Source organism: Diadema antillarum, unplaced genomic scaffold, assembly GCF_040938485.1.
Source record: "Diadema antillarum isolate AM-2024a unplaced genomic scaffold, OU_Dant_1.0 seq00000135_RagTag, whole genome shotgun sequence".
NCBI lineage: Eukaryota > Metazoa > Echinodermata > Echinoidea > Diadematoida > Diadematidae > Diadema > Diadema antillarum.
This window is the reverse complement of record NW_027271212.1, coordinates 171,690-243,778: the sequence shown is the minus strand read 5'-3', so window position 1 is coordinate 243,778 and position 72,089 is coordinate 171,690. Positions and strand designations below refer to the sequence as shown.

The 72,089-nt window shown below is 38.4% G+C and overlaps 3 protein-coding genes across 3 annotated transcripts; 2 read left to right on the top strand and 1 right to left on the bottom strand.

Annotated features, from left to right (window-relative positions):
• Positions 1–5,725: 5,725 nt before the first annotated feature.
• On the top strand, positions 5,726–13,853 carry LOC139727510 (scavenger receptor cysteine-rich domain-containing protein DMBT1-like). Its single transcript, XM_071638484.1, has 9 exons — positions 5,726–5,836; positions 6,069–6,389; positions 7,781–8,095; positions 9,102–9,425; positions 9,736–10,065; positions 10,862–11,050; positions 11,477–11,797; positions 12,812–13,138; positions 13,507–13,853. The coding sequence occupies exons 1-9, from the start codon at positions 5,761–5,763 to the stop codon at positions 13,851–13,853; spliced, it is 2,550 nt and encodes an 849-aa protein (XP_071494585.1). The 5' UTR covers positions 5,726–5,760.
• Positions 13,854–19,061: 5,208 nt separating this feature from the next.
• LOC139727509 (uncharacterized) lies at positions 19,062–27,297 on the top strand. Its single transcript, XM_071638483.1, has 2 exons — positions 19,062–19,126; positions 25,558–27,297. The coding sequence occupies exon 2, from the start codon at positions 25,567–25,569 to the stop codon at positions 27,295–27,297; it is 1,731 nt and encodes a 576-aa protein (XP_071494584.1). The 5' UTR covers positions 19,062–19,126; positions 25,558–25,566.
• Positions 27,298–40,458: 13,161 nt separating this feature from the next.
• Positions 40,459–67,154, bottom strand: LOC139727522 (cys-loop ligand-gated ion channel-like). Its single transcript, XM_071638495.1, has 10 exons — positions 67,026–67,154; positions 61,006–61,134; positions 60,527–60,733; positions 46,488–46,587; positions 45,710–45,867; positions 44,322–44,477; positions 43,044–43,220; positions 41,578–41,625; positions 41,218–41,268; positions 40,459–40,569 (listed from the first exon to the last, which is right to left on the bottom strand). The coding sequence occupies exons 1-10, from the start codon at positions 67,152–67,154 to the stop codon at positions 40,507–40,509; spliced, it is 1,218 nt and encodes a 405-aa protein (XP_071494596.1). The 3' UTR covers positions 40,459–40,506.
• Between the last annotated feature and the right edge of the window lie 4,935 nt (positions 67,155–72,089).

Here is a 72,089-nt window from a genome sequence, read left to right as displayed (position 1 = left end):
ATTTTACTTTGAAAATGAGCAAAGAATATGTGTGTGTCTCCATTTGTCTTTACACTGACGAAGGTCTGAGGCAGACCGAAAATTTTGTAATACACTTGTAAAAAACTTCTCGTTGGATCCATGGCGTACTTGAGACTCTTTCTTTATATATATATATATATATATATATATATATATATATAGATATAGATATAGTGAAAACTTTGAGCAAAGAAAATGGGTTTTCATAGGGATGAAAACCCATTTTCTTTGCTCATAGTTTTCACTATTAATTGTTTCTGGTCAGTTTTTCCTTTCTCTCTGGCAGCAATAATAGCAGTTTGGGGGAAAAAATCAGATGATTCGTTTAACAGTTATGATTTTTTAACGTATCTGCGCAGTCACTGGTGGATGAGAAGACTACTACAGTGTATGATGTCTCTTGCGTAGAACGATACTAGTATAACGAAAATTATTATAAAGAGAATTTCACAATTTTTCTTTAAAAGGCACTTTATTTTCCTTGACTTGTCACTGACGTATGTCAAGGGGAATATTATTTCCCGTGTCTTATGAAAGAGGCAAATCAAGCGTTCTTTTATTATGCGAGAAAAGTGAAAATATGTTGAATTTTCTTCATATTTTCTTTATATCGTTATGACACCACAAGCTGTAGTAGTCTTCTTATCCAGCAGTGACTGAGCAGAAACTTTCAACATTCATAACTTTTGAACGGATTGTCCGATTTTCCTCAAAGTTTCACTGATGTGTTCTACCATTATTGCTGCATTCACTCAATCCACATGTCTATGAAGGTGAACTACTTGTCCTTTGATATTAATATACATGTGTAGATACATGTTGATATATATGTATATATATATATATATATATATATATATATATATATATATATATATATATATATAGCCTGGAGCGGTGACTTCTTTCGCAAAAAAATATATGTAATACATATATAAATGCGTGGGTGTGAGTATGTAGTGTGTGTGTGTGTGAACTTAGGGAAGTTTGTTGCACTGAATCCACTGATTTAAGAAAATAGATTCATTATTAATGATCTCAAGGAAAAACAAATATGAATCTCGATGTGGGTAAAAGTAAGTAAAATATAGTTCACTTACGTGTGAACTATAGATATAACATAAACACATCTATAGTATTATATGGTACTGCAAACAAAACATGTTCCAAAGAGAGGAGACTAAAAATTGTGGCATGAAACAGAAATTTCTCCTCCCCCACAAAAAAGAGAGATTAGAGGCTCCTCAAGTGGAATGAAATTGATAACCTCTTAAAAAGGAATTGCTGGTAGCTCATATGCTATTTCAAAGTGTGTGTACAGTTCTGGTTGAGGTTAGGATTTAGCATTTAACGTTTTGCGAGATATTCAGAAACCACTCTGTGAGATGTCAAAGAGCATGCAATTCTCAGGGGTATCAAACGTTTATTTGATGAAAATCGGTTTTGGAATGGCTGAGATATTCACAAACAAGGTGTAACAAAGAAATCCTAATAAACAAGTGTGGCCTGTCGCCTTTTATTATTATCACTTTTTTGGATATCTCAGCCATTTGAAAACCAATTTCATCAAATAAACGTTGAATCCTTCTTAAAATTACATACTCTTTCATATTTCATAAGAGGTTTCTCATTACCTCACTTAGGAATGTTCAAAACATGAATCCCCACCTCAGCCAGTATACTGTACAGTCCCTTTAAGCGGACTTGCCACGCTCGATCACAATTCGAATTTCTGACAGCAACTTGCTAAGGAACATGATATACATAGGTCTATTCCTTTGGTTTTGTTTTAATGTCATTATTCTATTCTTTCCTGTGTTTCGTATTACCTAAAACAAGTTAAGAGAGTCAAGTCACAACATACTATTTCAATTAAAAAAAAAAAACCTGAAAGGGATGTAAGGAATAATACCCAAAAGTATAACAGACCTCACACACAAAACGGCCTATTTATTTTATTAAATCTAACGAGTTGAGACGAGAAATGCTCCATCGAAAAAGAAAGTTCGGTTTTTTTTTAAATAAATGGAACACTTCTTGATTTTCTAATAATTACGATGACTTTTTATCCCTTTTAACGGTAGTAAGGATTTACAAGCTTGTCAAATTTCACCACATATTTTTCTCAGCTAAGCAGATCAGGACGATCTCTCCTCTCTCTCTCTCTCCACTCCTCTTCTCCTCCTTTCTAATCAAAACGAAAATTTCTTCCCGCATTTTCTCAAACATCGCAGTGTAAAAATGCGAGAAATATATCTGAAGAGTACACACGTTTTCATAAACCATTTTGGTATGCTTTGCACTTTTTTTTAATTGAATTGAATTGAATTGAATTGAATTGAATTGAATTGAACTGAATTGAATTGAATTGAATTGAATTTAATTGAATTGAATTGGATAACTGAAACAGCACTGGTCTTCCACTCGAGACGCAGTGAACAATTCCAGTACGTTTATTTTCATATTTCACGTGACATCGAGAAACATAACAAAAAGAATACAAACAGGCAAGATATACAAAATATGATATGAATCGGGTTATGAATAGAAAATGTGTCAGCATACATAATAATTAATAATGTATATAAGACAATTATCTATAACATGTGAAATATGATGCGTTTATACAGGCAAACCTTGTAAGCGCATCGTTCCAGGAAAATATACCAGTGTAAATTTGCTATGCAATGGACATAGGACACAAAGTAATAATGGCGAAACTATAATATGAAAGCTAAAGAATCAAGGTACAAAATGGAAGAAGAAATAAAAGAGAAGAAAAAGAAAAAAGGAAAAAACAGGAACCCAAAGAATAAGAATTTTTATTCCCAGTGACTCTCATACACATACTGACGTTGTCAAGTTGTCAAACAAAGTAAGACTGGTGGAATTTTCTTTTTCTTTCAGTGATATGTCTACAACTTACTCTTTCGCGTATAGTATCTTTGAATGTGACAGTATATTATGGTTTCTTTCCACACGTACTTTCTTTTGCACCATTATACACGTCAGTTACAAGAAGAGGATAGACACACGCAATTTCATTACCTGTCCAAATTCCTTATAACTCCTTGTCAGTTATTTGTGGCTATTTTTGTAGTGATAGTATAAGTTGGCCTGTTTCAATGAATATGTTGGTGTGTCTTGTTTCCTTCGTTAAGAAGGCAATTGTCTCTATGAATCCCTGCTAAGGTGGCTACCCTCCATATTTTTTTCTCCATTTTTTGTGTATGATTTTGAATCGTTGTTTAGATCTCTCTTTAAAGTTAATCTTCACCATATGTAACGACATTGATGTCTTTTCTGTCTTTTTTTAAAACTGCACTACATCTATGCATCATTTTCATTCGAAATGAAAAAAAAATTGAAATGATGTACGTACTGCAACACACTTTTCAAGTGCGTTCACCAGACACGAGCCAGGTAAACAACCCCTCCCCTTAAAAGGAAAAGAACAGAAATGAAGACAATTTCATTATTAAACTGACGCACAAATGAGAAATGGTTTCACCGATTGTTAACGGTATAGCAGAGTGTGCAAGGCAAGCTCTTCACTGCATTGCTCAGGGTCGATACATAGATTGGTTTCAATCTTCGGGCACACTTCACTGGAGGACAGTGGATAGAATATCTCTGCTAGCTATACCTTCATTATCCAAAGGAAGTTTTAATTGAAGTCCATTCGCCCTCACAATGAACTATACCCCGCTCAATGTAGAATTCTAGAATCATTTTCCTTTTATAAACGGCCCCATTCAGACGTGAGTAAAAGAGAAAAAGATATATCGTAACTCTGTAGGCAAAATCAAATCGCCATCCGTTATATTCATGTTTGGAGCTGGTGTCTCTTCCTAGTGGTTCTGTCTTCAATGTATCGAGATTCTCCCTGTAACCATGGTGAAGAAATTATTTTTCTCCTGTGCGTTGGTTTTTCTAAACGTTACCGTCATCTTGCCTCTTTGCTCCAGCAGTAAGTATCAATCCAACCATGAATTCGTACCTCCATGCATATCTGATATATAACATAATGTAATGTGAAACAGGACCATTATCCACATTCTTACTTCATTCGCTTTCACTTCACTAATAAATTTTAACAAAGATATATCAAATATTTCTTCCCTTTTTTTAAGTTGTGAACCATTCATACAGGAAACTATCGGCTGTCTCTCAGGACTCGATTTGTAAAATACGAACAGAGAACGAGCCTTTTCTATGTTATTATTGTCCACTGGTTGATTACTTGTTGTATATTATGTACACTCTATAGTCATACACGTACATCTCGAATGCTTGCATGTAGATATTTTATTACCGGCAAATATTAGACTACTGTAATCGCAGTAATAGTTTCTACTTCCTCAGTGGACAATCACCGTGAAACATGTCATTCAAGTAAAATTAACACTTCACTGTATCTATTTGCATCTAAATGATATATTACATTTGTTCGAACACTTGATTTTCCTTAGGAAATATAGTTTTAAATAGGAATGTATTAATACGTAGGGAAATAAAAAAAAGGGTGGGTTTCCAGTATCTGCACTATCTATGTTATTATTGACTTGTACTTGAGGTAGCAAACTTGTTTATACTAAACAAGCTTTCAAGGAAAAACATGATGTTTATAGACTTTGAAATGAGTAAGGTCAGATAATCAGCACACACACAAGCATATTGTGAATATCATAATTATACTTATTATATATTTTTTATACATGTTACAATTGTCTATGAACATCAAATTTAAATTGTTAATGTCCAGACAAATTCTTGTACTTAAGGTGCAAATCTTTCTGCGTATTCACTGCAGCTGACTCGGCGAGCCCATGCCCTCTGCCAAGCGGCTTAACCGTTGATTGGGACCAGGCATTCGAGTGTCTCTCGCATTATGAGCAGCAACCTTTCAGCGTTCCTGGAGAAGTGTTGCCTCTGTTGACTGTCAACGACATATTGCGTGGTGTTGGTGCCGCCTGGTCAGGGTACGATTTAATCGAAGCCGTGGGTGAGATCTGCGTGAAAATTGCCCCTCGCCTCGTCGTGGTTGCTGGAGGACCAGAAGTGTTTCAGTCGACGTGCGATCCTATCCTTCGTTCGCAGAGAGTTTGGACCGACTTAGACGAAGGGTTCGTGTGTAGACTCCTCTATAACGCCAGCAGCGTCTTTGCCATTTCCGCTCAACCCACGATACTTCCCGCCGGTGAGACACCTTCGACTGGCCCCAATCGTCCCTTTCCGCTACGACCGATTGACTTTTCGGAACACGCCCGGCGAATCGGCGGAGAGCTGTTCGGCTTGACATCAGGTGATGACGGCGAGGTTTGTCGCGACGGACATCATCTCTTGTCTAATCAAGCGAATCCCCGGCAACTTGTTAAGCATGTCCTTCAAGACATTTTGATGGTTTTAATACCAAGAGCATTTGAGCAATGCAAGAATTGGGACGACATCGTGTCATTTGTTGAAAGCGATCTGCAGGTTCCTGCTAATATGAGTCAACTGATACTCAGTGACCTGCCGAGACTTCTGGCCGTAGTCGCAGGCTATGAGGACAGAGAGGCGTTATGTGCTACCCTGGAAACGTTTGTTTCACAGGACCAGAGAGCTTTAGAAGAAGGCGCAGCTGATATCACAAATAATATTCTCAGCATCTTTACAGTGGAATCAAGGTGCCTCATTGTCGTTGACGAAGCTCAGGCTCTGCTGTACGATGTCGTTCCGAGAATCTTTGTCGACATTATGTTCCATCAGTACACTGGCTTCAACACCAGCCAGTCCTTATGTGCGGCCATGTCCTCGTACTTTCGTGAACCAGGTGAGCTCATTGCGAGAAAATTCGCACCATTATTTACTTATCAGTATCTAGTCAACTGTGAAATTCACATATCGAGGGCTCCATTGTAAATCTTACCGACTATTAGTTGTGTATTTTAAGATGTGACTGTGTGTGCATGTGTCTCTGCGCTTGTGTGTATTTATGTGTTTCACTTGTGGTTTTTAACGATGCTTTTTAGTCATCTAATATAGCCATCTGTTCTTAATCACAGCATCACTTGGAGTTCGCCTTGTCGATGGAAGCAATGAAGGAGAAGGACGTGTTGAGATCTTGTACAAGGGAGACTGGGGCACCGTCTGTGATGACTCCTGGGATATGGAAGATGCCAACGTTGTCTGCAGAATGCTCGGTTACCAAGAGGCTTGGGGAGCTCCTTGCTGCGCCAGCTTCGGCCAAGGATCTGGGGAGATCTTACTGGATGACGTGCACTGCGACGGTACGGAGGAGAATCTAGCTGACTGCACACATCGTGCAATTGGGACGCAGAATTGTTGGCATGGTGAAGATGCAGGTGTCATCTGTACTCCAGAGAGTAAGTCACCGTCAGAGGACGCTGTGTTTTATTTCTCAACATGTTTGTTGCTATTGTGGTGGTTGTGTCAGACCAGGGAGGTGGGTCTCTTCCCACCTCCCTGGTCAGACAGTGAAAGGGGCAACCAAAACCATTCACACACCCACACGCACACACACACACACACGCGCGCGCGCGCACACACACACACACGCACATACACACGTACACACAAAGCAACCCGATTTTAACACCAAAAGCTAGAAAGTTAAACACTTAAAGTGTAAAAGTGTTCAAATGTTTGAAGTTCGCCTGTTACAACTATATATATCTTTGAAGTTTGAGTTGAATGATATGTATTGATGAACAATTTTTCAATTATTCGACATGTTGGTGATGATCTACACGTAGTCAAATGTGGGTTGATCTATATCATAGTGTATAGCCGTATTCACATATTTTCCTAATTTACCTATAGGGGAAGGTAATAATTATGATATTGACTGGCCTTGAGGAAGATACCAGATAAATATTGCCCGCACTGAAAAAATATTGCCCTCGTCTTCGACTCGGGCAATATTCTTTCAGTTTGGGCAATATTTTCTGGAATCTCCCTTGAAGCCAGTCAATGTTATTATAAACATTATGAGATGAGCACCACTCTGATTTGATTTTTTATTTTTTACATTCATGTTCATGTCTTATCACATCTACTTCGATGCTGGTATTTGTCATTTTATTTTGAAGATTCATCAATAACCGTTAAATGAATTTTACAAATGGACGATTAATCAATACCGAGACGAAACTTGGATGACAGATTCAAGGAAACGAGAATTTGGTGGGGACCGACTTAAAAGTACCCTTATTAGTTTTTCGTTCCGTTCAATCTAAGCTTTACGGAGACTAGATAGACATTCAGTAGCCGAATATATCACACGAAAAGGTTGACTGCAACAGATGAAAGCTATTTTTTCAAGGGCTGTCATAAAGGTCATCATGAAATGGAAGAATACAGCAGTATTGATACTGCTATTGTTATGTAACAAGAAATTCTTTTTGAAGATTGACTTATAATCGTCACAATTTATTATTTTCTTTCTTTTTCAGTAATTTTGATCTAAATATCTCTAATTCATGAAATGGAAGCACATTTTCGCCCGGACTTTTTTTTTTTTTTTGGTATTTGAACTCTTTTGAATTATGTATGATTATGTGATAAATAATTATATATACATTATGTAGCGACAGAGTGCCAGAGAAACACCTTTTTACTGATTCAGCCCGCGCAGGGTGTGTTTCTTCTCTGTGCTAGATGGTAATGATCCGACGTATATTCGTTGCCTTATCTTGCCAATAGTTAATTTCCAAGCTATCTTTTTTTTTTTCTCTCCTTTTCCCTGCACATGGAGTTCGCCTTGTTAATGGAAGAAGCGAGAGAGAAGGACGAGTTGAGATTCTGTACGAAGGCGAATGGGGCACGGTGTGTGACGAATCCTGGAGCTTAGAAGATGCCAACGTGGTCTGCAGAATGCTGGGTTACCAAGAGGCCTGGGCAGCCCCCTGTTGCGCCACCTTTGGCAGCGGATCTGGACGGATTCTACTTGACAGTGTGGAATGTGATGGGACGGAGGACCACTTGGTGAAGTGTAGGCATGGCGGTAACCATGGTAATGGAACCAATAACTGCACGCATGGGGAAGATGCGGGGGCCATTTGTATCAACCGTGAGTACAAATTAGAAGGAAATTTGTTAATTATGAACAAGCGCACCGAAACACTTCTGTTTCTTTCTTTCTTTCTTTCTTTCTTTCTTTCTTTCTTTCTTTCTTTTTTTTTTTGGGGGGGGGGAGGGGGGAGGGAAATCTCGACGGGGGCACATTATTGGAGGGTGTGAGATCCTATTCATTAAAGGCTTAAACGTGGTCGCATTGTTCGAGCAATACAAATAATTATTCTTATATAGCTAAAAAGCATAGAAGAAAGGGAAAATGTAAGGTGTACTAAAGGTGCGTTTCAGGGGGTACAAAAGGACGCGAGCGTACCATCTATACACTAAATTTACTCATAAGTAAATATTATTGTATGGTGAATTATGATTTTCGCCCAGATTAGGGATGAAAATTTCGCATTTTTAGTAATGAAATTCACAATTTTTAGACAAGGAAAGTGCCTTTATTGTCCATTTTGGTCTTAAGATGATTGATTAAGTTTTTGCTACAGGTGGCACTGGGGAGGTCGTTCCCCCCCCCCCCCCCTTCAAAAAAAAAAAAGATTTGGAGGGGGGCAAGTGTCCCCCTGCCCCCCTTAATTGTGAATCATAGTCATTCAATAAAGTATCCAAACTATTCTAGATATCACTTACACTGTATCATAAATATGTTTTCCCGATTTTTCATGCTGCTTGGGACCTGCAATACAAGCTGCACTAAGATGTGTTCAATTAGTGTGTTTCTGCTCTTCTCAGTATTGTATTAACACTTTATGAGACATGACATCTCGGGAAGGGATATATCACTTGAAGTTTATTTCAAACATTGCATATATCGTTTGTGCAACATGGAATGACTTGTCTTAAAAAAAATATACAATTGTTACAATTATAATGCCATTAAGATCCATGTAACTGCAGCAAATATTCCAACAGTTTAAGAGAAATGCGTACTGCTGCGGTCAACTTGCACTCAATCGTGAATCCCACATTACGGAAATTCATGTTATTCCTCCAATCAGGAGAGGAACTAGAAGTCCGTCTGGCTGATGGGACAAACGGGATGGAAGGACGAGTTGAGGTTCTCCACAACGGCGAATGGGGCACGGTCTGTGACGACTCCTGGGGAATGGACGACGCCAACGTCGTCTGCAGAATGCTCGGCTTCGGAGGTGCCGCCGAAGCTCCGTGCTGTGCCCACTTTGGCCAGGGTTCTGGAAATATCTTGCTGGACAACGTGCTATGTAAGGGAAGTGAAGACAATGTGGGCTCTTGCTTGTATTCTGATATCGGCGAACACAACTGCAGACATGACGAAGACGCAAGTGTCGTATGCTCTGCAGATGGTAAGTATCCCACTCAAGGCTTCCTGAGTTATCACATCAGTATTTTTTTGTTCTGTTGAGTAGCATTTTGGAACTGTTTTCCCCTAGTTTTATTCGGTTCCCCCGTCACCGTAGTCAGAGTGTGGTCTGAATAGATATCTGTATTTCATAATTCCCCCATCTCCTTTATCACGGGATCCGCGGCTGTACAAGTCTTACGCAGGTCCCATCATACTTCTCGCATATGGCCATAGCTCAACTCTGATGTATACAGACCTTGTGCTTATACTGAGACAAACTAATGTGCACATACTTATGACATATCCAACAGGAGAGATACCAAAGGTTCGTCTTGCTGGAGGGGCTACCGACCGAGAAGGAAGAGTTGAAGTTCTATACAACGGAGAATGGGGCACGGTGTGCGACGATTCCTGGGATATCGATGATGCAAACGTTGTCTGCAGAATGCTGGGTTTTCTCGAGGCCACGGCAGCCCCTCACGAGGCCCACTACGGTCCCGGTTCAGGCAGCATCATATTGGACGACGTGTCATGTAATGGACAGGAGGAGAATTTGGCTGATTGTCAGCATCGCGGCTTTAAGTCCAATAATTGTGTTCACGAGGAAGATGCAAGCGTCGTCTGCTCTGCTCTAGGTGAAGGTAATGTATTGAGTTCTGATATCAGTTACCGAAACCAACAACATACGTGGCCTTAATTTGTAGAGATCTGTTTCACAAAGGGAAAGGAAAGCATAGAAGTCTTGTTTCTCAATTGTTGTGGTTGTTGTTTTATCCTTTACCCTGTTGATCGGGTTTAGGGATTCTATTTCCATGTGCTATGACAGGGTGTCCTGGCGAAAATAATTCATCGTTACTTAATTGTGGTAAGGAAACACGGTTGGAAATTTGTTTGTTTGTTTGTTTTTTCAATTCTTAAATCCCTTGAGAAAATGATACAAGTTTCAAAGGCTTCATTTGTGTTTATTCTAAGGGATCATTTGAATAAAAACTTACCTATTTTGTCAGAAAGGATTAGAGGCAGGACCGAGTTCCCCACATACTACCGCAATAATAATATCTATTATGTGTTAATATTTGAGATATTGTTGATATAAATCTAATCTTCTAGTCCACTCTAAAAAAAAAAAAATCCGGGTCAGAACTGACCCGGAACTGGGTTCCTTGTGGTCACACATCGTTCCGGGTAAAAAAAAAAATGACTTGGAATTTGGTCATCAAAACCCGGAATGGGGTCACCGTGACCCAATTCATGACTCTGGATGGGAGTCATATCTGACCCCATTCCTTGTCATTTCTGACCGGGAACGGTGTGTGACCCCAACGGACCCAGTTCCGGGTCAGTTCTGACCCGGAATTTTTTAGAGTTTAGGTATTTGTATTCAACATAAAACATTGATATAACTTGAAAAATTCAATTCCGTGTCATTCATCCTAGGTTTTCAAGTTCGTCTTGTCGATGGAAGTAATGACTACGAAGGAAGAGTCGAGGTTCGCCACGAAGGAGTGTGGGGCACAGTCTGTGACGACTTCTGGAGTATTGAAGATGCCACAGTTGTCTGCAAGATGCTCGGTTTCGAGAGGGCGTTGGAGGCGCCCTGCTGTGCCAGATTCGGGGAAGGCTCTGGTAGAATCTTAATGAGTGACCTATTCTGTGACGGAACCGAAGGCACCCTACTAAACTGCAGCCATGGGGGCTTTGGGCATCACTATTGCGGACACAGCGAGGATGCAGGCATCATTTGCACTAATGAGCGTGAGCATCGGCATTGGCGACATTGATTTATTTAACTTAACTCTATAGTGATCAGCATATAATTATACAAGTGAAATCAAATCCGTTTGGATTCTGAATTTCTGAAAAGACAAAGGAAATCAGAACTGAAAAGATTTCCAGTTGCATCGCCGATTTTATGTATATCAACTCATGAGTGGAGATTCGTAGAAAAGCACCACTTGCCGTTATTGTAACATATTTGTCTTTTTCCAATATTTTCTCTTTGCCTAATTTGCGTATCCTACACTTTTATTTTCATCTCGGTGACTGGTACAGCAAAGCCAAAATTTGACGTGCGCCTTGTCGGGTCAACGCGGCCGTGGTCCGGGAGAGTGGAGATTTTCTTCAACGGAGAGTGGGGCCAGATCTGCAGGGATAACTGGGGCTACGACGATGCCGCGGTGGTCTGTAGGACGCTTGGGTATGAGGGGACCAAGTGGTTCCCCTGCTGCACTTATCACCGCCCTGGAATGTCGGATATCATTATGGGCGATGTATCCTGTGCTGGATCCGAAGAAAATCTAGCTGACTGCCAGTATACCGGCTCTTGGTCGCGGGACTGCAGCCAGGTAGCCGTTGCTGTATGTGAGACCCCACGTAAGTATCCTCAATTGTCAGTGATTGCCTTTGAAAATTATGGTCGTATCTTATCTGTCTTCCTGACACTCTTCTACTTGAGAACTTGAGGTTTCTAGCCGAAACTGTGCGGAATACTTCAAGCAAGTTTAGAATCTACATTTTACGAATATCAAATCCATTTCCACGTAGGCTTACGTTTAGAAAAATGACAGAAGAAAAAAAAAATGATGGAGTAAATGAAACACACAACTACCAGTGACTGACGGCGACCCTTTGTAAGCTTTGTGTGTCATTTAACACATAAAAGCATACCGTTTTTCACACTGTGCAATGCCCCTGTACTAAAGTTATTAATTGAAATAATGTTGCACGCATCATTTCATTTTCATTTCATTTCGTTTCATTTATTGAGTTTCCGGACAAACATACAGTGTTGTATTTACAACATCCATCCATGACAATGTAAGGTAACACATAAATTCAGTAATACAAATAACATTTACATGACACAAAATCAATTGAAATCATACTCACGTACATTATATTCATGGCGGATAATTGTGTGTGGTGAGAACCTACATGAGCAATGCATATTAAAGAATACTGAGCAAAAAGAGCACCTAGCTGCTTTCAGGAACTATTCAATACGAACAAACCAACTAAATTTCTTCGTCCATCTACTGCTCATACCCTTCGAGTTCTCCGCACCCATCATTCATGGGCCAGCAGAGTGGCTCTTCTCTCTGGAACTCATTGCCTCTGAAACTGAGAAGAGAGACCTCATTCCCTCTGTTCAAGAAAGAACTCAAAACCTTTTTGTTCTAGTAACTGTGTGTTTTCTTTCAATTGTGGTATTTTCCTAAATGAAGCAATGTGAGAGGAGGTATTACCTTTCTGCTCCAAGAGTGATACTGTGTGACAGATCATAATTATGGCGCATTAAAAGACTCCATTATTATCAGTAAAGTATAGCTACACACGATGACAAGTGAAACTGTTCATCAATATAACTTGCTTTTTTCTTACCGACAGCCCGTCAATTTGATGTCCGCCTTGTCGGGGGTAGGAATGAGAGGGAAGGTAGGGTGGAAGTCAACGTCGAGCGAGACTGGTGGGGAACAGTCTGTGACGATCTGTGGGGGATGGCGGAGGCAAACATCACTTGCCGGTTGCTAGGTTACGACGGCGCCCTGGAGTCCACTTGTTGTAGTCGTTTCGGCCGGGGTTCTGGCAGCATCCTCCTTGACGACATGGAGTGTACGGGAAAGGAAAGTCACCTGGCCGTCTGTCCGTATCCTGGCTTTGGCAATGATAATTGCAATCATAACGAAGACGCAGGAGTCATTTGCTCGCCCAAACGTAAGTAAGCGATTATAGTATTATGGGCACTTTTGAGAGCTAGGCGCGTACAAATAGTAAACGTTTTTTATTCTATCATTACCAAGGGACTCATGCAAGAAACATGAACGCAATACACTTAACTATGTAACTGAGAAACATCGCTGAATCCAAATTAGTTAGTCGTAATTAGTTAGACAATGTCAATCACGCCGCATTTCAATACTACAATCGATTATGGGCACCAGTGCAGCATGGTATATTTTGCTTGTCGTTCTATTGGTAAGCACCTCTTGTACACTAGATCTCTTAGCAACTACAGAAGAACAGACGATATGTAAATTTCTATGTACCATTAACTATTTTTCCCTTTTACTCTTTCTTCATAGCATACAAACTCGATATCCGTCTTGTTAATGGAAGCAGCGACAATGAAGGACGAGTAGAGGTTCTCTTTGAGGGGAAATGGGGCATTGTTTGTGACGACAACTGGGACATACTTGATGCAAACGTCGTTTGTCGGATGCTTGGCTACGTCGGGGCCTTGGAAGCACCTTGCTGCGCTAAATTCGGCCGGGGCTCCGGATATTTCTTACTGGATGATGTGACGTGTACCGGTGAAGAAAGAAACTTCGCTGAATGCCGACATGCTCCATTCGAAACACATGACTGCAGTCCCTACGAAGCGGCGAGTGTTGTTTGTATTGACAAAGGCAGGGACTCGGGCAATTCGTAGGACATTTTTTTTTATTTGCACATCATGTTATGAACATTATTCCCTCCCTCTCTCTCTCCACCTCTCTTTCTCTCACTGTTTGTCTAACTCCTCATCTTTATTTTTGGTTGCTTTGATTAGGCCTACATTCCTGCTACAGGCTATTATAATGTTAAAGGGGATGACTAGTAACTGATCAGTGGGAATCAGTGGGAATGCTGAGGGATGATTGTTCCAATCCTTGTGGGATTCATTTAAGAGTACATTATGTATCTATTGTTGTGTGAACATTATTTGCTTCAGAAGGGTCTCATATTCAAGTAATGTTCAGTTTAGTGTTTCCAGGTTAGCGTGCCTGGTCAGTGACGGGGCATTAACCTGCACATTACTTGAATATGAGACCGTTCTGAAGCAAATAATTTTCACACAACAGTAGATATATAATGTACTCTTAAATGAATCCCACAAGGATTGGAACAATCATCCCTCAGCATTCCCACTGATTCCCACTGATCGGTTACTAGCTATCCCCTTTAAGATTTATTCGCGTGATATGATTATTTACGGCTAGTTAGGTTTGTATTCTTAGCTCATGCAATTCCGCATTTCATTTGATAAATAACAGGTCAGTTCCGTAACTGCTTGATTGTGTTTGGGGGCAAGCATGATGCATTCAGTGCTCTTTTAGCATTACTCCTCATTTCAAGCATTTTCATATTTCAGAATGTTTTTGTCGTTCTTCTTTTCACGTTCCTTGTTAATGACATACGTACAAATTTCACATAAGATATGGTACTTTGTATTATGTCAATGCATGCATTTATCGTTTAAAAAATCGTTGTTAGGCCTACATGTTTTCTTGGATATGGAAATCATTTAAGTGAATGAATGAATCAGCCATTTATTTGATTGTTGCCATGATATTCGAGTGCAATTCTTCTGCTATGGAAAATACGAATTCTTCTGACGCATCATTGCACTGGGTAATGATATTGTGCAAAAATGCACATTATTAACATAAAAAAGAAATCGTGGTTGAATGAATATATATAATCAACAATAAAAAGTGGTCAGGAAAAGCAACGTCGGTTGACAAAATTGTTAACTTCGAACACGAGAATCTGAGTGTGAGTAGATTATCCTCTTATATTGTGTAGAGTGCAGGGTTTGGAAACAATAAGACATATATTTTAATGTTTTGATGTATCACCTCATAGCTCACTGAACAAAAATTGACAATCGACAATGTTAGATAATTGTCTTGAACTGATGTAAGTTTTCATAGGGGTGATGGCTTAACTCCTTTTTCACCTGCTTTTTTTTTCTTGGAATAATTCAAAGCAATTTTGTATGGTTAACGGTATAACGGTGTTCTAACATTTTATGTGAATTCACTTATAGCCCTATTAACAGATAAAATCCTTTCGTGCGTGGCGAAATAATCCCATTAAATGTATCAAAAAGAACACAGTGCACTAGATTTCCTATCAAATTCTTGCGTTACGTTTGTAGTGTCAAATTGTACTTTTGTCTAACAACTGATTTTACACGAAGATTAAAAATAGGAGAAAGGTCGACGTAATTAATCTTAGAGTCTCTCATATTTCCTGAAAGAGCAATTCTTCTTCTGTATTATTCTGACATTTGGGATCATTAAACGAACGGGATATTACATATTTAACAGTTTTTCTGGTAGAACACCCTTTTAGTTGAATGGTGTGATTAGGTATGTCTTATTGGCCATTTCATTTAAAGTCCTTAACACAATCTCAACTTTCAACTCTAGTAACTTTTGGGAAGGATGCTGCTACTGCTTTTAAAGCTGGTTCTAGTCATGATAGAATGTGTTGATAAATCATGATACATTTTAGCTTAACCCGATAATCCGTCATTGTTGTTGCTCTGAAACTTATATCCCATTTTGTCGCACTTATCTCACTGACTACAGCTTGGTAAGATTAAGCGCTTTAATACTTCAGAGCATCTTTTCTCAGTGTCCGCATTTCACAGAGTGTTTGCTTTCTTTCCAATATTTTGGATAGATTAAGAAGGTCCATTTAAATTTAATTTAGTTATGCATCATTATTTTCTGCTCTTTCAGAATCTGCCCTTTAATCGAAAAACCTCGTTGAGGTACGTGATGCAGGGTCTAGTATTTGTATATTATTTATGTATATATATATATATATATATATATATATATGTATATAGTTTGTTGTAGATTTAATCAATGATATCACTTTCGTTGTATCTTCCCCTAATACAAAACATTAATCGAAATCCGTCGAATTCATTTCATAAGAACAAGATGATAATTCATATACAACAAAATATCGTCAAGAATTTGATGTACTTAAGTATTTACGAATTGACTCAAACTCGTATGAGCCTTTTACATTATTGTGTTACTTCGTGACTTGAATTGAACCTCCAATTGCTTTCAATGGCGCCATTTCGAGCTCTATAGCTCATGATTTGATGTCGGACCTCATCATTCATTTAGAAATGCAAGGGTATTATACATATATATATATATATATATATATACAACGTATGTATATATATATAAAACGCATATACATATATATACATATATATCCGCTCATGAAAAAACAAACAAATGACAATTGATCTTTTGACTATCCGTATGAGACAACATAATGAGAAACGCACACCATTTATACATTCAAACACAACTTCACACACACACAATCATATCATACAAAATGTAAACTCTATTACGCATAAGCATGCATTGCAATTATATTATCAGGTTATAGTTTGGGAAGCCGCTTACACTCTCATTCAATTATTTTAAGGTGCTGTTGTTGTTGTTGTTGTTGCTGCTGTTTTATAGAATCATATCGTGATGCTGTAAAAATGTATTGCAGCCAATGAGCCTATAGGGTTCCTACACACTTTTCCAGTTGTGATATTGTCCAAGTGCAAATAAAGTGCACCACGCTTCTAAATTCTTTGTCCCAAATGGACTGTGCGGCTACGCGTTTGAATACATAAACACACACCACTCACACACACACACACACACGTTCACACATACGCACACACAATAAGCAAAAACAAAAAGAATAAGGTATCCACACTTCTCCCCTAGTAATGTTGTAAACCAGTTTCAACAAGTATATGGTTATCACACTAGCTGCAGTTCATGTGACTCGTCAAAGTATGTGCTGCTTATGAAAATATACTACTCCATTGGTTATCGGTTTTTAATGTCTTTGACACGCTCCCACCATCAAATCAATTTAAGTTGGTCGAGATAAACATGTCCGTTCTCCGTATAATTTCACGCTTATAAATTCGGGGACCTACAGTTTTTACAAGCATCATTGCTTTTATGTAGGCCCCATCATATTTCTGACATTTATTTGTGATATCCTCAGACGATACCGACCATTTATATTTGTGTGTAATGTTTGTTTGTCTTTTTTTTTCAAACATAAGATATGGTTGTATATATTTTGTACTTTTGTCTTATTGTTAATAATTTTGTAATCCCATCACTGAGAAAGTGGAAATATGAAATAAACTTGAGACTTGAAACTTGAAACTTGAAATCAATCCAAACGTATTCTCGAACCGAAAAGAAGTAATTTTTTAAAATTCTATCCGAAGATGCGGAGCGTCATATAAAATGACTTGCAAAAATTAAAATTCAACCTACCCTCAACATGAAGTTCTGTTTTCATTATTATTATGATCATGATTATTATTATCAATATCATTATTATGCATCGTACGCCAATTACTAGTCTGTAAACTTTACGCAATAATTATATGTATGTATATATATATATATATTTATATAAGTAACAAAACTGCAACAAAGTTCATGCTGTATTCACCAACGGTGTATTTCTTCTGATATATATATATATATATATATATATATATATATATGTAATATATATAATGTTATCAAATGTGAAGCTATAAACCATAACCTTCCATAACTTATGTGTTTCATCGGTATGAATCCAATGTGGACGTTGTGTGGAATATTTCACTACAGGATACGACAACTCATTTCACACCCACATCACCACCTTTCAGTTGCGCCAAACTTGTTTCTTCAGTATCATCGGATTGGTACGCATGCATTCATTAGATTTCTATGGAGGCGAAATTTGCAATTTGGAAGATTTTTAGGTAAATATCTAATTTTGTCTCAATTTCCATGGAAACTGCAACTGATTGACAAATTGCCCAACATCGACGTAAATAAACACTGAATTGATCAGTGTTTTAAAAATTATGGGCGTACATACTCGAACAGGATTCGAACCTGCGACCTATTTCTTATCATGGCTACTACTAAAACACTGATCTATTCAGTGCTTATTTACGTCGATGTAGGGCAATTCGTCAATCAGTTGCAGTTTCCATGGAAATTGAGACAAAATTAGATATTTACCTAAAAATCTTCCAAATTGCAAATTTCAGTTGCAACGGAAGAATTTCATGAATTTGATTAATGGAAATTATCTGAGAGTGGTAGGAAGTGGAATACCGGTACTAACTTGAGATCAAGCAAAACTATACAGAAAAACTATCTCTGTCACTTGTCAATACACATCGTAGATAAAGGAAAACACACAAAGACACAAACGAAGGAACACGCTTTGCTGATTACTTTCCCTATCTGATGCTCAACTAGTAAATGAGGGAATATGCTTTCTTTCCCCTATTATGACGTGGAATCTTCAGGAGGTATCTGAGCTGTATATGAAACACTGGAACCAGTGAGGACCATGTGTGTGCAGAGTAAACAATCTTCTTGTTTGCCCTTCCCCCGCAACACCCTTGTCTCTGCTTTCAGGTCGCAGAATCCATCCGTGTATGGGGCAGAAATATAAACCTCTTCAAGTTACTCCTGACAAGGAACACTTTATGTAGGCTTCAGACAACACTCTACTCACTCGCGCCCCAGGCAAGGACTCAATGTGGGCACGTAGCCATGAAGGCCGATAAACCCGCATATTTCTTGACAAGCCTTTGTAGTATTCAGAGCAAGCCAGTCCCTCAGAACGAAGAAAAGTTACCAATAGTCAGTCGACGAAGCTCGTAGCCTTGCGTACGCACAGAGAGAAAGGCTGGACTACCGTCTACACATACATACGCCACGAGTTTTCACTATTTTACACGGTATACGCGAAACCGCCGCAGACGCTACCCAACGCAGGCGGTTGTGCCAGCGTAGAAGTCACGGCGCCGCTCGTTCACCCCGTGCACCGATACTTTCACAACTTGCTACCTGACAAACTGTAAATACGGTAATGTATAGCTTTGTGATTTACCTCACCAGCATGCATTTTTTTTTTTTTTTTTTTGGGGGGGGGGGGCTGGGAACCTCAGCCACTTTCAATAAGTTAGCCGTTTCTGCATTCTTTTAATATTGGAGACTGAGGTGTATACCAAAGTTTACCAACATGTATGATGATACTGCGTACATTCACTTTTATGTGATACATTTCATCAAATTTAGAGTTTAGCCTCCAAACATGTTGAATGTTTACGCTGCTTCTTCTATTACCATTCTTCTTTGATTGATGAGGTAGGAGTGCATAATGACAATGGGGAATTGTGTAGGAAGGGGAATGCATTAACATCGCCTACAATAATAATGCCATTTTTATTGGGAATAAACTCGTTGCTTTCTAGAGAAAGTTGTTTATATCAAACATATTAGGTTTATCCCTATTATTTGTTTATTCCAAATAGAGTGTCAATTAATTGTCTTTAAGGGGAGTTAATGATTGCAAGTATAACCAAGGAGGTACAGTGTGAGCCTTAGTACCTCACTGGTATAACTATAGCCAGCCAGACAGAGCTGAAGAAGTGACTCGGACGAGTCACGAAACTGTTCCCTCCGTGATTTTCACAAGTAAGTCTATTCGAACAGATTTAATTTACTCGCTTTTAGCCTGTACTGTCTAAATGATTCATGCTTATAAAATGTACTAACTCGACAGTTCCTAGGGATTTTAGAGGCAAAAGTATCAAATATTCATAATAAAACCGGCACCTTTGAACTTTACTGTATGTCTTATAAAATCTGAAAAAAAAATCTGAATGGAAAGTACATGTATTGAATTCAGTAAAATTCCATAAGTCTAAACAAAGCATGAAATAGAATTGTCAAATTTGAAAAAAAGAACTTAGACATTCTAGAATAACAGTTTGTGTTTATGAATCAGTTATAGATTTTGCGCCTCAGAGGGTTTTGAAAATTTTGCTACAGAAACAAACGAAATAACATCAATGGGGTCAAAATGAAAATGAATTTCTTTAATCTACCTTGCATAGTATGAAACTTTATGAATAGAATAGGAACTATGATGGAAAGGAACAGCACTGAACCCGGCTTCTTATAAGAGACTAGATCTCTTAAGGACATTTTGTCTGAAATGACATGGCATAAATGGAAAGTCAAAATGATAAGGAAATTTTCAACTGATATGCGATTTTTTAGTTAGTCCTATTGAACTGACGGTATTAACAGAAACACAAACAAAAATACCCAAAATAATCATAAGTATACCAAAAAGGTTCGCACGTTAGCCGGGCTATTTTTAGGGTTGTTTTATTTTCCCACGAAATTCCTGGAGTCCTACTAAGAACAAAAGTTGTCCCTGTCTTAGATGCTAGTATTCCCTCTTTCCTTGCATCGTGTTGGCGAAAGGGGATTGATGGCGTAGACCACACCTCAACCCACTGGGGTACATCTTTATTGTCAGTTTACGGACACCAAATAGGACGAGATTTTCTTCTTCTTCTTCTTCTTCTTCTTCTTCTTCTTCTTCATCATCATCATTATCATTTCCTTTTTCTTCTTCGTCATCACCATCATAATCTTCTGATGAAGATGGTGATGATGACAAGGATAAATGTACAGTACCTGCCAAGTGACTTTAACGGAATCTTTTTGTGTGTGTGTGCCACGGAGGAGACAAGGTCGAGATCTCGTCTTCTCACCGTCTCGGGTCCGAGAATATCTAATGTATTGTCTTTCAATTCAATTCAAATCAATACTTTATTCTTTTCCATCGGGGAAAAACAGAATACATGATACAGAGCGGTACATTTGTCAATTTGACTTTCATCCAACTGGAAAGGACAGTTCATTGAACACGACGTCAACTGTATGACATTTATACAAGACATATATAAGATATGTAACTTCCCGGCTTCTCGGTGAGAACACCATCATCAGGGTAGGACGAGGCATGGCTCCGAGATCTCGTCTTCCTGTACCCGACCCGAGCAGTCGAGGAGAAAAGATCTTACATTTTGTCTGCCCGCCTTTTTCGGACCCAAGAATACGAGACGGCGAGAAAACATCATCACGGTGGCACTTAAGTAACCCTATCAGCTTCTTTAGTTTCTAAAGCTAGACTTTCTTTGAGTTGAGTCGAAAGGAAAAAGAATATAAGATTAAAAACAATACATGATGTACAGGGCGTCCAAGTCATATCCCTTTTGGGCACATGGGCATAGGCGTATGGATACCTTATTAGCGCTAACAAATTATTCTGTGTGCAACGGTATTCGTATATGTGAGGGAAAAGCTCAACTTCTTGGAAAGCACTGAGCAATTTAGGTGGGCTTTGGAGAAGCCCGTCCCCCCTCCCAAATTTGATTGTCATTTCAAATCAACTGCAGTGAAGAAATTCTAGTTTGAGTCATTTTTTCCCTCTCATATGCGTTGAGTTTCTTGACCTGTGTGCCAACTTCATTGAAACTACTAAAAAAAGTTAAAATGGATTAAAATGCACTTAATTAAGGAAGTAAAAAAAAGCCTGCAATTACATGCTTGAAAGCTAGTTGATTTCAGCAGAGAGAGATTTGACAAAAGTCAGATGTATATGATCAGAAGGCAAGTAAAGACTACATTTTGGCGCAGTCCATCATAATCATTTGTAAAATAAGAAGTGATGCTTGCCCTTGCGAATGTCAGAACCTGAAATCATCTGGCAAAGCGTCAAAAATATTCAGAATCATTACTTGTCAATTTCACAGTAATTGAGTATATACCACACCAATAATGCCGAAGCCACGTGTTTGTGGAATAAAGAATTGAAAGTGAATGAATTTTAGGTGAATCTAGAAATGTTATTAGAATGTGATGTCATGAAATAAAGATCCAACGATGCACGTTGAACAAAACAGAAGAAACATCGTCGGGAATACACTGGCAGTTGTGTGTATGTGTGCTATATACTCAATTATGCATGCAAGGTCTGGCGAGCTTTTCGGAGATAACATAAAGGAAGCCTTAAGCATGAGATTGCAAGATTCCATAGTAGTTGTCTCAACAATGCCAGCGGACGTATAGGGGAGCTCTAGAGTAATCTAAATTTAGGAACTTACGGCCAATATGTACGATACACCGCGGAATTTTCGGTACCAGAACCAAAATATACCTAGTAACGCTACAGTGACCCTGTTCTTTGGTAAATCTAGAAAACAATGAATGGAATTCACATCAACTTAAATACATGGCCACTTCATCTCCTCGTGTGTGTGTCAGTGTATGCATGTATGTATGTATGTTATTATGCATATATATGTAGGGTTTGTGTGTGATGATAGAAAGTTGTTACTCTGTAATTATATGGCTTTATTCTCCCTCACTCTACTGACCGGGTAAATATTTATCCACTACGATAATAGGACGTTTAGGTGAATTGGCATGTTCTTACAAACCAAGCTTAGTCAAGCCCTCATAAAGGAAGACGTTTCTTTCACATTTCTTAACCTCAAATCAGACAAAAGGGCAAACATCCATTCTGTCTTATACCTGCATGGTAAAGATGTTCAGAGCGTTGTCAGGTCCATGCTAAGATTGAGTGTAATGGTATGAATTGTTCAAGAAGGTTGGGAATGAAAGAATTCGTTAGTGTGTACGGAGGTGTAAGTGTTTGAGTGAGGGGGTTCAGAGAGTAGCGAGGCTTCTTCTATCCTTTGTTATTTTGTCATTAGCATCAGTTTAGAATAGTCGTTATGTAAGTTATGTTGACACAGAAGGGAGTTGAGTCTGTCGGTCGTCGCTCTTGGATGGGAAGTAAAATTGTTGGACTGCGTTCGCAGCGTGGAGAATCATGTTAAGTTTAAAAGATTACACCCCAAAAATCAACAAGTGGCGAAACTTGAAGAGAGCAGATTGGGAAGCTGAGAGGACATACGTAGATTGGGTGGTAGAGAGTTGTAAAAGTTTGTCTGCTGGGTAGGATCTTCTACTTTCATTCTTTTTCTAGTGATGTGTAAGTAGATATACTTATGCTATGTGTACGAATCAACCAAGGAGGTGATACCTCCTTGGAGCAGCTGTGATAGACATAATGGTCCAGAGTATTTGCATTGAAAACAGCCTTTAGTTTTGTGCTCAGGACCGAAAGGAATTGGAAGGTAACCATTTTTCTAGGGACTAGGGGGTTAAATCATGTTTATACGAATTGCGTCAACTTTACATGTCTAGTATAGGGCATATCAAGTTGCCTTTTGATTTTTGTGGCACTTGTCTTGGTATCACACGTTTGTGGGATCAGAGTACCAAATAGCACCGTATGGACGTGAAAACCGAAATGAGAAACATTCTGTCTATTTTACCTGTTTTTCTCTGCTTTTTTTTTTTTTTTGGTAAACCGGTGCTTGTTTGTTTGTCAATCTGACAATCGTTTTTTTTTTCTCAGCCTTTTCTTTAAAATTCTGAGTAGTCTGACCTCGAAAAACAATAGGTCTCTTTGTTAGTGTTGAGGATGATGCGAGGTCATAATTATTAACTGCACAACTAACCCCTAAGACGAAAGCATGAATAATTCTATGAGAAAACACTGCTATTTTTGTCGGCTTTTGAGGAGAATTAATAAGAGGGAAAAATACCAGAACCAGTCAACTTGCATAGCTAAGCAACGTGCCTCCAGTTATCTGCATTTAGTATAACTAATATATGGACGTAGCAAAGGTACTTGTGTGTAATTTTCCCTTCCTTTGGAACAGAAGATCCCGAGATCTTCTAAACGTGGGCCCCTATGAGACGCATTTGTTCAACGCCTCAGTGTTCTTGTTTTATTTCAATGTATTCTTTCGTCTGACAAAGGCAGAAATACCAGTCATTAAGTTCTTGCCTCTCAGGATATGGTTATCTACTTGACATTTTCCTTACCAGGAGGAGATCAAATACGTAGGCAAACAACTCTGACATATTCGCAGCAGAGCAAAGTTTGCGAATCCACTTCCTAAACAATGAGGAGCTTTTTGTTTCTCTGAATGACTACGGGGTTGGGTTGCTACTGTGAACGGAGGTTAAGGACAAAATAAAAACAGGTGTTTGTCCAAAATGCCTCTCAAGAGATTCTAGTAGGTTAACAAACTTGATCTCTTCTCGGCACAACTAAATTACAGCAAGTTGTCTTACATTCTACACACACACAAATTGAATACTATCACCCATATTGGCGACAACTTAAGCAGATACAGTTAGAATATTATGATGAGTTCCATGACGCGCGCTAAGCCAAACATGATTTCTACCCTCAAGCATAATCCTTATTACCCTAATCCTAATTCACATCAAACTAAACCTAAAATCCTGTAACCGTTAGTCCTTGGGGAAAATAAGATCGGAGCAATTGTCGAAGGAGCAAATGTCGTGTCACCAGAATGTGAATGAGTTCTACATCACATTTGTACCGATGTGTTGGCTCAGTGAGTAGAACGGCTGCCCTCACAATCGGGAGGTCGTGGGTTCAAACCCCGGCCGCGTCATACCAAAAGACGTTAAAAGATGGGAGTTGCTGCTACCTTGTTTGCCGTTCAACAGTTGAAAAGGTTAGAGCAACGTCGATCTGGCGCTGCTCAGTGGCTGCCGGGCCCACGATCAATTGGGCAAAAAGAATTTCCATTCTCGGACAATAAAATTTGGAGTTTATATCCAAAACAATTATTATTATTATTACTATTTCTGAACGACTGCAGGACTTGACATACTAGCAATTTTGTGGTTACGCTTCTTTGGGAAAGTTGAATGAAAAGAATCAAAAAATACTTTTCGACCAGGATACAAGTGATTATAAATCGCTTTTCATACACTGATAGTGTTTCATGTTGACGTATTTAATTTAACTCATTCAAATTCAGTTCATTCAAAACAATTTGGATTTTTTTTTTCAGAATTCATTTCGTATATAAACTTACTAGGTGATCAAATTGCCAAAATACCGAGTTCGATTTCAGCAGTGCTCACGTCCATGGGGAAGATGTTTTTACCCACAATATCCCTCTCGACCCAGGTGTATAAGTGTGTACCTTGCAACGCTAGGGGAATAATAATGGCAAGGTCCTCTGCTAGACCAGTGGCAACACTGAAGAGGCTATCCTGGATAAAAAGACATTATCATTATTATTATTATTATTATTATTATTATTATTATTATTATCATTAATTCAATTGTTATTACTATTATTACTATTCACACGGAGACGGAGCAAAATGATTGGAATGGAGATGAGAATGCATTAGAATAGACAATGTAAGTCCATCTAAAACATGCAAGCCGATAGGTTTTCATTTATCATTTCGTATTTAATGTGTATAATAATTGTATCTTTATTCACCATTGTATTTTAGTCGTTTGACATTATATCATGAAAGAGATATCTGACGTCATCCCTCGATCTCATCTTCCTCATCATGTCCTTGCAGGTGGCTGCCATGAAGGTCGCGAGTAGAGCGATTTCCCGCCATGTTCTCACCCTGTTTCTCTTCTGTCTCTCCGTTTGGCTTCTCACGCACTCCTTTCTGGCTCTTCACAACGGCTGCTGGATCTCAGACCCCAAAATCCTTACGGAAATGAAAGAGAAGACGCTGGAATGCCAGCTGCCGCAGACACTTGAAGTCATCAAGAGCGTCAGTCCCGATGAGCGAGAATTGCGAAGGAAACGGCTCGATGTTGCGATGTCCACTGGAGAGCCGCACGGCCCCAATGTAGCCGACAGGGCGGAAGAACCGTTCCGTTTTAGTCCCGATCGGGGAAAGATCCCATCAAGGCCAGAGGAAATCGTCAAAGATTCGACGAGCCAACAAGAGCTAGGATCGCAGAAACTTTTCCCAAAGACTAGAGCCATCGACTCCATGGGACAGGTGCAAGGACCTGAGCGTGAATCTCCGAAAGCTCCAGCCGAAATATCTGGTAGGGCCGTTGTTCGTGCAGCAGAATTCAGTCCAAACCTGACAGAATGGCGCGAAGACCGCGAACCGCGTGAAGCTCCACCCCTCCCAGCTGGGCGCGGCGTACCAGCTCTCGGGCGCTACCCGTTTGTCAACATGTCCAAAAACATCGTCAAAATCGAACGGGACACGTGGCAAACCATGGGTTGCTTCAATCGCATCACCATCTTCAGTCCAGGACCCAAAGCACTCCTGGTAGACCCGCGATGGATGGAGCTGACGAATTCCTTCGTCAAGGTCGGCGTCGGGTACTACCTCCTGAAGTGTCCCGACGAGGTTTGTGATCTCATGGTGCGCGTAGGAGGCTCACCGAAGGGAATAGTTCGTGGCACAACGCTACTGGTCGGCGCAGCCTCTAGGTTATCCCAGAACAGGACCAAACGCTTCATGCGCGCAATAGAAAAGCTAGGCCCTGACATGGTCACTAATATCTACCTCTTCTCGCTGGACAACTCACCGATGATCAACCACTTCGACCCTTACATGGCAAACTTTCAGTATCACTACACTATGACCTACCACTCGCGCTCTGATGTGCCTATTCCCCATGGAAGATTCCTTCGCGACGTGGGTGCAGAGAAACCGCGTAACTGGGCTGAGGGAAAAACAAAAATGGTTGCGTGGGTTGAGGATAATTGCGATGAGACCTTCTGGCCACGATGGGAATACGTTCTCGAATTAAGTCGGCACATTCCAGTCGACATGTATGGAAAGTGCGGAAATCGGACGTGCGCGTCGACGCACTGCATGGAGGAGCTAAAGCAGTACCGGTTCTACCTCGCCCTGGAAGAAGTGGCCTGCGACGAATACATCACCCTCAGCTTCTGGGAGCGGGGATTGGCGTCTGGGGCTGTGCCCGTAGTGTACGGTGGCAGAAAACACACCTACAGTAAGCTCGCTCCTCCCGGCTCCTTTATCCATATCAGTGACTTCTCGTCGCCCTTGGAGCTCGCCAGGAACCTGCGCCAACTGAGTGCCTCTGACGTCGAATACAATAAATTCCATGAGTGGCGGACTACAGGTTCCATCGATATTTCTGGGCCAGGATTCAGGGTAGATTCCCTGTGTGGAATGACTAAACAGTTGATTCACGTAAACCCGCCGGACAAGAAGACCATGTCAAAAGAAAGGTTTTACAACAGTTGTCGGAAAGGCATGTACTGGAAAGGTTTTGCCAGGTCAGGTGACTTACAAAACTGGACGCCTTGGTTATGATGCTGGGACGCAATATTCATGACAAAAAATATTATGGGAGATAAACTCTAAACAGAGTATTGATCTACTTTCTTGACAGCAGGCTACAGACCCTCTTTAACACAAAGAGGAACATTTGGCCTATGAATGGTCCTGTTGCTACGTGACTGTATAGAATGTGCTCAAACTTTGTCGAGATGATAATGGCTTAACAAAAGCCACCAAATATTTGTAACTGAATTGTCCGACTTCCGCTGCTTACAGACGATTTTTCTTACTCAGTTTTATTTACTTTATGAGAATGATACTATGACTACCTCTTTCATATGCATCACACTCGTTGATAAATTTTCATGTTCAGAATAAAGGTCGTAAACAGATATTCCATTATGAAGTTGATACTGAGAAAATAAAGTCAGATGAAATAAGCATAGCAGTGAATGTTTCACTCAATCGGCAAATGAAAAAAAAATAATTGTAGAATTTCTCATGGTTTTAAAAATACTGTCATCATTATTTGAATGAGGTAATGCCAACTCCTTAAAGGACTTCTATCTATTCGACAACTAGCGTTCACTGATTATTATTTGTTTCTTGCACAGAAAACATTAGATATTACATTTATATCACTGAATTTCTTTAGATCTCTTGCAATGATAAAGCCAAGTGAAGGTTTAAGACGGTCATCTTTATTATTTCTATGGTTCCTAAAAATCAAAGGAAAATTTTCAAAGATATTCAAATTCAAATTCAAACTAATTTTCACTTTTTTTAACAGAATGTACAAGAAACGATCTGATAAATTTGACATGCGAGTCGTTGAGAATATACATAGCCAGACAGGGATGGATAACAACATGTTCATGTCTACATGATCAGTACCAAAAAAAAAAAGAAAAGAAACATATACTCTATACACACTCTGCGAAAAAAAAGTGGAGGTACCCACTCAAAAGACTATGCTTGTATCATGTGTGTACCTCACAGTACATTCTTATGCAAGTGCTACCAATATCGTTGCTGGGTATATAAACACATTTTTTAGATAGCATAAAGGTAGCTTAAATGTGGAGTCTCTCTTTAAAGGGATGTAGAGTTTTGGTTGAGAAGCGGATTCAGCTTTTAACTTTTTGCGAGATAATTAAAAATCATTTTGTATGCGTTTCCATATTCTATAAGAGATTTCTCATTATCTCGCAAAAAAAGTTTGAAACCTGAAGCCACATTTCAACCAAAACTGTATCGCGTATAGGAACGTATATAATGTCAAATGTTCATCTCACAAGTCAGCTCTTTGTGCTAACAAAGAAAAAAAAAAGGGGGGGGGCAAATACCAGAGGAGGAGTGAGGAACATATGCACCCTGGAGTATTTATAGGGGAAGGCATACTTTGGCCATCTTGAATATCTCAAAACCCTCAAGGATGCAGGAGTTGAATCAACTAGATTCGGATTCAGTACTCTCGAAATTAAGTAAAAATCATTGATTGATTTTCAATTTTCACCATTTATAAGGAAAATACATATTGGAATGTCAGTTTTTAGTGGCTATTTTGGATATCTCAAAACCCTCAGGGATGCCAGATTTTCATCAGCCAGATTCAGCAACCTCGAAATAGGGTTAAACTATCTAATCTTTTCATTTTTCACCATTTGAAAGGAAATGTTTGGGAACTTAAATTTTTGGCGACTATCTTAAATATCTCAAAACCCTCAAGGATGCAACAGTTGCTTCACTAAGATTCGGATTCAGCATCATCGATATAGGGTAAACCTATTAGGAAACATCGGGCGGATGGTAAAACAAGGTTAGGTCCAAAATCTTACTTTGGCACGCAGACTGCGTGGCAGAACATTGCAAATGGTCTGCTATTCAATTATAGTCGTATGCTAACTTTTAGACAATGTCGATTGTCATTTGGCGTACTTAATCCGTAAAGGACTGATTGAATGTAGAAGAAACGTAAAATAAAATTGACAGTCATAGGCCCAAAATACGCAAAAGATCATTATTTCATGAGCTCGTCGAAATGAGGGAATGGTTCAAGTGATATTGACACCACTGTCAAGTACCATGTGCCAGAATTAAAGAAAAAAAAATGTGTGTACGGGAAGTAATGCTGAAATGAGTACTGTAATGTATACATTATATAACAAAACATGTTAAGAGATTATTGCCTGTATGTATGGATTTATGCCCGTGTGTTTGAACAATAAGCATGATAAGTACGCTAAATGTTTGTGTGTTATGTTGCAATCCTGTAGTGCATACAGTATTGTGTGTGGTATGAAAGGATGTGTGTGCGTGCGTTTGTGTGCTAGTGTGTACGTTCTATAAGAATGTGTTTACTCTTGCGACAATTATTGTGCGTTCCTTACCATCTTTACGACTAGACCTAACTGTTGCATGTATTGTATTTAAAGTAAGAATAAGTACTGTACAAATCATTCAAGCTATAAGTAAACTAACAAAATGCTCCGAGACAAGCTATACAAAATGCAGTATTTCCATAGTTAGCGTTCTACCGGAGGCTGTTATTCAACCATTCAGGCTCTTCAATCCTGTATAAAAGTTGCCATAAAATGTCTGGATCAATTTTGTGATGGTATGGAACACACACAATACTTATGCAAGAGGTCGTTCTATCATTTTGACCAAGCTGGCCTTGACATTGTTATCGTAAATTGTAAATTGTAATTGTAAATGTCGAAACTGTCCCATATTGTTTCAAAGCAGAACTGCCCATAACAAGTAATATACAGAATCCTTAATCAATTCCAGCTACAGAAAATGTGATGAAAGTATACAGATGGTAATCATTATAATTACTATTGATATCACTTTTACCGCTTTTTGTCATTTTTAATTGTATTTTGATACTAAAGGTAATGTAAATAACATGCTTACAGTGTGTAAGTTATGTATACATGTATACACCTACTGTATATAACGTGATAGTAGAAAATCATCATCTTTCTATAATTATCAACACGAAAATACCGATGCCAAGACTTGCGTTGTCCTTGAGACTACCGCATTCCACGCATTTCTCACGTTCTCGATCTCCAAACATTAACACACACACACACATACACACACACACACACACACACGTATTCAATGTAATGAATACCATTGACTATAATAATCAGACACTGGTCGATTTGTTGTCAGTCATGAAAGGTTTGTTTGTTTATTTGTTTGTTTGTTTTTTTAACTCGAAAGGTAATCCATAATCTTTATTAAAACATGTCGATGGTATGACAAAATATTTGTGACCGTGCACCTCAAAACGAACATAAAGTCGCACACTCTGATTTTGCGTGAGGACTGAAAATAAGTGAAATGGGTCAACCTAGCCGAACTTGACTTTTTCATATTTTCTGAAAGAGCGGGTCTTCTTTTACATTATGCTAAAATTTGGTATCATAAAACGGTCAGGAAATTGTGTTTTTTTAGCAGTTTATCTCGAACATTTTTGGTAGAATAGTGTGATTAGGTGTGTCTATAGAATCCCTTTTTCATTTCTGAAAAACCTTGTCCACACTCTTCACTTTCAACTCTAATAACTTTTGAAAGGATAGTGCTACTGCTTTGAAAGTTGGCATTAATTATGGACAGAATGTGTTAATGAGGCACGCTTACTTTCAGTTTAATTTGATAATCCCTTCATTGTTTTTACTCTGGTGGTTTACATCCTGTCTTTTGTCCCATTCATTGCACAGCCAGCACAGTTTGGTAAAGATTAAGCGCTTGAATAAACACTGTACTTCAGAGCCTCTTTTCTCAGTTCATACATTTCCTGAGTTTGTGCTTTCTTTCCAATATTTAGATAGGTTAGGAGAGTCCATTTGATTTGAGTTATACATCATTTTAAAGCTTAAAGTCTGCTCGTTTAGAATATGGTCTTAACTAAAAATTCATGTCTGGCGACTTTTTGTTTGTTTTGAGGTGCAGGGTCACATTTAGGAAAATTGTGCTTCAGATTGCACCACAACATGCAGCCGAATTACTTTTTAAATATTTTCCTTTCGTTTTTGTTGGCACTGACTAAGTTGACCTGCACATCGCGATCCCAAAACCGATAACTCTTGTGTGGGAATGATTCTGCTATGATTCTGCTATGATACAAAATTACTAGTACGTTTCGGGCGGGGGGGGGGGGGGGGGGGGTATTTATAGTTATTGGCTTATAGGGGCGCCGCTCCGGTGATAAGGATTACTAGTATTATAGCACTGTTGTTTCCGCGAATGCTCCACCCATGATAAAGCCCCCTACCAACCGTGCCAACTGTCGCCGGTGTCCTTCGCCTCGACGTCACGTCCGGTATGTAGTATATTCTATTTCCCTATTATGATAAATATTGAAGGCGTTGTCTCCACCCCACCCAACCTGTGACGCAATAAATCACTAGAAATTTGAAATGTGGAAGACACACCCTGTGACTAATCCCAGTCAACAGACAAAGAAAGAAAACTATTCGAGTATGCAGGAGGTCTTTCACGAAAGAAATGAAAAGACATTTTTTTCTTTCAAACCTCGGGAAGATGACCTCCGCTATATCATTGACAAGACAATAACTGCGGGATTTGCTGCATTCTATTTTGTGCTGCAAAAAATACGCATTCTTTTAAGCCAATTCTTTGGTATGACTTTAATATAGCTTTTGTTGCCGTTGTTGACATAAATCACCGGCGTTAGCGAGAAAAACTGTATAAATCTATATTCGAAATTGCAAGTTTTTTTCAGATTAATCTTCCGATTAACAAAGAAAAGGGTGGCTCCTGTCATACTAACCTGACAAAAATGTCTAAATGACCTTCTTTCTAATGATCAAAGAACGATTCCTTAAATGTTGTTCACGCATGTAGTCTAATTTCTTTTCCAGAAATTCCAGCAGGTTGTGGTAGAGGCGTATATGGGTGTTCTTTTGTTGTTGAAATAATACTATATGTCTCTTAAGATTTTGCATGCCAGAGATTGAAATTCACTGCGGATTTAGTAAATGCTTCAACAAGTTCCATAGCTATATATTACAATCTCTCTCTCTCTCTCTCTCTCTTTTAAACAATGGTCTTGGATTGGCATCTTTTTGGTCCCTATAAATGATACTGCTTGTGGGATTTATTGGGTTGTCTTTTTTTTTCGGCCTCCTGTGTCATATCAACGCATCATAATTCCCGAAACATCTTTTCTTTCATTAATCAAGATCATCAATCAGAGAAGCTTGCGTATTTTCCATCGTCATATACTATCAATGACAGTAAGTTTATTTGATGCATACTGAAATCTAGATTTCTTCGGTAGTCATTATTTCTGTAGCATTACATTTATTGTCTGTTTCCTTTCAATTTAGTTGGACCAAGGCCTCACAAAAAGTCAGAATTTCGTCCAGGATATGCCGATTTAAGTAAAACTGTTCATGATTTCTCCATAACATCCACCTGTGTTCTTCATGTCATATTCATCTTCTCCTTGTTACATCAATAATTGAACCGCCTGATACCTTCCGTCAGAATGATTACTCCTCAAACCACCCGAAACAGCCCGTTCACTTTTACTAATGTATTATTTATTATTTTTTTATTTTTTTTTATTTTTTATTTTTATAGACAAAAATAAACGTGCAGTAAACTTTTTTGCATAATTCAGAAAGTTTTCAAAATGAGAGTAATATTGCTGTACCTTCAAGGGAACAATAGGTCATTATGTTCGGAATCTTCAGTAGCTAAAGGGTTAATCGTCATCCTCTTCTTTTGTATTAGAATGCAGCCTCTGTGTCGAATATTTCCCATTATAGGCCTATGTGCATGTACAGATTAGGACCATTCCATTTTGTCACCCCTTTTTTCAACTCCTGCCTTCTGCGAACTTCTCTCTGGCCCTCAAGCAATTCGGTCCCATTCCTCATTCTAATGCCTGCCTCTCCTTTTTTTCATATAATTCCTTTTCCTTTAATTGTTTAGAGATTGACACTGATAAATGATATCAAGAAATCCCAACCGGGTTACCGATATTGATTTTCCCCTGATTTTGATAAACATAGGGCCTAGTATTTATTGCAAAACCGGGCACAGGTAAATTTTAACAAGTTATATGATTCCAGCAAAGTCTATATGAAGAGATTCATCGCAAAGCAGGTTGAGCGTCACTTTCGAACATTTTGAGTCTGTCATCAGATAGAGCAAAATGAAACATTTCCAACAATGTCTCACTTGTTGCGTAACAAAGAATATTCTTGAAGTTGAGATTAAAAGCAACCCATTGTTTCTTATCATTTTCTTATGCATGCTTAATGCAAAATATTCTACATAGACAAGAATTGAGTTAACTCGTTTAACCACAAAACTCTTCATATCACGCAGCTGACACTTCCAGATAGTGTGGCAATGCAACACTCGAAATTGAGGGTTTTGTGGATTCCCAATATAGAATGCCTCAGGATGATTCACAGTTGCTTCGTTGCTTAGTTAACTTTTTTGTTGTTGATGTAAAAAGACAAAAGCCTATTACTGTAACACCTTTGCGCCCCAAGAGTTTCTTGGTGCCGAAAGTTGTAATACATCACAAGACGGCGTAAACTGCCTCTGTTGAAAACACTTTTCAACACAGTACTGTGAAATATTTTCACTAAAATGCAAAGCACTGGCTGTCTGCATTCACTAGAAGATAAGTCACAATCTAGCACCTAAACACACGCGCATCAACAAACAAGACACACACACACACACACACACACACTCACAGGTATTCTATTCAAAAGCTGTATAATATATACACATATACATACTACTCGGAATTTAGGAGGCTTCATCCCCACCCCTATAGTGCCTATACACTCGAAACAAACACAACAACAACAACATTGTTCAACATTGAGCCATGCACCTTCACAAATGTATTGACTAAGAGTAAAAGGTGGTATGTATTCTTTATTCTATTTAGTAAACACACCGATTTCACCATAATTTATAGCTTTCTCAACTTTGTATGGTAAAATACACTTTCGCATAATTTGTCAACCAGTCATACTGCATAATCACAGAGACACGTCTACAATATTGACAGTGATGCTATACACAGGTTCAGTACGAACTATCAAGCTACATAGTAATCAATGCTATTTCAATACAAAACAGGCACACAAGTTTAATTTGCAACAATTTCATGCTAATCACGTACGCTACATCGCATGGTCATACAAGCATGTAGGCCTATATAAAAAAATGGTTGAATAAAAAAAAAAATGGAACTTGTGGGGGAAAATTTCGTACAATCGTCAACAATCCCCCACGAGTATGCACCACAGAACAATCTTACTCCTAGCAACAATTCTAAGACTCATTTATTAAGTGTTCGCCAAAAGAAACATCTACTAACCTCCACGGCTGCTAACATCTACAGAGCAAAATGATTAAAGGGGCATTCCAGATTTTCATAATTTCACATCATGTAATACATAAATCGGCTGCTACATGTTAGATTGGTGGAATTTATTGTGGTCCTTGAGCAGAGAAACCAATAAACTGAAAATCTTAAACAAATTACACTGAACAGTGTTGATGACATCAGAGCTCCACATTTCACAAATGTAGCAGTGTTTTTTTTTTCCATTACAATACTGTTTGCTCGACAAGTTCACCTGTGAAGAATCTATGCATGCCTTATTCTTTTATTCTGCTTCCTTGAGCTCCAACTCATGCATTCTTATTGTGAGACTGCCATGTCATCATTCTTGTTCACTGCAATTTGTCATACATTTTGAAAACTTTCTCATCCCGATCACTATAAATTGCTCAATAGCAACCACTATGAAGGGTTAATAAAGTAAAGTGAAAGTTTGCACGTCATTAAGTGTATTCTATTCATGACGGTGGATCAACTAACTTAAAACTCTATATAGCATCATCTTTCAAAAGTGATTAGAGTTGAAAGCAAAAGAAATTTAGTCATCTGTTCCTTGTGCCTTAAAAGCTGTTTTCTATAGAAACAAACGGAAAACCAACTCCTGAAAATAAATGATCTCCTTGAGGTAATTATATCTGATTTGTAAATATAAATGGATCTAGAGATTGTTTGCGAGTGAATAAAAAAATACACTTCAAACAAACCCAGTCATGTATTATAATACCCAAACGTTAAATTTCATGGCATGCACAGCACAGCACAGCACAGCACAGCACATCACATCACATCACATCACAGCATAGCACAGCACAGCACAGCACAGTACAGCACTCACCTCAGCACAATATTCACTGGTATTATAGTGAAGAATGTCTGTTGTAAATAAATAAATAAACGATAACTATTTTGAATTTTCCATCTAGTTTGATCGCGGTCTCCTGCTATCCTGATATTTTAATAGCTATAAATGCTCAATTTCAAAATCAATTCATTTAAATCCCATTCTTTATTTGTTTTTTTCTGAAATTCGTTTATTGTAACGACATGACATAGTCTGTATGAATGCTCAATAATTATTTACATAATTTACAACTGTTCAATGATTCGCTTCTGAACATTTTTGTGGGTGATATTATGCTACACGTCTTATATATCGATTACTGTCATGTTCATAGTGTGTATATGTGCTTTGAATTGATTTGTAAGACAGTATGCCGGCTTATGCGTCGTGTAATGTTAATATCTAAATATGTGTATTTTTTTGTTATGTGTGGTTTGCAAAAAGGCGGAAATAAAACCATACCAACCAACCGAATGTTGTATTTGACATGTTGCTTACAAGATAATATACATGACTTGTTTGGCCCTTGTATGTAAGCAATCTGTAATGATTGTTACATGTATCAACAGTAAAATTACAAGACATGCTGAAATAATGGTTTTAAGCTTGCAGATGATAAGGGACATATTGTTTGATACAATATGTGACCTCCTCGGCTCCATCATCCAGCAATTTCGAGTAAAGTCTACTTCATGTATAGCATTCCATCCCTTCACCAGCCTTAGCCTGACAGTGACACAAAAACCTTTACTTGCTTATCAAAATCGATTTCGTGTCGTCAGAGTTTTCACGACGGTTCTTGGCAATTTTAGCGTCCGCTAAAGTTCAAAACACACAGACCCCCTAGATGCAATGATGACGAACAACATTATGGGGGCGCCATTTTTCCTTCTCTAGGCTGCGTCTAGCGAAATCTAAAGCTCCTAGATAATTCAACTCAGGGAGAGAGAAGAACGGTCAACTCGTCGTCTTAACCGTTCGCTTCGCAAATCTATTAAAAGCTTCCTATTGCCCGCGTTATCAACGGGTATATATACACTTAAAAGCAGACAACAAATCATGTGAAATTTTCCTTCAGCATATGCGCTTATCTGAAAGATTGACAAGACGCAGCCCTGACGCAAGCCTATATCACACTGTACGGGTACATGCACATTGTACATAAACGTTTGAAAGAACGTTGAATGTGAACAACTGGTGAAGGCACAGAATGTTATTATGACGATGCTTGAAAAGATAGTCCAAAATCTATACATGATTTTAAAATTATTTAAAAAACTGCAAAATTTGTGTTGTTAAGTGATGGAAAAATGGAAAGATTCGTCATTGAATATTATAAAAAATCGAATTCTGGTGCGAAAAAAGAAAAATACTCAAGCCATGGTTACAGGAGCACTTCCAATATCCTTTTGGAAGCTACAGAAATTTATGGAACTCTCTTTCTTATCAAATGATTTTCATTTCCACTCATTGGTTTTATCCGTAGCTATGACGACCGAATTGGGATAGACTACTAGACGCCCCGGCAAAAGACTGGGCATAATATCGTCTTTCCTTGTATCTGCCCGACATTATTTAGTGGTAGTTCGGTTACAAAGACACGCCATTTTACCGTAAGGAGTGATCCTTTCAGTCAGCGATCCCTGGGACTTTCTTCTTCTTCTTCTTCTTCTTCTTCTTCTTCTTCTTCTTCTTGTTTCTTCCAACTTCGTTAATTATAAACGCAAAGTCACATTTGCGGATTCAGTAAGTTCAGTATAGTTACGGCGAATTTGAATGAGGGATTGAAAATAAGATTTCGTCAGAGAGGTTTGAAATGCAGTTCTATTAAAAGGAACAACTACCTAAGGCAAAAAAAAAAAATCGTTGTATTGGCGTAACCCGCCCGACCCTAAACCCCCCCCCCCCGACCCTGAACTTTTCAACAAAACAAAAACAAAAAGAAAAAAGAAGGAAATACATCGTTTTTACCGAGAGAGGGCGCAATACGGGCTTGCGAATTATCTAAAACAACAACAACAACAGCTGGTGTCGGAAAATGGCCGCGCAGTACAGCGTGTCGGCGACCAGCAAGTCCGGTTCGAAGATTTTATTTAATATTATTCGGAGAATTGATTTGTCTGTGGCGCTGGGTGATTTTCAGTGGACACCCCTATCTATACGGAAAAGATTAAAAAACACCCCCCCCCCCTTCATAAATTTCTAGGGACAAATCTTCCGTAGATAGACGTTGAAAACGTGAACACGCATGTGGTCTCCTATGGGTTCGAGTGGGGGGCCAGGGTGTTTTTCCATGTCCAAAATATGATTCTCTTGTAATATTTATTGCTTTTAAACCGGTGATATAACAAACTTTGGATGCAATAGACCCTCTCTATCGAATGGGGTTTTGTTAAATATGAGTTTTACACGTAAAATACAGGTAGCAAAAAAAAAAAAAAAAAAAAAATCCGCCCGCCAGACCCTATTTGAAAATCTCATGTTACGCCAATACAGCATTTCATTTTTGCCTAATTAACGGCAGGTAGATAGCGTAGACGATTGGTCGTGCGGCCGAAAAAAAAAATAGCTTAAAAGCCCCCTCACACCTGAGCGAATGTAGGGGGACGAAGGGGGACGAATGGGAAAAACGCACGAAATGCGCGCGAATTCAACGATTTCAAATAAAATTGCCTTCAAATCATCCGATTATAAACTAAAGTCAAATATGATTAACGAACGGTAAGCGAAGGATAAATATGACATGCGAAGGATAACGATTTTTCGGTTCACTTCTTTGAGTAAAAAGGCGAGCGAAGGGTTGATATGACCCGATAAGACGAACAAACAATGAGCAATGGTTTGATATGGCATGCGATTGGAAACGAAGACGAAAGAATAGATCAGGCGTTCTCGTACGTGTGTGTGCGCTCCTCGGGGAGTATAAACGCGACCAGGTCCGTCCAGATTTCAGTGCGGCCAGAGAAATCATCCACGCAACATTTACATTTAAAGGACGACAAAGATAAACAGTAAAATCAGCCTGAAGATTCCAGTATTTTTGGCACTGTAAACATTAATGTTTTTCTTTTCGCAAAAATTGTGCGAGTACGTGGAAGGTGATAGTCATCACGATTACGAGTTGGATAGATATGAAGGGAGTTATTTCTTATGAACATACATGTATGTGCAAAAATTTCAGGAAGCTCATCAATTGCAAATTTATACATAAAAATACCAACATTATAATGAAACAAATCAATCAATTTCAGATTATTGCTTCTACACAAAAGATCATTTGTGCGAAATAAATATCCAATATTATTAATCATTCTTAAAGCACGTTTTTTGAAAAAGAAAAAGGGTATCAAGCAAAAACTGAGATGAATTGCCCCAATTGCTATCATTTTAGTAAAAAAAAAAGAAATATATATTGAAACAGTAACAATGGAGATGAGGTGATAACAAATCTGACGTACCCCTAAATTGACTCGACCTACCCCCTTTCCCCTATTGTATCATACCTACCACCAACATCGCACCAGATAAATTTGTAGTCACTGTCCACTATAGCCAACAGGATTATACTAAAAAAAACCCTTGTAGTTGCAGCATAGCGAGCCGGACAGAGGAGGCTTTCTGATGGCCACATGCTTGCCATCAATAGCTGCCACACAGTGGGGAAAATTCCACCGCTTGTAGAATCCACCAGCAAGTTGTTTCCATCCATCAGGGGTTGAAGGGGCTGTCATGACTTCATCTGCATACTCGTCACATATGGCCTGACACACTTCCCTGGCCACTAGGGTGTTTTCAGGCACCCTCCACCCATACTGCATGTCGGAGTACTTGGTGCCAGACACAAGATGACGGAGAGTAGCTGCCAACTTGAGACCTTCTTCCAGCGGCTCCCTGTGCCAGGTGTACTGCCTCCTGATTCTTCCTCTGACCCTCTCCAGGATTTCATCGTAGAGTTCAGGGGGCATGCAGAGAAATTTCTTGAAAGTCGAAGGGTCTTCTCTTCGGAGCTCAACCAACAGCTGGTCGTAGATTCCTAAAGCCCTTCTTCTGGCAGGGTTCAGCCACGTCCTTCTCCAGATACGACGTCGTCTGAAGCCTCGTCTCCATCTGAATCGGCCTCTGATGAACTGGTGTAGGTTCAGCTGCTGATGTATAATATCATTCTGAGCCATTGCCAGTAAATACTGGACTCTGAGGCGGGCTGCATCTTCCATTTTTCTGAAGAAACTTTGAAACTTTCAGGTGGAATGTTTATATATGAGTAGCATGGTGAGTGGCTGGTCACAGAGAGCAGCTCAGCATTCGCCAATTTTTTCGTCAGGTCATTCGCTCGTATTCGTATCACTTCGCAATCCATAGTTAGTCATAGTATCTCTTAGACTTGCCTTCGTGTATGCATCGCCTTTCAAATTTAGTAAAAGTCAGTCTTAGTTTCCCTTCGCATAGAAGATGGCAAGCGAAAATACGCTTCGTTTCTATGCGCAAGTCATAATTATTATTTAGTCATCGTGTTGCTTCGTTTAGGGTTCTTTCGAGATCGGTCCACCTTGGCAAAAGCGCGATGAGGGACTATGCGTGACTATAGTACACGAACGATAAACGAACGATTACCGCAGACTAAATAAGAGATGCAAATGACAGACGATTTTTTAATTCGTCGGGAAATTTTAAACATGTTCAAAAATCCTGTGCGAATTTGAATTATCGCAACTGTTAGTTCAGAAGGTGTACAAACCCAAACACGAAGGGTAAATATGACTTACTATCAATTACCATTGAAAACGATTTTTCCAAAAATGCCTTTCGCCAGCCATCGCAAGTCATATTTCAGGCAATTCGCTCAGGTGTGAGGGGGCCTTAACTTGGTTCTACATCCATGTAAGGGGTTATAGTACTCATGAACCTGTTCATCCAAGTAGTACTGTATTATAGGCTGTTTTTAGACTCGTGTTTAATTTAGGGTTTCATCCCAGGGGATTGTCTACGACTGTCCCTGCAGCGGCTGGCGTTCTTCTTGTACTTGAGCGTCATCTTGTGGTGATAGCTGTGGACAAAAAAATGAAGTCGATCACCGACTCAATATCCAAGCTGTACATTAAAAATAATGCGATCACAGGAAGGACACAAAAGACAAATATCATCTTCTTTTTCTTTTCATACCCCCCAAAAAACAACAACCCAGAACCAAACAAAACAAAACAAATCTTAGTCACATTCAAATAGCCGGGTACAAAATAAAAAAAACAAATTCAAGTCATTCCACTTGATACCTGGTATAGAATACACGATGTGACAACCAGCTGTAAAAAAACTAAATAATTTATGAAATAGATTCCAGCTTATACGGGATACATTTTTTTTTCTGACATGTAATCATCTTTATTCTTTGCTTACTTCTATAAATAACAAAATGTGGAGAACACAGATAAGATACCATACACATAGTTTGACAGAAGTAAATACCCTATGGGTAGGGAACAATGGACGTTTTTTGAACTTTTTTATTTGAAAAATCGAGCTGACAAGCCAAAATAATGCTACTTAAAAATACACCAAAATACATTGTTGTTGTAGATACATAAAGCATGCTGATTACAATGAATTCTTTCATATAGACATTATATCAAACTATTTCTATAAGGTCAAGGATTTATGATAATACACATAAACATAATGTTCATGAATATCTTACCTCGTGTCGATCACCTCTGCCCCTCCTTGATGGTATCTTGTTGCACAGGTCCTGGGCGATAATAATAATAATAATAATAGTGATAATGATAATAATAATAATGATAATAATAATGATAATAATAATAATAATAATAAAAGTAACGATAATAATAATGATAATAATAATAACAATGATAATGACATTCAATTATTTTTGGAAGGTGAACTTTCTTTAACACTCTATTTAATGAAATTTATACAATGCCTTTCCACGACCACGCATAGCACGAAAATGATGAAAGCATTTTCATTTTTTTTTAATCAATACATGCACATCCCAATATTTTGGAACGCGAAAAAAAAAGAAGAAATTACTCACATCGTATTTCTTTGTTGCCTCCTGCATTTGATGTCCCACTGCCCTCCACTGGAAGCAGATGACAGTGTGAGAAATGCAGACAAAAAAAAATGGTCGGGTGCATAATGTGTTGAAACAAAAGTCGTGAAAGTTGTTATGGAATGCATAAACAAGCAGTATATGGATAAAGCGAATTTGCTCCAGCCTCTGTATCCAAGTACGGTATTCCATCTCCAAGATCAAAATTGCGTATCTCTTGTTCTCTACTGAATTGAATTGAATTGAATTGAACAGGTTTTATTAAAAAATCATATCTGGCAGCCAAAGGCTGAATTGCACATGTTTTACAATCATAGCTATAAAAACAGACAGATTATTTCGGTGCTCTGTACAAACAATGACATAACGACATGATATAAAGAAAGAACAAATATTACAGTGGTCACATGTGGTAAATCACAAGAAGTGATCAATCTATGAGGGTACCAGCCCAATCAATTCTGAAATTGCTTTTACAAAAACGAAAAAAAAAGAGAACATAAAAAATATCCTGTCAACATGGCAGCACTGCTAAACACTGAATAAAAAAAAAATGAACTGATAGTGAAATCAGTGAGGGTACCAGCCCATCAATACTCAGATTACTTTTTCACAAAAAAAAAAACCCGAAGAAAGAAATGAGGAAAAAGGAAAAAAATTCACTGTCAACATATCATTACACAACTAGTCATTAAAAAATTCCATTACTATTTCATCTACATATATTAATTTTGATTTTAAAAAAATCACACCTACACATCACATTAATCACGTGTGCCAAATTTCAATAAAATAAACAATATTTCTGTCTTTTCTTTTAAACAATTATTATCATCATGACAGCTCATCCTTCAACATAAATAAAACATATCTTTTAGGTCTACATATCAAAAGACTATATCCATCAGAAAAAAAGAAACTATATCTCAAATCAAAATCTGAAATGAAAAAAGAGATCAACTCAATCCACACTCATTGTTTTTCTTTATAAAAAAAAATGCGGTTACTTGGAAGAGGATCTATTTAATGATTTAATTGCAAAGGCGTCCTAAAAAAAAACCAAACACTTGCCCTATTTTATTTGTCCAAGTTTGAATACTAGGAAACTTATATACTGCTAAGGCCTTATCAAGTCGTTGGAGGGAGGGTTTTCCCAGTTTGAAAAATTGTTCGCTTATCGACAGGAGAACAGGCTTGAGTCTATATAGGAAACATGCACGTAAATGTAGCTTGCTGTAACCGACATTATACCCTGTTTCTTGTGGTTCAGGATAAAATTCTTAATGAGATTACCATATGCTGGTATCCAGTTCAGGCCGATAAACTGGAGAAGCTGTGTCGCAACATATCCTTCCTATAGGATGGGGACCAGTGAGAGATGGGGAAAAATTTAATTGTTCATTGCCTTTACAACATTATTCAACGAGACTATCAGTGTGAGGACTTACTTTGTCATAGGACAGGGCGATGAAGACGATGTTGACAATCACGATGGCCACACCGAGCACGGCCATCCACACGATGTCGAATATCATAGCGCTGGAGCCATCATAGAACGCTGATACCGCAGCGTTCTGGACGACGACCAGACAAAGGAAGATCATGCACCACAGCACGTAGTAGTCCTAGGATTTGGGTGAGGGGGAAAAGGGGAAATAATTACGTAGTCTGTGTAATAAACGAGTATTCAATGTCTGTTTTATCATTCACATCACACCATGAAGTTACATCAGTTCTTGCAATTGTCTTCTATTATAGAGGGAGGTCTTCTGTATCCAGGGTAGTCTCTTCAGTGTTACACTATTCCACCAGAGGGCCTGCCATTATTGGTTCCATGACATTTTACTCCTGCGGCATTTGCTCTCACCATGGACCTACAATGTAGGTCCATGGTGAGAATCAAGCTCGGGCCATGCGTTTAGCAGCAGCCCGAGTCTTATCTACTTTGCCACAGCACCCCATCAATTTATGGCGATAAGAAGAGTGTGATTAAGGAGATCATTTACAAGTTTGAGTTCTTCTGAATAAAAGAAAATTATGAGGACAAAGGTGAGAACATCAAATGCCATTATTTTCACAAAGAAATTCTATTCACTTATTGTTGTTGTTCATTTTCCATCTGTGAAGATGGCTGGATAGCCCATATTCAGCTACACTAAGCTACACTATTAACATTCAGGTACAAATAAATGTCACATCAAATGATACATAAAGAGAAATGATACAATTTGACTGGTAGCTACAAACAGTCTAAATAATATGAATACGATTTCGGTTAATATTAGATACAAAACCTTTAGTTTTTGTTTCTGTTTTGAAATATTTATGTACTTTCTTTGCTTGCTTTAAAAATTAACAAAAATGGCGAAAATCTACTAATTACTTTTTACTTCTGGCAGATATTATAAAGTAGCCTACTTTGCATAAAAATAAACTACATCATTACACTTTTAGGTTTTCTGTAGAACTAAGAACATAAATACTTCTAGCGATTTGTGTGTGATACTGTGAGATGATTTCCTGAATTTGAGGAATTTATCTTTGTGTAACAACACGTGACATTCCCAAAACAAAATGTGTAATTGTTTCTGCGGATCTCGAACAAATCGTACAGAGGTCTGTCACGTGTCTGTGTTAGAGATGCCCATTGCAAAAAGTAATTCATTAACACCAATATTTCTGTGCATAATTTTATATTGAAAATAACACAGAATATAAAGACTTACGAGTAGCGTCTGGTACGACGTGTTGGGAAGACTCTGGGAGACCACGAATTTGAAAGCCACAGCTGTGAGAAGCAGGGTAAGAGTAACGCTCAATCGGTCCCCGGGCGCTTCCCAGTCCACGGCGAAGGATGTGAAGGCGAGCGGCGTTATGAGAAACTGAGGATGTGGATTATACGGGCAGAGGGAGGTCATCGGAACTGCGGAAGATGCTTACTCACGAAAGAAAGCAGACACATACTTCGACTCCCATCTCTCTCTGCAACTTGCTGCCTTATGGATATACGATCTTAATGTCCTTTTGCTGTATAAATATCCTCCTTTCTTACTATTACTCTTTCAGATTAGTTTAGAGCTCCTATGGCTCCATGGTTTACTTCACTTATCATAAAAACAAAGATATATTCAGTTTCAGTTTGTTATATTTTCTACTTGTGCAAAATAATGAGGTCACAGCAACAAACGCAACCATCGTCTCATCAAATTTGTGAGAAGAGTAATTAGGAGAGATTAATATAATCGAATTCAAAATCATACGAACACACAATCCAACGTATCTCAAGGCGCACAACTGGATGAGACCGTTATCGATAAGCACTTTGAGTGTTTCTGAACGATGTATATCATATCTTATAAGGCTCTCTTATATATATATATATATATATATATATATATATATATACATATATATATATACATATATATATATACATATATATATTTATATATATATATTAACTGAGAGAACATAGCACATATGAACAAATTGAAACTTTAAGTATCATTTAATATCATTTAGCCGAAGAGGACGAAACAAGGGGTATAATGATAAAATATGGCAACGAACATGCAAAAGCAAACAAGGCAATATACAATCGAAACATAATGTAGGATATCATTCAAGTATACAACACGTAAGCCCCCTAATAATCCTAAGGAAAATGAGCTTGTGTTTTTGATGATGGTTAAAATTATTGATATCTTGATATCATGACGTTGCGTACGTTTTTGTCGGTTTTCCTTTGTATTCAAAACAAAAATAATGCTCTTATCCCTTTACTTTCGATGTCAATACTATCAAGATTACATTTGTAACATTTTACATTGTACACTTTCAGCCCACAACTCTCAAATCCTGCTCTATCTTTTCATTCAAGCATATTCATAGTCACTGGTTAATCATTATGAGACGACCTAATGTTCGACAAAATTACTGTTCATGTTTCGTAGCACATTCTGCTATGCTGGTGCAGTGCGATTATCTTGAAATTGTCTGAATCATTAGCGTGATTTGTGTTGATATTGTCAACTAAATTCAACAGGTTCGCTGCGACTGCACTCTGGGAACGGTGGATATTCAATTGGAACTTTGACAGTTGCGCCCGACTTACCATGATCAGGGCTACATTCCACATGTAGTAACTGGGTTTTCTCTTCACGTTCAAGGTGATGTTGTAGAGGGGGTACTCGTTGACCGCCCCTGAGCTCATTATCTCTTCCTTCACTGGGGCCGCATTAACGTGCTGCATCAGCTCCCACTCTTGGTCTCCTGTTCGACCAACATCAGGGCGAGATATGAATTGTGAATTGCCACGGTGCTCAGTAACATAAACCTTCCAAGTATATCGAGTGGGATCAAGTACACTGTGCTACTATGATCATGTGAAAACTTGTACTTCAACATTCTATCATAATACCCTTTCGCTTTACTAAATTAGTAGAAAATCAGCAAATCAAATAATTTCATACCCTTTCGGGTAATATATTAGTAGAAAATCAGTAATCAAAATACTATAAAGACAATAAAGGTGAGGAAAATGAAAGGCAACGAAGACAAAGATTTATTCATAAGCCTATACAGACGTTAAATGAAGAGACAATAGGAAAATAAGAAGAAATAATAGGAAGAGTATAAGAGGGAACGAATGGATGGAAGGAAGAAATAACCATTTGGAGGAAAATGGGTAAAAATACACGAAGGAGGAGAAGGAGCGGGAGAAAAAGAGAATGATAGAAACAAGATAGAAGAAACAAACAAACGAATAATGGGACTCTTGTATGATTGTTCGGCCACCGAGAGTCAGCAAATAAAAAAAAAATCGTTCCTGCAGTGGCTCGCTAAAGGCAATAATCTTGTGGTGTGCATAGGATTTATGACCTTTTCCTTACCTGTAAAAGTAACCGTTCTGACGCTATCCTTCTGGGTCATATCTTTTCTGAACTCGATCACTTCCTTAGGCCAATCTGACATGAGTTCGATCGTCAGATTCTACAAATTTGCATCAAGAAAAGAAAAAAGCCTTATCACTTTGAATACCATCTGCACTATAATCAACTTTTCAAGTATGAGAGGTATCTTTATTCCTTGACCATAGACTGACACACTAGATGAACCTCATCCTCACTACAAAGAACGGCGAGCTTTTAGATCTGAGACACGGGGGAGCTTTAAGGGCCGTTCACATTGGAGCGGTTTTGCGGCAGCGGCAGCGGCGGCGGTTTGCCGCTAAACTCTGCCGCAGCGGCACGCTGTGCACACTGGAGCGGTTTGCCGCGCGTAATATGCAAATTAGATTGTTGCCCTTGGGCACCTGCAGTTTACTAGTAATCAATTGCATAATTATCATGCACATGTATACCGTGAATACATTCCCCATGGATCTGAGAATTTACAAAATCACTTTTCCAAAACGAAACAAACAATAAAGGAAATCAAGGATGCGTAACATGCAAGAAGACTATTGGACAATCAGTACTGGAATCTCAGCTTTTCAACTTTTTGATTTAAGAAAAAATCAACAAGGACTGTTCAAGGAAACTGCAAAATATTCCTTGCGATACTGATATGCACGCAGAAATTGTGCCGGACGACTGTCATGCATGTGCATATGGTGAGATGGACATACATAAAAGGTGCGCATCCAACACCACAATATCTCAAATATAAACTGCGAAGGTGACCTTGTATGTTTGCTTCGGTTTTTTTTTTTTTTTTTTTTTTTTTGGGGGGGGGGGGGGTTGTGTGTGTTGTGTTTGTTTGGTTTGGTTTGGTTTGTTTTTCTTTTTTTCTTTTTTTCTCTTTTTTTAATTACTAAGCATCCAAAGTAATAATGTCTTATCTTGCTTCGTGTTGATGTGAATATGGCTACTTTTTTTTTCTGGTGTTGGCAAAGTAGCCAACTGTATGAAAGATGAGCTCTTTAACAACAACCACCCCCCCCCCCCCAAAAAAAAAAAATAACAAACAAACAAACAAACAAAAACACAAACAACAACAAACAGCAACACACTTCTTTACTTGTCATTCCAATCTTTACCAATAAACTCTACAGATGGAATGTAAATGTTTGATTTGATATCTGACACACTTCATACTCTTTCTGGAAGAGTATAGGTGTAATTGTAGTTACAAAGGTGAGGGGAGTCACCGTCAAAAGGATATTCTGCCACGGATAAGTATTAGGTAATAGGCCTACCATTCACTCTCCTACTCAAACCTACTTGACCTACGTGTGTAGAGTATAATGTGGTTCACAACTGGACCATAATAAACTCGCCCACATACTCCTAGCTATGGGAAAACCAGGAAAGCATTTTTCACTCTCTAAAATGTGTGTGTTATGCATGGACGGCGGTTTTGCATCCTCTTAGACAAAAACAAAAAACAAAAACAAAAACCACACACACAAACAAACACTCTTTCATAATCACAGTTTGGATTTCAAATTCACACATCTGTATTAAACCATCAAATCTATGCTTTCAGAAATCTGGAAAGAATTTTAAGATACACTCGATTTCCAAGGGAACCACACAACTGTTGAATAGAGTGATTACCAAAAACCAACAGAGGTCAGTTTAATTTTAGGCAAGTTTTGTTGAATTGCACTAAATAATTTCTTCCATCAATTTAACCACCCAATGTAAATATTAGTTAGCAGGATTTTTAACCAACTTATGTTGGGAAATGATGAACATCACATGAAATACACACTGCTCCCTTAAAACCATCAAGCAATGCACATACAGTAATGCAAGCCACACATGTCAAATTTTAGCACTTGAGACACTAATTCAGGACAACTGTTACAATAACATACATTCTCATTTGATGTGATCTAATATGACAGTCAGTTGCTGAAATAAAGTACAGTGTATATGCATACTGTTCACATTTGCGAAGGGAAGCAATATTATTCTGTGTTTCAACACAGCTAGCACATTCACATGTAAAAGGAAAATTCACAAGATCTGACATTGTATGAGCAACTATGTAAATCTGAATGGATACACATGAGTTGTGAAAACAATATAGTAACAGATTTTGTGAATGATGAAAGTATGGTAATTAACAGCAATGTAATTTGCATCTTGGACCTATTTTCTATAAGCATAAATATTCTCATCTCTTACAACTGAAAAATAAATCAATTTAGTGCAAATTCCTGGCAGAAATGCATACATCACAACATAAGACAAATCAGTTGTTTACATTTCATCTTTCAAACCTCAAAAAGACCAATCTTTTTCAGCATTTAAAAAAAAAAAAAGGTATTATGTACATTTGTAGAACAGGAATAATAAAGGAGAGAATATGTTTGAGAGAAGAGAGCAGTACAGAGTTCATCAAATTAAGTGAGCAAGAAAGAGCTGATACATGGGGGTGGATGAGGCTTGGAATTTACAATGATTTGGACACGTACTGTAGTTACAAAGACAAAAACAAGAAAATCAAGATAAGCAAAGGAATACAACAAAAATGGTCACCTTAGAGCTTACATGGTTCAAATTAACATCTAGTCAGATTAACAAAATCATGTAACAAATAGAACAGCAACGTATTATGCATTTAATGCCATGATCTGATATGAGTTATCTGACATCATATACTAACTTAATGCAAGCACAATACAAACTGAGTGTTCAAGATTATACAATACATGTATAATACACACGACATGTATTCGATGCCACGTCAACATTTATAGATTTGGGTTTCAAGGTAAACTTGCAGCTTTCAAATATTGTAGTGACATGCATGAGGTACACTATAAAGTGCTTGCTCTACTGCCAATTATTTTACTTATTGCCCTGCAGCATAATACAATACAGCATCCATATTCCAATGTGAAATACACACATGTAACAGGTACTATGTAGGTAAGTGTGCATAGTGAAAAGGTGGAATTTTATCACATGTTTGAATAGTGTGTTAGCTACTGGCAATGCAAGGAATTCTTGTGTTGTGGGCCTGTATATGCAATCAGATTTCTCCCGAGTCGAGTTCTAACTGCGAAGTGATACACATTAGCCTGCCTTGTATGATAATCATGAAGAACTTGATCACTTCTTGCAAATATAGATGAAATTGCTTGGGGTACATCTTCACTACTCAAGTGATACATGAAGGATGCCAGTTAAAGACAATTATATGTCTTGTGTTTTCAAATTACCATTCACATTATAAAGACTGAAAGTAGTTTGATCCACAATATTTTGGTTAAATTTTCTATAGAATTTGTTTCATTAAAATGGCAGCACATTAATTGCACATTTACCTGTAATAGTGGCGACATAATTATGCCAAATTCTAGATCGACTGCTAAAAAAAGTAAGAGAGTTGTTGTAACTTGGGTTGGAACCAGGTGTAAAGCATGGTTAGCAACAATAGTGTTGACAGATATTTGGGCCAGGTGAGGTCATTTAGAACTAGTTTCTATGGCGATGTCACAGTTTGGTGCTCTATACATCCCTTGTCAACTTGTACACACTATGTGTGGGTGTGGTGTGTAATAATGGACTTAGCAGCTTATCAAGTCTTAGGTACTTGTCTACATAATCATAAGTAAAACTAACTCCTTGAAAAGTGAATACATGTTTCAAAGAAGCATTGACCACTAATAGTATCAATATAAACGTACCTTATCATTCATACCTGGTACAGGTGTATAGTCAAAAGACAACAATATCCAAATGGCAAATGGTTTGTGAAATAACATGGTCACTGTTATGAGGAGACCACAAAGGTCAGTGCCTATTTCCCTATATGTACTTCTCAACAAACTGCTGTTTATTATGCAGACTTGATACGGAAGGGTGGAGATGATAAATAAATGGTTGCATTATGGTTGACTCGACAAATTTAGAAAATAAGGGATGGATGCCAAAGTTACAAATCCTCCTTGTTTGTAAAGGAGTCCCTTTTAAAATGGTCTCACTGCCATGCAATGTGGCCAGCAGTTGAGATTTAGAACGAAGATCAACTTGAAGACAAGATCAGCTGCAGCCACAATGCCTTGACAAGACTGTGCCCTGTGCTCCACAACTGCAGATACATGTACCTGAAGAGGGTATAATTTGCTTTCTCCAATAAGAAGGATGAAGCGCTGTGACTGCGGATGTTCTGTGTCAACCACATATGAGCAGTTAGAATAGTCCTTCCTGGAAGAACGAAAAAAGCAAGCATATATGAAAACAGTGTAAACATTTTGAAGACATATTGATGTGCGTTATTTTCTTACGCCTTTATACACATGATATTTCCAGTAATTTTGTATCATATATTCACTAGCAACTCCAGCAAACTAGGAGCAAGAGTGACCAAGATCAGAAGGTCATGCTTTAAAGCTGAAGATCTACTATGCACATACAGGAGTGAGTCAAACATGATATCTGGAAAAAGGAGGCAAAATTGTTTCAGAAGGGGGAGGGGAGGTAGTACAGGCCTGTAAGAAAGCTACAAATCAGAACAGAACAATTCACACCTCTGGCTTTCATGGTGCTATTTGTTTGTTTGTATTTTTTTTTCAATGTCTAGCTTAATTACAAACCAGAACTATCTTGGCAAAGAAGTGTAACTTTGTCTAAAGTCAATTTTTTTGGGGGACCACCCCCCCCCCCAAAAAAAAAAATAAATAAATAAAAGTGACGGACAATTTTACATTCAAAGTTACATATGACTTGCATTTTTCATGTCCTCCGAAACTGATTAAATTGGCATGGGCCAATTACTTGACCTACATTGTAGGCACCTATGGTACACTATAATATACACTATTAAAATGATTGATTGGTCCATGCTTAATATTGTGATATCTGTCAAATGTATGGGATGTTGCCATACACATTATAAAGAAAGAGAAGAATCTACATGTACATTTCCCTGGAATGAAGGGGCAGGGTAAAGATTAAAAGATGTGCCTTCACAGAAATTTCACTCTTAAGTTCACTCTTTAGTTCCAGGTGACATACAAAATATGTACCTGTGTTGTAATTAGAATTATCAGGTATGGTACAATACATGTACCATCACTTCCAAAATAAAGTTGTTGTTTTTTCCTCCCACAGGAGTAAGGTCAAGTTCTGAACAATGATTATGGTATAAATGTACCTAGAATGTCAATCTTTTGAATAATGCACTTTCAGTAAAACTGAAACTCACAGCTTTCCAGTCAATGAGTGAGCTTGCATATCAAAGCCTGGTCAGGGATGCAGCCCACAGAACTCTTACACATAGAAGAATCACACCCATTCACAACCCGCTGAGCTCGGTGTCGCCACCGCGCGCCCCGGATGTGACGCCTCAGTGCACACGCCGCCATGTTGCTTAGCGGAACCTCCGCAGCTCCTCGCGAGTACGGTACGGTCAACTCACTGATCGGACAGTATGACAGCCGCTATAGCCCTTGATATTTACTTGAACTTGTAAACTGTCAAACTGGTACTTCTCAATCCAGCGTTAACCACAGATTCATGTACTCATTTGTGTTATTTATTTCACACTCTTCCCTGAAAGTTGTCTGTATTGAAACAGGTGTTTTTTCCCCTTTCGGATAGATCTATTTGACTTCGGAGACGTGATCTGCTTTGGTATAAAATAATCTAAGACGCGCGCCTGTCCTTGTCTGTGTTCTGCCATTTTTCTGATACCCCTCTCAACCCTATGTCTTGCATTTTTTCCCCTGCAATGATATTGTAGGAAGATGTGTGTTCGTGCTTTTGATTTTTCTCCCATTAAACAGGTCAAATTAAATTTCCAGTCAGTCCAGTTGTAAAAATGTATGATTTGTGGATATGATCATGTAATACATCTTCCCCATTTGACATATACTCGTTCAACATATTAGAAATTTGGAAGACAACATCACCTTATATATATATATTCCTGCTGTGATCATTATCATTAGTAGTGTGTAGTACATTGTACAATGTAGTTATCACTATTGCACATATAGGAAGCAATAGGCCTATAGGCATATATACACTGTATATCTGTATACATGAAATAACACAGAAATCGAGTTCATGCTAATCACCGACAATTTATTTCACCACACCAATTTTTGAGCGATTTGCAACAACACTTGAGAAGAGCGAATCGCTCAAATATTTGTGTGCTGTAAATAAATTGTTGGTGATCAACATGAACTTGGTTCCTGTTTTACTTTCGATATCATGATATTGCTGCACCAACATGTAGACTACCCGGTACTCAATCAATATACATGTATATATATATATATATATATATATATATATATATATATAATTATGTATGTATGTATATATATATATATATATTCATATTCATTTACATATATTATATATGTATATATGTATATATATATATATATATATGTTGATAAGGTAGTCCACGTGTTGGCAAGATAAAAAGATAAGTAACAAAGCTGCAACAAAGTTCATGCTGTATTCACCAACGGTTTATTTCTTCACACAAATTTTCGGGCGTCTCGCCGCCCTTTCTCAAGTGTTGATACTGAGAGAACAATAACAAAATTTTGTTATTGTTCTCTCAGTATCAACACTTGAGAAAGGGCGGCGAGACGCCCGAAAATTTGTGTGAAGAAATAAACCGTTGGTGAATACAGCATGAACTTTGTTGCAGCTTTGTTACTTATATATATATATATATATATATGTATTCACACACTCACACACACACATTACAAGCATGAACTCCTTTCAAGATTGTCTTCCCACAAAAAAAAAGGAAGTTAAAAATTTTCCTGATTTTTTACAATTTATTTGACATTTATCAAGGTCAAAGTTGATTGCTGAGAATCAACCACAGTACAGTGATATACCATTTGCTTGAAGTACACGTACCATTATCATACCTAATACGGCGGCTATAATCACAGGCAGTACATGCGTCAGGAACATATTATGCAAATGATAGGCAAGACCACCAGTGTCGCAAATTTGTGACAACTATTGTAATCACAAAACCAAATGCATATATACATCTATAATGGACATGCAATAGGGCAACAACATAAAATTCATGAATAATGAACACTGTCTAAGGCAATACATCAATATAGTGCACAACGCTCACTTGCCCTTGATAGCTTCAAGCGTGATTCAAAAAGAAAATCCTAATGAGTGTAAAAACGGACTATGGTATAGTATGAAAACATATTGTGTTGATCCGCATGCACTATGGCAATATAAATCTACGAATTGTGGACACTGAAAAGAACACCAAAGGCATTCCTGGCAACAGTATTAAAGGCAATACATTTGTAAATGTAAGATTTCACTTGTACTTGTTAGCTCAGCATGATTCAAAATTAAATCCTTAGTAATGAGTTTAACAAAAACTATCCCATACACTGTGTAGTATGAAAACATAATTTGGTAACAACATGTAAGCAAAACAAGTATCACAGCAAATGCCTGTATAATCAACTATCATGCAATATAGCAACAACATAAAATCCATAAATAATGAACACTGTCGGGCAAGAATATCAAATGCATTCTTGGCATAACAATATCAACTAAAGGCAATACATGAACATCTGTATAATGCAAGATTTCACACGCACCCGTTTGCTTCAAACGATATTCAAAGTGAAATCTAAAGAGTGTGAAAACATACTACACTGTATCTCAAAGTATGTACATGTAGGCAAAACAAGACAGTGTCACAAAATATGACAACTACATGTCTTGTATATCATGAAAGCAAATGCATGTACAATCACTTAGCATACAATATGGCAGCAAAATAGAACCATGAATAATGGACACTGGCAAGAATATCAACAAAAATATCAAAGGCAATACAATTTGTACTGTATAATCCATGATTTCACTTGCACTTGTTCGCTTCAAGCGCAATTCAAAATGAAATCCTTATGAATGTGAAAACATACTATGGTATAGTACGAAATGTTAACGTGGCAACAATATGTAGGCAAGACAAGTCTCGCAAATACATGTATGGCAAATATTGCATATTGCGAAAGCAATGTTTTATGAACATGCATTAAATTGGCAATGTGGCAACAACATAAAAATAAATCCATGAATAATGGACACTGTCTGGCAAGAATATGAAAGGCATTCTTGGCAATGATAACGAAGGCAATACATTCATATCCACATGTAGTGCAAAATTGCACTTGCTCTTGTTAGGTTAAGCACCATTTAAAATGAAATCCTGCAATATAGTTTGAAAGAACAGAAGTGAATGTGATAAAAATCTAAAATGGCAATAGACCTCAAAACGCTTTATCCTGGCGAGGAAAGCGCATTATTTAGATATCGCATTCTTCATCAGCGACCAGGATGCGATGTGATGGTCGATTAAAATCCGTTTCTGAAGCAGACATACACACAAGGGTATATGTCTGCTCCTGGTCGGACGGATTTCAAAACTAAAACTCAAATTTCAAACACCTATCATGCAAAATTAAAATTTGTTCTTCTGCATGTACCCTCATGAGATGTTGTGGAAAGTTGAATAAAGTTGGTACAGCATCTGCCCGCAGCCTTGTTATCTGGCCGGTGCGATCGAAGTACTTCTCTTCAAAGTGGTCAGAACACAAGGTAGAGTACCGGTATGGTTTTGGAATCCAGTGGTCTCTTCTCATGTTCACAATCCATTTCTTTGGCGAAGAGCAACACTCCTTCTTGGAAATCTAGGATTTTTAACACACAGAGAACATATGATACATGTGAAAATTATTACCATATCAGATTTGTATAGACCTCATATTCATAATCATAAAACATGTGTACCTACAATACAACTATGGCAAGCATGATGATGATTGCATGCATGGACATGGTCCATGGAAAGCTCCTGATAAGATTAATAACAAGGCACCGGCAGCTGACAGTTTATATCCAATATCACCCCTAACTTTGTTGTAAGAAGAGACTTACATGTCAGCGCAATAACAGTTAGTGAGTTACGCATCAGTCAGGTCTAGCTAATTCAGACAGAAGTAAAAATAAACAGATAAAGGTTACCAGAAATTGGGCAGAAACTAGAATCTACAGACTCAGTACTGACGTGACACTGACATTACCTAGTACAAAGTAAGTAATTTGAGTAATATACTAGAATAGTTAAATTTATTCAGTATTATCAATATCATTGGAACTTCAGTCTACCCTACAACTGTTCGTACTACTACTACTACTACTATTACTCTACTTTAATACTAGAGTACACAGTCAGTCTAGACAATCTAGTATCTAAACGACTGTAGTGTTGTCACTGACACTGACCCACCACTGGTACTGTGACTCTAGCTAGACAAGAATAAATCTACGCGTGAAGTTTACGCCTAAGCTCAAATTTACATAAATAGATAGTACTTTTTTTTTTTTTCATGTACAAAGCTGCTTGCCCCAACACACAACGTACAGAGTGTATAGCCCCAGGGCCTAAATTAGGCCTACTTGATTTTTTTTTATTTTGCATATTTTGGTAGTTGGTGGTAAACAGATATGTCGACGGCAAACACAAAATCCAGTGTCTGGGACTACCTTTGCTACTGCGCTCACAAGAAAGCCAACATACGACCGACCCGCCTAACTGTAACGTTACTTGGGGAATTAATTACTTGTTATTCTCATCATGGCTTGGTGTCAAACTTACCTGTTTCCAAATCCTTTTGTCAAGTGATTTGTGCAGTTTACAGCCGCACACTACGGCATTTTAATGCCTCGCTCAGGGTCAGAAAAACACGGTACAACATGCAGTCACTGTATGTGGATAGCGTCTGCTGGGATTTGCACGCAAAAAAGTTCCGCTAAGCAAAATGGCGGACGTCACGTGACAATGAGTCGAGCGACGGCGACAAAACGGGCGGCGAGTGATTCTTCTATGTGTAAGAGTTCTGTGATGCAGCCTCTTTTGCATGGTCTTTCCGCATTTGCTCAAAAGGTGGCAGCATATTCAGTCACTGTTTACCTGAGAGTAAATAATATTTTGATATACAAGTGATGTGTTGCAAATACAAATGATGTGATATATAAAGCATTAGAACGTTATTTCCTTGCATGAATAGGGGGAACTTTTTACTCAGCACAAAGAAAATGTAATAGACAGGTCTCTTTTAAAAAGTACCTTAGCCCTTCACTCCCATAACCAACACGACATGCAGGAATTGATTGCCTGAACTTTTGAAAACTGATTTTTGCTCTTGAATTGCTCATTTTGCAGTACAATGTAAGTGCTACTAATATGCCAGGTGCTTATATCAATGAAACTATTCATGAAAATATACATTTGGTATTGCTATCAACATGAATTAACGCACTGAATTACCTGCAGAACACAATACAGAGGGTCATCTTTCCTACCAAGGAACACAAAGGACTGGCACAGCCTTCCAGAAGAAGTAGTGGCTGCTTCAACCCTTGATACAATATGTCAAGGGACCAACCACTGCATCACTGGCATTTTTTTCCCCTTAAGAAGAATTGAAAATGAATGAGGGTACCACCTATCGGCACCCAGCTATGGATTTGCAGCTCATTTATTCCAGAAGTATAAAACAAATTGGCCTAAGTTTTTCCTCAAATTAGCTGTAAATACTGCAGTTTCAAATCTCATGACCGTTCTGTTGATTCTGAATCTCCGTTGTAAAATTATGCAATTTTAGTGTGTGCGATGCATTTTCTTCGCGAGGCTGAAAAAGGGTACCTCATGATCTGCACCCCTTCCCTCCATAGGTAATACATGTGAATTTCATAGTCATGCGTCGTTACTGAGTGGATGTGTAATTGAAACGTGTTTAGTTTATGTTGGTTTGATTTTCGTTTCTTCGTTACTGTTTTCATAGGTAATGGCACTTAATCCCATGCCTACCTTTTTGTTCTATACGCAAACAGCCATAATACGCAGGGTGTCGATGTACCCTGCCGATAGCTGGTACCCTTACCATACATTGAAGAAACTGTCTGATTGTGGGAAATGTGGGCATCTTTGGAAAGGCAAGACAAGATAATGCACATGCTTACCAGCTACAGTACAGTTACAGAAAGTGATTTTAAAACATTACCTTTAACTTGGTCAGACTCAGCCTGAGAGGATTTGATTCACTTTCTAATAAGATAAATCAGTCCTACTTCACTGCCTGTCTGATGATGCGAGACTGAACGCGAGTAAATGCAAGTAAATATAGTCTTTGTCATGCCAATGGACAAAGTTGTGGTTATGTGTATACCAGTGCGGTGGCAGTGTGGCAGTACAAAAAGTACATAGTACGTGACCTAGATCTCGGCCTATTGTTAGTATACCGGGTAGTCTAGATAGAGGCAGAGTCAATACCCAGAACGTAATACCTTTTAGGGCCTATATAGGTCTAGAAACTCTAGACTAGAGTCTAGAACTATGTCTAACGTTAACAGTACTATCAGAGTATGAGGCCTAGACTCAGTAAGAGGCTAGCTGTTTTTGTTGTTGTTGTTATTTGAATTTATTTGCCATTTATCATTCCCCGTAATTTACGCCAAATCTTTACTTATGAATAACTTAATTACTGTTAATTCCAAAATTTTCCCTAGGGCCTACATTATTTCAATTTTAGATCTATTAGAAATAATTCAAAAATACTCTATGATATCAAATAAATCTAATGTTAGACTTAGTGTCTAGTCTACTGAGAAGCATATTATAAATAGGTTGTCTACGCCTACGTACTAGACCTAGTACTAGTAACCTTTTTTTTTTTTTAAATGTGAGGATCTAGGCCCTGCCGCCTGCCTATCGGTAAACAATCGACCATACAAAAGTGTATGCGGTCCATTTATGGGAAGCCCTTCCCATCTATGGACCCCATACACATCACTGGTCATTTAGTAGGTGTGGGACTAGTCGGACAGTAGGAGTGCTCCTATGGGAAACTTGGGGTTCCTTATGTCCCCCCCCCCCCCACCAACTGGCACAAAACAAATCACTACTCCTCTTAACCAATAATATTAAACTAAATACCAAAGGCCATGCCAGCCAGGGTTATGTCTCAAAAGGAAGTCTTCCCATAAATGGCAAAACCTTTATTTAGTTCGTTATTAGTAAAAAAACAAAACAAAAACAAAACAGTAATCTATCTATCTTGCGCAAACTAGTGGGGGTGTGTGTGGGGGGGGGGGGGACATAAGGAACTCTTTCCCTCCCATGGACCTAGTACGTAGTAGTTCTAGATCTACTCTAGACTTCAAGGCTTTAGTACCATGTTGGCAGAATACTATATATATCAGACATAGATAGGCGTATATGGGACTGTGATATTGATAGATTGCTTTCTTTCGCTGGCGAGTCTGCGTCTATGGCAAAATACGTGGAAAGTTACAATCTGCAATGTCGCCCCTGCAAGAGAGTGACCGCTGTCATGGGTCGAAACAAATGGTAAAACCTTGAGAAAACCAAACGAGCAACTTACCATTTAGCCCGATTTCATCACCAATGGTCTCCAATTCGATATTTTCCTCAGGAGTGTTTTTGTGAACATAATTGAGTTTATTGTACAAAAGTTGTCTTTTCTGGAGGTCTTCGGTTCAGCTCTTCGATCGACGTGTTGTACCTTCGCGAGACTTTTATTTTCAAGCTAAAGTTTATGACCCCACCCACATTAAAACGTCACAAACTAGCTCTATTATGATTGGTCAACAGCAACCTCGCCGCAGCGGCAGACTAGAAAAATCGCTCAGCGGAGCGATTCGAGAAAACCGCTTGCGGTTGCCGCTCTGAAAAGTCGCCGCTACCGCTCCAGTGTGAACGGTTGTACGTGGACAACACGTGAGTGATTTTTGCGGCACACCGCTGCCGCTGCCGCTGCCGCAAAACCGCTCCAGTGTGAACGGCCCTTTAGACTTTCCCGACGGGAACATTCAGAGGGAGAAAAAACAAACAAAACTTACAAACATGTTCTACGCATGCGCACATTTGCTTATAAAAATCGATCTCGCGTCGTCTGAGTATTATGGACGGTGGGTCCTTTTTGCGTACGCTCAAATTCACATAGCAGAGAACTACTGGACACAATGATCATGGGGGCGCCATTTTACTTTGAACAGGCGGCGTCCTCGCGTAATCTAAATCTACCTTGCAACACAACGTAGGGAGAGACTGGGAGGAGAACGGCTAATGCAATCGTTGTCATAAATGTCCGCAAATCTGAAACTCCCTACGAATGTTTACGACGCGCCTCCTCCCTGGTTGGATAATTGAAACGGTTTGCTCACGCATTTATAGAACACCTCTCCCCCCCCCCCCCCTTCTTCTTTCCTAACAGCGTCATCTGAGCGTTTGCGTCGCAGATCTATAGCTCATTAATTGGGCGCCACAAATTACAATCAGCTGCATATTCCAAATGCGCATGCATAGACGACATTGCATGATCTCATTGATACACATGAAATCAAGGAAACCCTCCTTGGTAACAGTGAGACTGAGCACCAGGTGAATTATAATCTTAGTCACGTACAAGGGCACGAACGAAATAGTCTTTGCCCACTATTTTCAACTTTAAAAGTGTGTGTTGGTTCAAATATAGACAAGTACCCGTCGAACAGATTCAAAACTAACGCTAACACAAAATCTAAAACAAAAATAAGTAGGTCTATACAATTCTATGAACGTCCCTTTAAATACCGTATTGAGAACACTATATCCATTATAAAGCGTCATACCGTGCTACAACATTGCTTGTACTTCTACTATATCTATACTGTATGTACTAATACCGTATTGAGAACTATATCCATTATAAAGCGTGATACTATGTTACAACATTGCTTTGTACTTGTATCATATCTATAGCATACATAAAGCCGTTAAAATCAATTCATTATTCAAGTTCAGGATGAAGGCCGCTCCCGTTAAATGAAACGGGTGTGTTTGTCAACAAAAGTCACCGATAGATTTAGAAGCTTTTCCAACCCACCTGATAGTCGAAAGGGAAGTCTTTCAGCCTCATTTTAGACTTGAAGGTACCTCTCATCCTGATCGACAGCTGAGCGTCAGGAATCGGGTCTGTCTCGTCAACGCGCGAAGACCTGAGTCCCACGCGGTGCTTCACCTCTTTCTTGTCAATGCTGACGGCGTTGGAGAAACAGATTCGGGGGTCCCATTGTTCACTCCAGTCTATCTCCTGTAGGGATACAAGTCAATCAGAAAGCACATCGGTTTTATGTTTTATTTTCATAATAACCATTATATTCCTGTATGCTGAGTTTTATATTGCTACAAAATTATACTCCTGCGAATAGATGCGTTGAAGTTTCACTAATCTTTCCTTTTATAAACACATTAATAAAAGATGATTCGAACGTTTCCACGTAGTTGACTATCAAATGAACACACTGTGAACACCCTGTGGGGCACTGTGTTCTTTCCAGTAGGGATGATATACTGAGTACTCACGTCATCGTTGAGCCCCCTGATGCTTGGTTCCTTCCACTTGACGGTGAGGGTGAGCTCGCATTTGAATTCCTCGCTCACCGTGTCGATGTCGCCTACGGTGATGATGTTTACTCGGATTCGAGCATCAACCTAGAGATCAAAGACACAGCAAAGGAATAAAAATGACAGAAAAGGCGTTAGGAAACTAATCCTTTCCTCCATAATCATGCGGACACTTTGATAGAGCGAACAATGTAATCACAAGCGATTTCGACTTCCCATTGTAAACTACATGCGATAGTCTGAATACCTGATTTATATGCTTATGGTGTTTGTTTGTTGCAATTAAAGCTTACTTAAAACACATCTAAATCCTTTCACACGGTTTCACAAGACATTTCTGCAGCATTTGAAATGAAAGCAACAAATCACATCAACGAGTGGCATCGGGTTAGAATTTGGCTCATTAAACACACATTATTATTGATGATTTATACCTCATGTGTATGCTTGTTTTGGCTTCATCAATTATATCTCCTTAGACGAGTATTAACGTCTCTTGAAAGTGAAGAAGTAGGGTAATACTGTATTTCTGTACTTTAGATCATTACTACAGCCGTTTCCTCTTTGTTACCACTGACAGATTCGTATGACGTGAGTACCACTGCAGTCATGGCATCGCTTGCAAAGCTATTAACGGACATCATGCATATAGAAATATATATTGTATGTAAAAATATTATTCAAGAATCAATATTTGATTCTCAATCAAATCTACAATCTACAGGGATGACAGAGGGGAAAAAAAATCAGTTTCTCATATTTTGCAACTCACTATACCTCCACCCCCTCTGTTTCTCTCTCTCTCTCTGTACCAGGTGGCAATCCAAGTGCAATTGAAAGTAATGTAGTTTATGCATGCCTATGTTCTTCTTGTCCCAGTCGAAAAGCCAGTAGAAACCAGTAGAAACCAATAAGCATTTTAACTGGTCTTTAGTGGTTGTGACTGGTCTTAACTGGTTTCAACCAGAAGGCAACTCCTAACTTTCCAGTAACAAAACAAGCAATTCTAATTGAAACCAGTTGATACCAGTTGAAGTCGTACTAGTACCAGTTGATACCAGTTTAATCATACTGGTGCCAGTTTATACCAGTTGAAGTTGCACTGCTCATCTGTTGAAACTATAGTAAAAGTCTACTGGTGGCCAGCTGATACCACTTCAAGTATCACTCTTTACCAGTTGATAACAACTGAAGTTTACTGGTCTATAAGTTGATATCAGTTGAAGTCCCCAGTTGATACTAGTTTAAGTCTCAATGTGTACCACGGTACCACTTGATACCCATTGCAATCTACTGGTACAAGGTGACAAGCTGATACCACTTGAAGTCTGACTGGTACCACTTTATACCAGTTGAAGTTGCACTGATTACCGGTTGGAACCAGTACAAGTCTACTGGTGGCCAGTTGATACCAGTTCAAGTATCGTTTACGGCCCGTTAACGATCGGCCCGACACTGTACAGGCATGCTAACCTGGAAACACTGAACTGCACATTGTGTACTTTATAGTCATGAGACCATTCTTAAGAATAAATAATTAAATAATTTTAACACAAAAATAGATATACATGTGCTCTTAAATGAATCCCACAAGGATCGGAACAATCATTCCCCCAGCATTCCCACTGATTCCCACTGATTAATTACTACCCATCCCCTTTAAGTCTCAATGGGTATCACGGTGCCACGTACGTTATACCAATTGCAATCTACTGGTACAATTAAGCCGATACCATATAGTTGAAGTCTAACCGGTACCAGTTGATACCAGTTCAAGTCTACTTTTTGAATTCGATCAGTTCATCAAACTGACTTATGAATTAAACAAAACTTAGTTAAAACATCAAATTAAGAAGTAAAGAAAACAAAATAAAACAAAACATTTGACATGATTGAACTTGGACTCTTGATGATTTCAATACATCTGGAACTAATTCAAGTCAGTTGACACTTTAACTGACAGACTGGACTGTGGACCAGTTTGTGTGTGTTTGTATGGGAGTGTGTGTGTGTTCGCGTACGTGTGTGTGTCGTGTGTGTTGTGTTTGTGTGCAAACAGTTTGTTGACACAATCTGAAACCCATGTACCTGACTGGACTTGCTTACCACTTCATTCCTGATTAAAACCCACTAACTAAAACATTGACACTCTGATACCAGCTGACTCCAGATGGCTTCTATTGGTTTCTGCTGGTTCTATTTCTCATGAATATTCATAAGTTATTCAAATTCTATTTGTGGAAAAGATAAAAGATTGTTGAATTTAATGTTTCTTTATGATTTCAATAAGCTCTGAAATTTACTAGAAATTTATCTACTTGGTAACCATGCCTTAAAGCATTACAATTAAATGCCCCTTTACATTACAACTAAACGCCGGTAAGGATCTGCCCACCTGCGTCGGCGGGCGGGTCCTCAACCCGACGCAGGAGTATATAGGCACGCGACATCTTTTCCTAAAAACCTGTCCCCTTTCTGCTTCTGTAGACATAGGTCCCTACTCAGCAAAAAAAGAAAGTAAATACTTTTCCGAGGTCATATTTTTATAGAAGATTTATAAGAAAATAGATTTATTATATACCGTAAAACGGTAATTTAATTGGCTATCATGTTAATAGGTTTATCAAAAATAAAACTTCACGCATGGGTGAGCACTTTCGTTTTTGTCCTCCAAGGCACAAAGTTAAAAATTGCAAACTTTTTCTTTCATTTGCAAATGCCCTTCACGATAACATTGACAACAAAAGACCAGTTTAACACAATGAGAGACATGAATGAAATAGCAAAATATCTCTTTATAACCTCTAAGAAAAGCAAAGTTGGATACTAAAGGGGGAAAATAAGAATTTTCTGTCAATTCAAACTTCAAATGATACAGGAAATAATAAGCATAAAGATGATTAAATGAGAAGAATGTCTTTATTCATTTCTTTTAATCTTCTGATTTAAGAATTCATGAGACAAATTCAAGAACCAAACATTATTTACAATTTCCTAATTTGAAAAAAAAGCTCAAATTTCTACCATTTTTACTTCTTCTCTTATTTCATATGAATATGAATTTGACATAAGATTCTTTATTTTCCTCCATTATTCTTAGCCTTCATTGATCATTTGTCCTTTAAAGATATCATAGAGAACAAAAAATGTAATGTTTATTTTTCCATTTTTCATGTGTTTTTTTTTTTCGTTTTGTGTGAAATTTGTTGTTTGTTCTCATTGTTCTATAATGGGAGAGCACAAACGCACGAATGACAGCTTGTTCAGTTTTGCAACTTTAACTTTTGTGCCCTGGAAGAGAAAAACAAAGGTGTTCACTCGTGCGTAAAGTTTCCCTTTTTGGTGACCTACCAGGTTGATAGCCAAATGAATTACATTTAATATGGTATATGATAGATTAGCTTTCAGCCAAATATTCTCTGAGAAATATAAACTTGAAAAAAGCGTTTACTTTCTTTTTTTTTTTTGCTGAGTGTATCTCATTTGTAAATATCAACAATAAACATGATAAGATTTCTGTGAATAATTAGAAGTAGTGTAGGTTTTAAAATTGAATTTAAGTGAAATAAATATATTTTTTCGAGCAAATTGCCCAACCGGCAGAGAGCTCCACAAATCTAAAAGGAAACCAACATCCCCTTTGTAAGTGAATGAAATATCCCTGGTACTAAGTAGGCTAAGCCTAGATATACTTAGGTTAGATATTATTGAAAGGTTTTGAAAGGTTTATTTATTCATATCACATCTCGTAGCCCGAGGAGTAAATTGGATATGATATTACATAAAATATATACATGCAAATTCAAACATTCAGAATAAAGCATTTGCAAGTGTGATAGAAAATGAGTGGGAAAATATCATAAGTACACAAATCAATAAGTTGAGCATTATCCGATATATATCATGCAAGATAAGAACATATTCCACATTTGTCAAAACAAGCGGAACTATATAAAAATTACTGTGACGACTGGTTTGCTTCTACTCCAATAAAAATACAAAACATCATACACAAGACATCAGGTTTGCAAAACCTACAAAACCCCGTGACCCACATTCTTCTTTAAACATCATCCAAACAACAACATTAACAATGTCTTGACATACGTATGTTCTGGTAAGCACCCTTACATCAATATAATTCAACACAGGACTAATTTTGTAAACTGGATCCCAGTTGATACCAGTTGATACCAGTTGATTCCAGTTGGACGAATACCAGTTTAATGGATACCAGTTGATACCAGTTGATTCTAGTCGCACATTCCAATTTCCATATTGAAATCAGTTGCCTTTGGAATCAACTGGTACTCGTACCAGTTGCCAACTGGTTTTTCGCCTCCCATTTTTTTTTTTTTTGGGGGGGGGGGGGTAGCTGATTAAACCTGAATTCTATCTCAGTAATAATTGCATAAGCGCTGGTGTTATGCTATACCTTATAGGTATTAGTAGGGTTCATTTTACGGAACATCTTGTTACTGACTTACATTATAACGTACGGAAACGCAGGGAAGCTTGCAATTATTCTCTGATTATTTCTTGTGCGCGGAAATTTACGGGTACCTTTAATGAATGGAATTATGAGTCACAGGACGTGTTCAAAGGGCTGGGTGCCTTGCACACGATTATTGTGCCTCTTTGCCAATAACATGACATTTAAAAGTGAAGTAACGTTGGGAAATCCCGACATCCATCCACCCCCCCCCCCTCCCCCTTTCGAAAGCGTAACTATAATGTAATGTTGCCCGCCTGCCCGTGACGGGTGATTGTAAAATGAGACCACACGCAATTCAAAAGATCCACAATTAATTGCTCACTGAAACATGTAATTTGATATTCACTTGGTATATCGAGCAGGTGCTATGCGAAAGTGAACAATGCCGTGTATCTTTTTCCCCAGTCCTATTCGATCAGTTTTAAACTGTCAATTTATATGATTCTACGACATGCGATCAAAGTCCATCTATACATGTAGATACGTTTGAAGGTGTGTCTCTGTGCAATTTCATGAAGAGCAGGAAAGGTTTCAGACCTTATACAGTCATCAGAAGAAATTGTACAGATGTATGCCGGGTACATGATATTGTCTTTTCTGACCCTGTTAAAGAACGGATGACTTAATATAAGAAGACCCATATTCTACAAATCACAAGGAACGAAAACAAATCGGTGTTATCAATCCTCCGTTCAGGTATCTCTTCATGACATACTTACAACATCAGTGTATGGGGGCAGATCATGCAAAATGAGAATGTTATCGAGAGATACAGAGGGATATGGAGGGATATTGAGATAAGAAGTGTGAATGAATTCATTTAATCCATTATGCGTCTGAAGGGAAGTCAAAATAACTGTTTCAATGAGGCCAGTGAATGAGGGTGCAAAGAATAAACAAGTCATCATAAAAAGATTCGAACGAGAGGAGATATTCATAAGAAATTGTTGCTCTTCTGAAAATTCTAGATTACCATAATCAGTAAATATAATCGTCATTTGCATTTTGTGAAAAAAGGACACTTTAGATTTCGAAGCTATTAGTTGATTAGATAGCTTTAAAAGCCAAGGGTTGTTTTTAACCAAAGTAACAACAGAACATTTAATCATTGACATACTTAATTACCATTATATGAATCCCTCATTGTTCAAAAGTAGGCAACAGGACATACAAAGACATTTTCATTCAAGGATTGGCACTATATAACTATACATAACTATACCATAAATGAACTTGATTGAACGTTTTAGTCTAGATCCTCTATCGTTGCCCTATAATCAATCACAACATTGAAATATGGAAGAACAGTGAGTTGTATGGTGAAGGAATGTGGCGAGAAGAGTTCTTGCCATTATTTAGAGGATAATCAACGAAACTATGTTGTAATCAACCGTATACTCATACTATCATCAGCGTCATATATAGTGCCTAGTGCCTTTGCAATTCTAATCGTCTGACCACACAAGCAATTATGTAGAGTTACCTTCATGCCGTCGTCTCTCTTCTTGTGAGCCACCTCATCCGGTCTCAAGTTCTCCTCAATCTTCTTCAAAAGCTTCTCCATATTTGCCATGGATGCCTGCATTTCCTCTAGACTGGATGTCGACGCCATTTTGTTTTGTATATCGCACTGGAATACAAGCGAATTCATGAATCAGCGAAAAGTACAGAGTTACCTTATACCTTGATTGGCATATTGGGAATTCTTGGAAACAAAATAATGTTATGTATTTGCGCCAGGCAAGATTCGGATGATCCCCATAATAGCATACGCATGAAAGGTGTCTAGATTCGCAATCGTTTTTCCATAACATTCAGTTTGTTGTTGATTTTTTTTTTGCCAGTCTTGCGATATCTCTCTCAACGTTTATAAACTGTTGAAGTTGAAAGTCTTAAATGAAAACTTTTATCTGCTCTTTCTTTAAAATTCTACATTGTCTGTTAGGTGCAAGAAAACAATCATGTGTCTTGAGATAAATTACTCTGTAACGAGCGCGGCCGACAATCAAGGAGCTATACTGATTATGCCGTTAACTATTCTATGCCGTCCAACTCTATCCCTCCCTCCCTCTCCTTCTCCTCTCCCCTTCATTCTTCCGAACAATGTTGAATCACCAAAGCGACTGTGTATACATGAAGTCCAAACCAAGGCTTGGGGGTAATTACAGGTTCGCGATTGATATAACTGTATAAGCAGTTTCAAAAAGGAAATATGAGAGTCCATTTGAATTGCGTTATACATTGTACATCATCTTGAAGCTTAAAGTCTGCCCTTTCAGAATCTGCTCTTAACCAAAAAAAAAAAAAAAAAAAAAAATCCCTGCCTGGCGACTTTTTGTTGGTCTTGTTATGCAAGGTCGCAATGATCAAGATACACAAAAGTACTGACCTGTCATATTTACACATTATTAGTATAATAATTATGGAGACAGACATCAAAGACAGATAGAGAGCAGACAGACAAACAGACGGATAGACATAATAGATAGCCGGGTTCACACGTACACCAATTAGCGGGATACAAATCTCGAGATTTGCATCGCGATCGTCATCCCGAGTTTTTTGCACGTGTGGACAGAAAAAACCCGAAAATTAGCGGGATAAGCATCGCGATGCTAATCCCAAGAAATCTTGCGCTGGTTCGTCAATTAGCGGGATAATTGGCCCCGCGCTGGTACGTGTGAACGGTCGGGATTAGAATCTCGAGTTTTTACATCCCATCATGCAATGCGCACATCACAACAGCGAGGCCTCTGCGAAGAGGTCCTTCACCTCTTTGGAGCACAACAACAACAGCGCGCGAACCACACCACTGACGCGTAAAAGACAATGGACGAAGGTAGGTGCGCGCAGGCAGTGATAGAGAAGGGCGCTGCGTGACCCAGTTTGCAGGCTTTGCTGTTATCTCTATCGGCAATTAGCGGGATAATTCGGTACGTGTGGACGCTCGCCAAATTAGCGGGATACCGATCGCGATCGCTATCCCGCTAATTTGGTACGTGTGGACGCTCGCAACAAAACTCGGGATGTGCATCGCGATCGTCATCCCGCTATTTTGTACGTGTGAACCCGGCTAATTCAGCCGGGTTCACACGTACAAAATAGCGGGATGACGCACTTACCTTTGTCCATTGTCTTTTACGCGTCAGTGATGTGGTTCGCGCGCTGTTGTTGTTTTCCTCCAAAGAGGTGAAGGACCTCTCCGCAGAGGCCTCGCTGTTGTGATGTGCGCATTGCATGATGGGATATAAAAACTCGAGATTCTAATCCCGACCGTTCACACGTACCAGCGCGCGGCCAATTATCCCGCTAATTGAGGAACCAGCGCAAGATTTCTTGGGATTAGCATCGCGATGCTTATCCCGCTAATTTTCGGGTTTTTTCTGTCCACACGTGCAAAAAACTCGGGATGACGATCGCGATGCAAATCTCGAGATTTGTATCCCGCTAATTGGTGTACGTGTGAACCCGGCTAATGAGTTATCGATCGAGTACAGTACTGTTTTTCTATGCCTCGGGATTCCCCTAAACGCGTTGCGCAAACTGTCATATAGGTCATGATATGATTCTGTTACCAATTACCTATTTTCTCCTATACGTCTGTGAAATCATCAACATAAATAACACGGAAAGGCATCACCTAGCGGCCGGGATCTAGATTTATAGTAATCTTAGAGGATGGACGTATTAACGTGTACTGAGTTGGTTAGGCAAGAACAAAAGGATGTCATGATATTATGACCGGCATTATTTGTCAGTGCAGGGAGGTGGGTTCCAATGTACACTGGACAGCAAAAAAAAGTACCCACTTCTGTCAAAAGCCGCACACAAAAATTCACCCCCTAGAAATAAACAGTTTTGTACACAGGTATGCTGCAATATCCATTAGTAATCAATCACATAACCAATAGAAAGTGATTATCTTTATTACAAAGAAAAAATGACATGCACAGCATCTTGGTCACTGAATCAAAAGTCACAAAATGTAACAGAATGAGCCTTACAAGTTTTACGCAAAAATCAGTGTCACAGGACAAAAAAGCAGTCACAAACATCAATTTTCAATAATGTATATCTCCTTCTCATGCCTGGACACATTCTAGGCATCTCTGACGCATGCTATGGATAAGCTGTCTGGCGTAGTCCTGGGGAAGTTCTGTCCATTCCTCCTGCAGAGCTTGGATCAATGTTGGTTGTTTAAAACTGTTGTCCATTCAGAGGCCATTTTTGCGTGGTGGAAGTGCTTTTGTGTGGGACTTTTGATTCAGTGACAAAGATGCTGTGTATGTCAAGTTCTTCTTTGTTATGAAGACATTAACTTGCTTATGTGCATGTGATTAGTAAGGAGCATTGTAGCGTACCTGTGTACAAAAATTGTTTATTTCTAGGGGGTGAACTTTTGTGTGTGGCCTTTGACAGAAGTGGGTACTTTCTTTTGCTGTCCGGTGTAGTTACACCTCTAAACGTAGCACCATAGAGCCTATACACTGCCCCATCAACCAGTCGTGTCATATATCTGCATTACAAATCAAAGATTACCGTTTCCACTCGCTATTGATTTAAAAAAAAGGTAGTCTGCACTTCAGCAATTGGTAAATATCAGCGATTAATAACATCACACTAGGCTCTACACACGCAAAAGTGCTGCCACAGGTTAAGATACAGAGGTTTTGTTGATGTTACTTTGTCCTTGCCTAGTTTCGGTCTCCTTAAGGGTTTGCATCAGTCACGTAATGACTAAAGCACGTCAGAGAGTGAATATGAAGAGTTGATGACAAAAATAATAATGTACCACACTCCGTCATTTTAACGTTCAGGCATCGCTCCGCCCTTGCTGTGCGGCGAAAGCCGGAAGATGTCTGTGCAAATAATATTGTGCAGAAAGCTCCTCACTACGGGTATAGTCGCAGTCTTCCTTCTCTGCCGGACACACATGAGCCCACAATCACTGTAATTCTTTGCGCCGTGGAGACATGCTATCAGACTCCATCAATATGAGAGCAACACTGTAGAAGGGAATCATATTGCTTAAATTTGAAGAAATAGTGACAAAATTCAACCTTACCGTTTGTCGACTAAAGGCTTGATTTCACTGAGCACGCGAACAATTTGCGATGGACGCGAATGGCAAAATCCAACAGTCGGAAAAGTTTTTCTCCGAATGTGTTCCGACAACGAAGCCGAAAACCATTCTTGCGCAATTTGTGCGAAGTTCTCACGACGTATGCGCGAATGTCGTGTGTACTAGTATCATTGCTTAAGTATAACATATTACGTACAAGAAGAACACGCGACGAAAATGCGAACAACGCAATTTTTTCAATAATCGTGGGAGAAAATGTACCCAAGGAGATGTGGGAGCTGTCTTGAGTTGAAGATTTTTTTTTTCTTTCCTGTATTTCTCCTCTCTACTTTCTATCATTTCTCTGTTGTGTGGGTGCCTATTTTTTTTTTCTTAGGACCTATCTCCACTAGTTAGGTATTTATTCATTTTTTATCTTATTATTATTTTTTTTTTTTTGCAGTTTCTCCAACACAGCTACTCAATTTGGGATATTGGTTTTTTTTTTCTTTTTTTTTCTCCTTTCTTCTTCTCCGGGAGGGAGAGGAGGATTCCTTTTCTTTTTCTTTATTATTTTTTTTTCGTTTCTTTTTGCTCCGACTGTGGGCCCGTTTGCTCAGAGCGTTTCAAGTAAATGTAAAGTTGGAGGCACATGTACATATGTGGGCATGCTTGTGATGTGCGTGTGGGCAAACAGTATTTCAGACTATTCGAGTTGGGAAACTCTGAAATGTGTACATGTATATCTTGATAGTATGTCTGCTCCTAACACTTCTTTTTTGTATTAGTTGAAATTTAGATTGATTTCTGCTGGTTTTTCGGTTTTGATTGGTCGGTTTACAGCAAGAAAAAGAAAATAAGTTTTTTGGTTTTTTTTTAAGAAACAAGTGGTGAAATGTGCCCAATTGCCTTGAGAAAACTATCGTGTTCCCATTTGTGGGCATTTTTCAAGAATAGATGTGTGTTGAAAAAACAAAAACAAAAACAAACCGATTTCGTTTTTTCGGTCAAAGGATTCATGATGTAAGATATAGTGCAATGTTTGTACATGTATATAATTTTGTTTGTCTCATGTTTTGTTTTGGTGTTGTGAATGTGAATTTTGTGGTACCAAACGAAATTCGAATAAAGAACTCGAAAAAAAGTGTGTGTGTGTATATATATATTATATTATATATACATATATATATATATATACATACACACACACACTTTTTTCGAGTTCTTTATTCGAATTTCGTTTGGTACCACAAAATTCACATTAACAGCACCAAAACAAAACATTTTTTGGTGGCCCGAAAAAAAATCAAGAAAAAAATTTAAAAAAAAAAACTAAATCGGTCATACTAAACATAGAAACATAAATATTAAGCATTAATGAAGTAATACAGGTATACCTACCCATGTCCAAAATAAGTGAATAGAAAATTCAATCATCTTACCGTTATTCTGAGTTCTGAGATTTAGCAAATAGGCTTATATAGA

Bases quoted from the DNA above. Each gene is read 5' to 3' on its own strand.
- LOC139727510 (XM_071638484.1), top strand. From the start codon at position 5,761: ATGTTCCATCAGTACACTGGCTTCAACACCAGCCAGTCCTTATGTGCG. The intron at 6,390-7,780 runs GTAAGTCACCGT...CTGCACATGGAG, and splicing joins TGTCATCTGTACTCCAGAGA to TTCGCCTTGTTAATGGAAGA. The intron at 10,066-10,861 runs GTAATGTATTGA...CATTCATCCTAG, and splicing joins CTGCTCTGCTCTAGGTGAAG to GTTTTCAAGTTCGTCTTGTC.
- LOC139727509 (XM_071638483.1), top strand. From the start codon at position 25,567: ATGAAGGTCGCGAGTAGAGCGATTTCCCGCCATGTTCTCACCCTGTTT.
- LOC139727522 (XM_071638495.1), bottom strand. From the start codon at position 67,154: ATGGCGTCGACATCCAGTCTAGAGGAAATGCAGGCATCCATGGCAAAT. The intron at 41,269-41,577 runs GTGAGTAATTTC...ATTATCGCCCAG, and splicing joins AGGCAACAAAGAAATACGAT to GACCTGTGCAACAAGATACC. The intron at 40,570-41,217 runs GTAAGATATTCA...TTTTGTCCACAG, and splicing joins GCAGAGGTGATCGACACGAG to CTATCACCACAAGATGACGC.